The 72,089-nt window shown below is 41.4% G+C and overlaps 1 protein-coding gene across 1 annotated transcript; it reads left to right on the top strand.

Annotated features, from left to right (window-relative positions):
* Window positions 1-66,955: 66,955 nt before the first annotated feature.
* On the top strand, window positions 66,956-70,666 carry znf703 (zinc finger protein 703). The gene is made up of 2 exons (XM_041786515.1): window positions 66,956-67,582; window positions 68,401-70,666. The coding sequence occupies exons 1-2, from the start codon at window positions 67,316-67,318 to the stop codon at window positions 69,907-69,909; spliced, it is 1,776 nt and encodes a 591-aa protein (XP_041642449.1). The 5' UTR covers window positions 66,956-67,315; the 3' UTR covers window positions 69,910-70,666.
* The last annotated feature ends 1,423 nt before the right edge of the window (window positions 70,667-72,089 follow it).

Raw genomic sequence — 72,089 nt, 5'->3', positions numbered from 1 at the left:
TGAAATATCCCTTTAACTGTCCTCATAAACGCTGTATTTGATGCATAATAGAAGAGGATGAAATTATTAGTCCCCCTACATAAATTAATTTTAAAAAACTAGTTTCCAAGTGGTGTTAAAACAAGTTTTAACGCACTTTCCAAACATCCTAGTTTTATTTTAGATGCTTAATTTATTTTACTTTGCACACTGAATTAAATTAATCCAAAAAAAAAAAAAAAAAAAAAAAACTACCAAGGTCTTAATTATGAGCCCCTTTAGAAGTGACCTTTATGTTGAGTCAAAACACAAACCACTGCTGTGCAATAATGTGCTTTAACTTTGTAATGCTCAAAACTTGTAAAATCAAGTTAAAACTGAGGGCTATCTTCACATTTACACAGTATAAAAACTTCAGCAAGGGTTTAATCTGTCACCGAGAAAGCATCATAGCTGAAGACTGAAGTCTGTCCTTTGGTCGGATGAGACCAAACTAGAGCTCCTTTGTTGTTTATGTTTGGAGAAAGAAGGGAGAGGCATATAACCCAAAGAACACCATCCCCACAGTTACAGATGGCGGTGGGAGTTTTATGCTGTGGGGATGCTTCAGTGCAATCTTCAGGTGGAAGGAATCATGAAGAAAGTAAGAAATGTGAGGAGACTCAACTGACTCAACTGACTACTAGCATCAGAGAGACTAATAATTTAGACCACGGTAGTTTTTGGTTTTTGTGAAGTAATTTTGTTCCTGTCAGGACCACTTTGTCAAGAAACACACATGACTATCGCTGTTACTTATGTTTGGTGGTGTGGCTGTTCTGGGATCCCCCTGCCCTTCCTCAAGCCTATTTGTAAAGCATCAAGCAGGAACAGCACACATTCCTGCTCTATCTGTGCCGGTTAGGATGGCATAAGCCAAAAACCCAGACCAGAGCAGACATCAGTGACGACAGAAGGACACTGATTAAGTCAGAAGCAGAATGAAGGAGGAGCTGGGGTGGAGGAGGGTTGGAAGAGCAGCTTGCAGAAAGAGGGGCAGAGCAAAAGCAGTTTCATTAAAGCAGCATGAGAGCAATAGCCACTAGCATACTGTCAGCTGATGAGGGTTTGAGTAAGATCAGTTACGGCGCTTGACTCCGTGGCTTGCCTGGACTAATACTAAATGCTCGATTTTTGTGTGTGCAAAGTAAAATAATACAAGCATCCAAAATAAAACGAGGATGTTTGGAAAAGCTGTGTTAAAAATGGGGGCAGGACCAATAATTTCATCCTCATACATTAACAGACTCCATTGCAGTCCTTATTTAAACCACCTCCCCTCCCCATGCTTGACATTTGCCAGTTTGCATTTCTCACCATCACTCCTACCGCTACACACAGATCCTTTTTCCCCTCCCGCCTCCTTGTATGTGTGCTGTGTCTGTGTTTAAGTGTGTGGTCTGTGTGACAGTGATGCTTATGTGTGCGCTGTACCAAAAGAGACAGACAGGCACACGAGCATGAAATCCACCAAACCTCCTCTAATTCCCCCTGTAATTTATGGCTCTCAGATACATGTCAGGCTGAGGCTAAACAAACGGTCCTTTGTCACTGACAGCAGCCTTTGATCAGGATGAATCGGATTCGCTGTCTCGCTGCAGCAGGAGATCTGCCCCGCACTGCTGCTGCCGCTGCTTCTGCTGTCGCCACGAGGTTTTCTACACAAAACCATGCACACACATGAGAACATGTAGAGGCGAAGGGTGCTGAAAGTTTTCCTCTCACACCTCAGCTCACACATGTTCTTCCTGAACTCAGAGCACGACTCCCCTCATCAGTTTACTCTGAACTTGTGACCCCGGCTAACACTCCCCTCAAACACCCAGTCTCACTGTGGGATAGCTAAACAGCAGGCCCCATCGGGTGATTGACAGCCGTGGGGGAATTATTGTGCCACGGGAGGAGAGAGAGGGAGGTGAAGCTTTGAGGTCAAGAAACTGCAAGCTGAAGAGAGAGTTCAACATCTGTAAAGTCACAAAAACTGACGTGACCCCTCTACATACTGCCAACTCTGCCAGCCAAACACACACATGCAGTGCTGTGAAGACATATTTGCCCCCTTCCTGATTCACTTTTTTCCATATTTGTCACACTTAAATGCTTCAGATGATCGAACCTGAGTAAATACAAAATGCTATTCTTGAAAATTGATTTTATTTATTAAGGGGAGAAAGCCATCCTAACCTACCCGGCCCTATGTGCAAAAGTAATCTGTCCCAATTTTAAATCATGAACTAACTGATTACTGCCACACCTGTTGAATCTAGAAATCCCTTAAATCCCTGGAACCTGTCTGATAAAGAAACACATCATTCCACCACCTAAAGAAATTCAAGAACAGCAGAGACACAAAGTCACTGACATCTACCAGTCTGGAAAAGGTTGCAAAACCATTTCTACAGCTTTGGGACTCCAACAAACTGTGGCGAGAGCCATTATCCACAAATGGAGAAAACTTTGAATAGTGGTGACCCTTCCCAGGAGTGGCCAGCCTACCAAAACTACTCCAAAAGCGCATTGATTTACCATCCGGGAGGTCACAAAAAAACCCAGAACAACATCTAAAAACCTGCAGGCCTCACTTGACCCAGTTAGGGTCAGAGTTCATGATTCAGCAATAAGAGACCGGGCAAAAGTCACATCCATGGGAGAGTTCCAAGGCCAAAACCACTGCTGACCACAAAGAACACAAAGGCTCATCTCACATTTGCAAAAAGCGACATCCTGATGATCCTTAAGACTTTTGGGAAAATATTCAGTGAACTGAACAGACATAAGATGAACTTTTTGGAAGGTGAGTGTCCCGTTTACCTAATGTGCCAGAAAGACTGTTTCATGGAAATATTTCACATTCGTGTGAGAAAGGAGGACTTATCAAAAACTCTCAGAAGGTGATGGAAAGAACATTCTGTCTGTCACATTCATTATGGGCCAATCTGAGAAATGAGACACAATGAGGTAGTAGACATGCTCAGCTCCAATACTACCCTGAGCTCTACAAGCTAGCGCTGCCATAGTTTGTGAACAGTAGAGACTCTCTGAATAAAATTCATGACAAAGCCACTTGAGTGACATGCAAAACATCCTGTATGCCAAGAAAAGCTTTCAGTGTGGCCTTTTGCTCTTGTTTAATAAAGAAATGTGATCCAATTCTGACTGAACTGACACTATATTACAACTACACCCAAGCTAATAACTATCACGGCAGCACCCATTGGATAAACAGGCATACCCCACCTGTAACGACTGGAAACTCATGCCAAAGCAGGCGGGTAGAGGAGCCAAAACACAATTTCTTAAGAAGAGTTTAAACATCTTTTATGTCATGGAAAGCTTTCAGCGTTGCTTCACAAGCCACAACCCAGACCGGATTACTTCCAGACCTGTTGAATCAAGAAATCACTTAAACAAAACCTGCCTGACAAACTACAGTAGGTTAAAAGATCTCAAAAAGCAACACATCATGGCGCCATCTTAAAAAATTCAAGGACAGATCAGACACAAAGTCACTTTCATCAAAGCCATTTCCAAGGCTTAGGACTCCAGGAAATCATGGTGAGGGCCATTACCCACAAATGAAGAAAACTTGGAACAGTGGTGAACCCTCCCAGGAATGGCTGGCCTACAAAAATTGCTCCAAAAGCACATCTAAGGCTCATTCAGGAGGTCACAAAAGAACCCAGAACAGCTGCTTTTATTTCATACAGAAATATGGTCCAGTTCAGGTAAACTGCCACTGTACTATAGCTAAATATGAGCTAGTGGCAGCCATTGCTATCACCTTTCAGTGCAACTAAACCCTGCCGCAACTACCACTTTGTTCATCTTAAATGATGCTGATTGGTCAGAGCTCCAGTCTACAATGTTTGTGCTGAACCCTGTTTGGTTCTTCTCAAACACTGTAGGCTGGAGTTTTACAAGATGGATTTACCTGATGACAGAGGTGGAGTCTGGCAAATCTGTATGCTTTACAAGGTTATGTCCCGTTACATCTGGCGTAAAAGAAACACAGTATTTGATAAAAAGAACATCATACCAACAGTCAAACATGGTGGTGGTAGTGTGATGGTCTTGGGCTGCTTTGCTGCTTCAGGACCTGAATGACTTTCTGTAATTAATGTAACAATGAACTCTGCTCTCTGCCAGAAAATCCTGCTGGAAAAGTTTGATTCGTGACCTCCAGCTAAAGCGCACTTGGGTAATGCAGCAGGACAATGATCCAAAACACGCCAGCAAGTCCATCTTTGGATAGCTTCAGGGCACTTTCACACTAGGCCCAGTTGTTTCGAACCACACCATGGCGCGATTCCTCCCCCTCCCCCTTCCCCAGCTGGCTTGCTTTCACACTAGCAACATCGATCCAGGCCCGGGCCCACTTGCGTATGTACTCAGTCTGAAACAACAGGTGGCGGTATGCACGTAGCTGTTTTACAACCCTGCAAAGGAAGAGAAAGAAGAAGAAGCTACCATGGCAACCACTGGGGTCATGACCTGAGTGAAGATTGTTTGTGTTTTGACCCAGCAAAAAGTCCATTCTGCAGCCATGGATGATTAAAATCACTTTTTAAGATGCCAGCAACTTCGCTCTTTGTATCTGCACATCTTCTACAGTTCAGAGGATTAAATGGGCTCACGCTGCGCAGACACAGCAGTTTTCGAGGTGACAGGAGACTTTTATGCCTTTGCACCTCCTCTCACTGACTCCAACTTGTGTTCATCTGTAAGGTGAGTCACAACAGACCGTTTATTGACTGAATTTTGATGATTTCCACTTTTTATTGAGGAAAATGTAAATAAATTGCCACGCTGTTGAAAGAAGTTTTAGTTTTCACAATGACGTCTTAAAGCTGATAGGGCGCTCTGTCCCGTATCCGAGCGCCGTTGCATTCACATCACATCCAAACCGTGCCTGAGTCCACTTGAATCACACTTGAGACCACCTCCCCAAGTGGGCCCGGGCCCAGTGCCTGGGTGCAGTTCATTTGCATTCACACTACCCAGACAAACCAGACTTTGGGCTCAAGTGCACTCGGATCCGGGACCGGGCCGCTAATGTGAAAACCCCCTTAAACTCCAAAATGAAGGTTTTGGGTTGGCCTAGTCAAAGTCCGGACACAAATCCGGCTGAGATGCTGTTGCATGGCCTTAATAAACATGCTTTCATGCCTGAAATCCCTTCGATGTGGCTGAATTAAATCAATTCGGCAAAGAATTGTGGGCCAAAACTCCTCCACTGTGCCAAGGGTGACACGACCAGTTTCTAGGTTTAGGGGGGCATTACTTTTTCACACAGGGCCAGGCAGGTTTGGATGTTTTTTCCCTTTATAAATTATCATTTAAAAACTGCATTCTGTATTTACTCAGGTCATATTGGTCTCTTATTAAGATTTTTATTAAGATTTTTATATTTGACAAATATGGAAAAATCTAAGGAATCAGGAAGGGGGCAAATACTTTTCCAGCATTCACTTAAACATACGACCACATTTTCACCTGTTGGCAGCCGTACTGGAAACCACTCATTGCGGATTCAGTCCATAGGAAAACATAAGGTTTAGGCTGGTATGTTTTCAAATGTGTGGGATTTTATTTAAACTGTCAGCCAGGGGGACATGTATGTGTGTGTGAAGTGGCGGTGTAGGGTGATTAAGCATGTCACTGTTGGCCTGTGGGATTGACAGTAACGTCGGCTGACTCGGGCACACAAGCAGGAGAAAGACTGGGGGCACTTGTGTAACAGAGACTCACAGGCAGGTACTGTTCTCCCGCTGAGCTGGAAACAAACCGCTGTTGACATCCCTGTCACCAACACTCATTTCTAGCGCTCAACCAGATTAGACTCAACTGGCGGCGGTAGAGACAGAGGCATCAAATTAAGCGAAAGCGGCTGACAGCGAGCATGTTCAGTGCGCTGGCTTTCTGCAGGCTGTTTTCTTCCGCTTTGCCTTGCATGAAATGTTATCTTTCAGCCCGCATTCCAAGAGGAGGGATCAAAGATTAAATTCGGGGTAGATTTGGGGAGACGTTTGAAGAGCGTTGCACACCAAAAGGAAAAGTGTGGGTTCAAAAAAGGTAAACTTTGATGTACAGATGCATTCGAGACGTGCCTGGTAGACAGATTTCATCAGCTGGCTTCAACTTTTGCAGACTTTTGTGATGACATGAGCATAATTCATTACTCTCATTCTGTTTCTCTGTCATAAACATGCAGATATCATATTCCCCACCCATTCACTCATCCACCCACATACAGTCTGAGACATCTTATCCCTCATACACAAACAAACACGCCACACCAGCCCGCCTACCTTCCCATGCGCTCACACGTAGGCTTTTTGACAGAGTGAAGTTGTCAGGGAAATGGAGAGGAAATGACACAGGGCATATTTTCACAAATCTCCCCTGTTGGCATACTCCGCTCTGGCACAGAGCCTGTCAGCAGCTTGTCTCCTCAGTTTAGCCATCAGACACAGCCAGAGTGCCAAACACACTGGGACATGCTTGTCCTCAGACAGGAGGCAAGACAGAGAGAAATGTCAAAGGGAGACGGTAGACACTTGTGTGTCTGGGTGTGCATGTATTCGTGTGTGTTCACATATATGTGTGACCCTGCTAAAGTTTAGCATCAACATCCATGCTGGATAATCAGATACCAAGGTATCTGCACTTTAGTCTGATTACACACTATTATCAATATATCTCTAAAGGCAACCTGTGAAAAACTGTCTGTGGCCCTCAGTCTGAGGCCTGCTTCAGACTGTTGGCTGTGTGACTGTAGCCGTGTATGCCCCTTCATACAGGTGCAGGTGTTCTGCATGTTGGTTGTATCTCCCTGCTGTAACAGCTCTGTCTTTATTCATTAACTTTTACCTCAGTTTATCTCCCTACAGGTGACTTAATTCATTGTATCGCCAGGCTGGGAAAACTTCAGAATAAAAGCACTCTGTACAAACCAGGTCGGAAATACCTGGCTCTTACTTTAAAGGGATATTTGAAATTGGGTCGTATAAGGTACTTGGTTATAGTAGAGCCATTAGCCTCCACATTTCAGTGAGCTTTGCCCCCACAAACAGGGCGGGCTTGGGGAAAGCTTTTTCGGAAAAATGCCAAATGAAATGGTGGTATTTGCTGTGACATTTTCAAGAACTGTCATTAGAAATTTTAGTGAATGTATTTGGATATTATGGGACATTTGCTTGGGAATCTTCATGAAAACTTTGGGTCAGTGTTTATATATTTTTCATCGAAAGTTTTGGAGTAAATTTGCTTTCATTATTTCCCCGTTTTCTGGGTATTTAAGAAATTGATCTGGATGTTTGTGGAGTATACTTGGAAATTTTCAGGCACTTTTATGTAAATTTGGGGAGTTAATTGTTATTTTGGGGGAATTTTAAATTTTCAATAATTTTAATGGAAATTTTGGGGAATTTGCATGGATGCATGGTTTTAAATTCAAAATTTTGGGGAATGTATTTTGAAATTTTATGGAATATGGAAAAGAGATTTTAGGGGTATTTGCTTGAAATTTGACAGGAATTTCGCACCTAACTTTTTGGGGAAATTTCTTTTGGAAGTTTAGGCCTAATAATAATATTTCACTGAAATATTTAGGGGAAGGTTTGGAGAAAATATGGGCTACTTTTAATGGAATACTTTAAAAGACATGGTGAAGTTTTCAGACAGATTTAAGAAAATTTATTTAAAATTGTAGTGATTTTTTTTGGAAGGGAAAATGTCCAAGAAATACAGAACTTTTTATAGACACTTTTTCTATGCTTGGGCTTAATAAGTCCTCTTGATCCATCTGTGTAAGTTTGTGAAAATCATTTTTAGTACTTGCTGTTCAGACTGGCTGAGCTTTGAGACCTACGTATAAGGACTGACTGATCCTGAGTAAGTGGGAGAAACTAAAAAAGCATTCCAAACAAAAGCTCAGGTCTCTGGAGGTTAAGATAAAAATGGGCCAAAAACAATGCTGGATCATTGTCAATTTGTCAAACATGTTTGAAGCATTTCATTTTTCACTCAGAAAGCCTCTGTGGTTGGAATTATTTTGCAATGTGAGCCTCTGTTAGCATGCTGCTGTTTGAGTCTGCTGGCTTCCTCAGAGGAAACAACAAACTAAAACTAAAACTAGTTATTTCAGCTCAGTTGTCCACTTCAACATCGGACACTTCTTTTTAGAAGATAAACATATCTGTTTGTAGCTTGTCTAGTTATGAAACATAAAAAAGGATGAAACCACAGCCATAAAGTTACCTGACAAATTTCCATTCTATCAGCTTTTCTAGTTTTTCCAATTTATCTGCAGACAATTGAAGGTCAGTAAACACCAGCGTTCAGTACTGCAGGAAACTAGATTAAGAGTGAAGCAGACTGCAGGCGTCTTCAATTAGAAATGACCTGAAGAAGTATTGATCGGTCCCACTCTAGGCTCACAGTTTGCACACCTATACCACCAGGTAACTCAGGATCTCTCCTGCTAACCAGTCTCCACTCTGTAAATCCTCTGGAGCTTGCATTGTGCCAAACACAGAGGCCTTCTGGGTGAAAAAACACTTCCAACATTTTTCAATATGATGTACAATTGAGCCAGCATTGTTTTGTTTTTGTGGCCCTTTTTGCCTTTAATTTGCTAAATTATGCTGAGCAGCCATGCTTCTCTGTGGTGCAGTAGAGCGTAGCGTCCTGTTTGAAGGGGAAATGCTCTCTGAAATCTCTGGAGGATAATAGCACTGCTATGGTCAAGTACCTCATACAACCCAATTAAAAAAAAAAATAAAAAAATAAAATATATATATATACACATATATCTTTAGTATGAGCTTGTGCACTACAGTGACTTGTATTACAACAACTATGTAAAAGTGCGTTAAACTTAATATTTGCTTGTTTAGGGGTCATGATGATTTAAAGAGGCAGGCTGTGGTGATTAAGGAGGTCAGAGAGCCATCTGTAGACTCTGTAGTGCCTTATAGGTCGTTTCCACCAAGTGGTCCGGCTCACTTCGGTGCACACGACTTTTTTGGCATTTCCATAGAGCAAAAGTTGGAAAGGGTCCCAAAAAACCGACCCGTACTGTCCCACTTTTCGGCAACCCTTCCGTAGGGGTGCCATTCTTACCTATCCGTACCAAAAAGGTGGAGCTACACACACACCAATAGGGGGTTGTACTGACGTCACGTCAGCACATGACTCAGCTTGCTACGGGCTTCAAAACACGGAAGTCTGCTCTGTGAGAAGCGGGCGAAAACGGGAGAAAAATTGACTAATATCTGCTTAAATCAGAAATATTTGGACTCGACAGAGATCCAAACAGTCTCCTGGTCTATGGATACTGGTATCTGGCCACAAATCAAGTTTATCTGGACCTGATTTTAAGTACACAAAGCAGAATCCAAAGGCCCACATCAGCCTGGTCTATCTGCTGCAGACTATTTTAAAACGAGACCAGCGCATCGCAGATTTCTGACTTAATCTAGTTTGATTTAACACCAGCTGAACTTTTTCTTTATTTTTCATGCGGCGAATTCTCACAGTGCTACTCTGAACTTTTATATCTTGTCTTATAAACTGTTCTAGACTAGATATATTCACATATTAACGTACAGTTACAACACAAACCGTCTCCGTACACGTATTCTATCAGCTGATGAGCTGTACTGACCGCTGTTAACATAATTAAAATGTAGTTATTTTTTAAAAGCACTTTCAGCTGAAATAAAGCTGTCTAATGCTTATTCCCTTCTGATTTCTGTCACTCATCCTTTCTACAACTCTGCGGTTGGACCACCGGACTCGCGCTGACTGTGATTTCACATGCATGCTTTTACCGCCCGCCCACCAAGTGAGAGCACGGGTGTCTGTGGAAACGCAAACTATTTTGAGGTTTAGCGTACCAAACCAAACCAAACCGTACAGAATCATGAAATCCTGATGGAAACACGGCTTTAGACTCACTGGTATTGCTGCAAAGCTAAGCTACATGAATGATTTTATTGTGAAGCCCAGGAAAACTTATAAAATCCTTTTTCTGTTATCTTAAGCTCAAACATGACTTTAGTAAGTCATCAAGGTTTTTTTAGGGGAAGAGGGGGGTTGTAACCCCAAATATGTATTTAAATGCATTATTTCTTGTTTTAATACCGTGATGTAACACAGTAAGCACAAAGGCAAAAAATTTAAAAAGTTGTGATTTGATTTTTAGACTATATCACTCCAACCTAGTTGTCAGATATTAAATCATTGTCAGTATGTATTTAGGTGGTGTTAGCATCAGGGATAGCTAAAAGGGCTCTAAATACCCAGCAAAGATTTTAATGCAAAGTGTAAACAGGATCAGAGAAGACTGACAAAGGGAGACAGGGGGATGTGGTTATGTGTTTGTTGGTGGGTTTACAAAGAAATGTTGAAGAAGAGACAGAAGCTGACCAGATGAAGAGAAATGCAAACTCCAGAAAATGACAGGAGAAAAGCGTGGCATGCAAAAAGGAAAAAGTCCAAAAGAGTTATACTAGACGTGTGATTTTACATCCTAAGAAAGAGGTTAAGTCTCTAACCCTAACTCTAACCCTGCAGCTCTCACTGCATTCCTCCCCCGAACAGAAATGTCAAATGCTGGGCTATTATCCCCTTTACCGGTACTGTAACATAAACCATGGGGCTCGGGGCGCCGTGCGTCACCGCAGCTTTGGGAAAGTGACTTTGACGAGGTGGCTTCCGGCCAAAGCAGGAGGTCACACATCTACCTGCTTCACTGGAGGCACTGCATTGGCCCTGATGGCTGTCTCCCACAACCCCCTGCTCTGCCGCTGCTGCTGCCCTAAACACACGCACTCTCCCCAGCTGTGTGTGCCATCCCACGGCTGCAACAGACACTTCACTGTTCTGCCACACAGCTCTGGGCTAACACGGCCCCCTGTCACACAGCCCAACTAATTATGTTGGCATAAAGAGGAAAAACACCAACAGGAGATGTTTCACATATTTTAAACAAATGCTGAGACCAAGACTCCTGGATGACAGTCATAGCGGAAGGTGTGGAAGTTCAGCCTACTGCTCCATTTAAAATAGATCAGGGGTCTAGAATGAAGGACCAGATCCTGCCACATAAGAAGATCTTAATGTGCAACAATCATTATTTAACCTTGAGAATTATTTGTTTATAAAATCATGTTGGTTTTGTCTCAATACAAAGGACCATATTTTAATAGAAAAAATGTGCTGTCTAATGCAAGTGGTGCAAAATGATATGGGGCATCTCTGTCTGTATTAGCTGTAATTTAGGCAAACATGAATCCAGCCATTTAGAGTGTAGGGGTGTAATAGTAGTCACAGTTCAGATGTTGGAGTTTGGTGCAGTCACATAACAGATATGTCGTCTGAACAAAGGAAAAAGTCAAACACTTCAAAGTAATATTTTTACCAGAATTATGCTTCTTGGACTTGTTGACCAAACCTGTTTGGAACCTGACCCCCAAACTGCCACCAAACGTGACTCTGTGAACTATTACACCCCTGTCTGGGTGAATTCTCATCCCCTTTAAGAGCAAGGTGTGCCTGTCAGTTTGTGCATTAGTATTTATATGGCAGATTTATATGGAGATATGCTGAGTGAGGCTCTGATGTTATATTTCACCGAAACATTCCCACAACATCAGAAATGATGAAAAGGTCAGGGTGAAAACTCCCATATCAGGCACAAAAGGGAAACTTCATTAAAATTCAAAATCTCCAGACACACCGACAGCATAGGAAAGGATCCATGGAAACTAATCTTCTGTGTGTTCAACATCAAACAAAGGACAGGCCTCAAAGACTATCCAGCATCATGAAGTGCTTTAATGCAGACTCTTTCATTTTCAGTGAGCTCTCAATGTTTTACCATTTTGAACAGGAATGAGGGATTTCAAACTGAATTCACCTTTTTATACTCAAATTTGAGGCGGCTCACTGGGCTTCTCTGAGAAGTCAGAAATTAATCAAGCATAACATTCAACCACTAAAACGAATTTTTCTGTTCAGGAATGCAAGTAAATAACTATAATTTGAAATATTAATCAAGAAATAATAATGTGCTTTACAAGCTTTTTCCATTTTTTTGTAATTCAGTAACTTTGAAAATTCATGGATAACAATAAAAATTATATTTTAGCATTAAAAATATAACTTTGGTTAAAGAGCTTCTACATATTGGTGTATTAACCATTGCAGAAACATAAAAAACTGATTTTTGTTCATTACCAATGCTGTTAATTTAGGGCAGCTGTGGCATAAACCTTACTTTGGGTGGTGATCTAACAAATTTGTTAAGCACTGTAAGTGTCAAAAATGGGTAAAAAAATGACAGAAAGGTGGCAGACATGGGTTAAAAGTAGCATAAAGTGGCAAATTGGGAAAAAGTGTTTGAAGTAGTTTTTAAAAAGTGGCAATAATGGACAAAGATTAGCAAAATAGAGCAAAAAAGGCAAAATGGGATTAAATGCCAAAAATAGGCAACAAGTGGTAAAGAGAGTGGAAGAAATGGGTTAAAAATAGCTTAAAAACTGGCCAAAAGCAGGTTAGAAAGTAGCAAAAAGAAACAGCAAAAGGGGTTTCAAGTGGCTAAAAGTGGCAAAACTTGCAAGAAAGGCAGAAAGAGTTAAAGTGTCAAACAAAGTCAACAAAAAATGGGTTGCAAAAAGCAGCAAAAATAGGATTAAAGTTGCAAAAACATGCAAAAAGGGGTTAAAAGTAGCCAAAAGAAGGGTACAAAAATGAGTAAAAAGCAACAAAATTGGTTTAAAGTACCCAAAAGAAGTGTTAAAACAGTTCAAAATGTTGTGAAATTGTTTGAAAAGTAGCACAAATCAATTTTTTAAACATCATGGGGGCCCATTCACTAGGGTTTTCAGGGTCCCAGCCAACTCTTTGTGGTAGGCCTGGTCAGGATATGTCATTGATGTCAGGTCAGGGAGTCAAAATAAAGTGTAGGTAAAAGGAAATAAAAATAAAGAAAATCTGTTTATAAAACAAGACCAGAGAGAGATGGCGAGAGATAGCAGGGCTGCATGTAATAACTACCAGCTTAGGAAATCTTTCCCTGGCTGACAGATTCTTGTCAGTCTGGTATCTTTACATTTATAGTCCCATCAGAGTCTCAGAGGTAGAAGCAGAGCAGCAGTCTGTGATATTTATGGTAGGGGGTAAACTCTGAAGGAGAACAGAGGTCAGCTTGCTGCTATCAGGCTGGACCCTCGTGGGAACTACCAGGGGTCACAGCTACCTTTCATCAGCAGCAGGGACAGCGCCCAGAGTAAAAACAAGGACATGCGTGTTTGCTGACGCTTACTGTGCTTGTGTGTTTGTTTACATCATTCTACTGTTTTCTGCCAAAGGACTTTTGATTATCCTGTCCTGAGGGAACTGTCTCCCCGGGGAGCGTGGGTGATTAGCTCGTGGCTATTGCCTGTCACCGTCGCTGCACAAACACTCACAGAGACACATAGTAGCACTGCACACATATTTTGTGCTCTCAGAAGGGGAGATACGGTTTGCATGTACTCCCTAGGCAGAGTGAGGTCACCCCGAGCTCTATTTCAAAGGAGACAGGGTCGCAGCTGAGCCAGGCGAGGCCCTGTGGAAGCAACCAGTCATGTGTGATTTTCCAGTCCACTGCTCTGTGATGAGCAGGTCTGGCCATGGCGCGGCCCCCAGGGCCCGGCCCGCAGAGAGACTGGCAGGCTTGGAGCTTGTCCACCTTCTGCTCAGGCCTTGTCATATCATTGGGAATGAGAGCTCATCACAGCTTGCCAACCAGCACTGCAGTCATCATTCTCCTCTGCTCACTCCGTCTCACTGGGGCCCCGGCCTTGGTAAATTATGCTTACACACACCATTATTAGACTCATTATAGACCCATTTGACTGGCTTTCAGCCTGTCACAGGCGCTCAACTATGTCTTCGGCTTGACTTGATTTCCTCTGACAGGCTTTTCTTAAACTAAAAGGCTGGGGAGGGGAGTTGCAGAGTTGGGAAACTGGATGGAAAGAGGAGAATGCATCTTGAAAGAGTCAAACACCAGATTGAAGGCTGATGTAGAATATTCAATGCTTTCTTGATGAGGCGCATACTGCTAGTTTTGGCTTGGCTGAAATATTTTTGCATTTGAGTCGAAGGCACGAGGATACACTGGGTTTGAGGGTCAAGAAAACTGGCAGGTTTTGTCCATCTTACTGGTTGTTGACACATTTTTAAACAGAGTTGAGAAATGATCCTCATTTCTGGAAACCTACGGCCTTTCAGTTTTACTGTTTGGCAAACTCGTGCAGTTCACTCGGACTCCCAAACGCCTGTCAGCTGCTGGGTCTGCCATCCATTCATTTCCCAAGTCATGTCCTCACCAAGCCCTTTGCTACATCTTTCATTCTGTCATCACTAACATGATAGGGAATTCCCCAGGAGAATGGGAAACTTCATTGGAAAAGGCAAGCAGAAGTGTGTACCAGCTCCCCTCCATGCTAAACATGAGCGGAGCCAAGATCTCTCAATCTGTGACGGCTCATTTGGAAATGTGGCCCTGGGCTCTTGTTCCCTTGCACCATGCCAAATACAATAATTCTGATTCATTTCTCCAGCTCAATTTTATAATTTTGTGATTTTTCACTGTTAGATGCATTTTTTTTTAAAGTTTTTTTTATTGAATTTCCTGCTGGACTCTGCTCTCAAGAACATTTTTTTTTGCTTTTTAAAGCTTAGATCTTTATTGCTGTTACGGTTTTATGTCTCTGCAACACGTTCAACCTCTATATCCACTCTAGTTTACTTTTAGTCTTAAACCCATGAATGTCACAGCTCTTTTCCTACTGCATTTTGGCAGCTACTTTAAATTCAATCTTTAGACTAAAATGCTGACAGTCTGGCTGCAGACCATTCATCACTGATGGCCACTCTCAGACAGATCATCTAAGACGCCACATATCTCAGAACAGAAACACGTGCTAAAACTTTAGAAATAAAATCAGGTAAAACTTCCAGATCAAAGTAGGGTAAGGATACCAAAAGTTAAAAGTTAAAACCCTGACCTTCAAAATCGGACTACAAACTGTTAAAGCTGAAAAAACAGGAAAAAAGCTCATCCTCCTTGAAAACATTCTAATGCAGCAAATGTAGGTAATGTAGCTCTGTTGGCTACAAAAACTACATAGCTAAAGCTAATTTAGCTAAAGATAGCAGAGCTATGTAGCTAACATAGCTAAAACTAAGCTCACAAAGCAGCTTTGTAAGCCACATATCTATTTTACCTACATTAGTTTTAGCTATGTCTGCTAAAGCTAACTTCGCTACATTGGCTTATAAAGTAATGCCGATGATGTAGCTAGTATAGCTATGTTAGCTTAGCTAAAAGCTAACGGGGCTAAAGTAAGCCTCTGTTCCTGTAACTACTTCTAAAACATGACTATACATTATTTAATCCCAGTTTTATTCACAAATGTTACTTGGTCTGTCATTTTACAATATGGATATTTTCATGAATGTAACTGCCAGACGTTTTTGAATCAAGTTGAATTTTTTTTTTTAAATCTAAAACCAGAAAGACATGAAACTTGCAAATGATGGCACTTCCTGTCCAAGACATACCACGTCTCAAATAAATGGTCTGTAAGAACTCACTCCGACAAGACATATCCCATTACAATAGAGCTCAACAGTGCCCGCCCACTTTTACAGCAGCACTGGCTCCAGAAACAAAAGTCCCCATTCAGATACCCCAGAGACATTTTGTAAAATCCAGAACTGCATTTCCCATAACTCAATATGAATATTTCATTTGTTGTTAAGATAGTTTTTCAAGCTTTGAAACCATATATATGCCTTTTTTTCATGCATAAATCTTTGTTGGAGCATTTGCAGTTTAAATGATAATGTGAAACATAGTTTGCCAGTCGCTACGGCAGCATAAATGACCACTAGCCAACATTCTTCTAGACATTTCCATGGTGGCAGAGACCCCACCAATCAGAGGCATGGCTGTGACCCTCTAATACTGTGTGGTACTGTACTATTTATGGCAGAGGTTGTAAATAAATTATGTTTTTCTTATGAAGAGATTGAGATCTTACAAAGTTTTCTCTTATACTGGAGCTTTTATCATCATTTCACACTCAGGAAGCTTAAGGTAAGTCTACTTTGGGTTTAAAAAAAAGCTGATAAAAAAATCATTATGGAGAAAATTAAAGAGATTTTTACCCACAAAACCACAGTGTTGAGCTCTATTATGAAAATCAAGACTTTCTCTGTCTTTGAAAACTTTGGGAAATATTTGAGAGACTGTGAGACTTCATACTGATTAAAAAAATAACAGGAATAGTCATTTTTAAATTAATACAGATATTTAAATCCAAAAGTTCAACATATTGTACCTTTAACATTGCTTGGAGCTTCGATCCTTATTGCTGTTAAGCTTTTACGTCTCTGTCTCGACCTCTAAATCCATTCTAGTTTACTTTTAGTCTTAAACCCACGTACGTAAAAGCTCTTCTCCTACTGCATCAGTTGTAATCATTATTTCTTCATCTGTTTCTCTCATTATTTTCACAGATATTTCTTTGCATTTCACCTCATGACTTTGTCAAGAGTAGCTGTGGGTGATATCATTGTCATGTCACTCCTCATTTCCATCACACGGATTGACAGGAGGGCCCCGGCCAGCTCTGCTTCTGATAATGGCTGATCTAATCCATACAACTGTGTACTTTCTCCCACTCAGCTCCTCTGTTCTTGGCATCCATGCCTTTAAACCCAAAAGCCTCTCTCTCTCACCCCCTACATATGTTTGCAATTCCCCTCCAGGGGGTTATGATTCAACAGCGGCATCATCTCAATTCGTCTCAAAGCATGAAGCATTGCAAGAGAAACTAAAGTGGGAGACGAGACGGCCCTCTCTGCCCCCCTTTAAGAGGAAAGAGCTTGAGTGTGTTTGGCGGAGTTGGACGTGAGGCTCGCTCTTCGGGATGTGGGAGTTTAAGAAGAGAGTGCCATGCTGGCCTAATCACATTACGGGTGCCATATTATGTGTCAAGCTGTCACTTTCAATTTGAGCCACTGCACTGCTGCGGCGGGCCCTGGCTTTTCTTCATATTCCTGTTTTGATTTGAGTTTGATAGTGACTCGGCTGGAACTGGGCTACTTAACATATAAGATTGAGACCAGTGGTCATGAAGACTGTTTGTTGGGGATGTGGTGGAAACGTGTGCGTCCGTGGGGGCTGGGGCAATTGTTCCATTGACCTTTTCACACTGAATCATATGTCTAATCTGATTCTTGTCTCCTGTTTGAACTGATGTCATGTGCCTCCTCATCCAATCCGTCACACTGGTTGACGTGGTAACCACGCTGAAGGATAGGGGGTTGGGTTTGTGCAGGGGAAATCTGGTGGCCGCTTACTTCATGAGCGGGGTAAATTGAGGAGATAGAGACTGACAAGAGGGAAAGAGAGGCTAGAAGGGGTTATGGGGGAAGGGGAGGGTAGGGCATGAGTTAGTCAAAGCCAATTGTTCTCCAATTGAGTGGAATGACTCAGAGAAATCGGCAGAAGTTTGGTCTTTTGTGTGCAAGTGTCTTAAACCCTGGCGTTGAAATTCTTCATCCTAGTACAACTGTCTGTTTTTACAGAGATTCACATCCAGCCTCCCCAGAGCAATCAATGTCCTCCCTCCATTTATCCATCATTCAGCCCATCTGTTTGAATCTCTCTGAGATCTGGAAAGCAGCAGCTTCAGAATTAATCAACTGAAGTCAAAAAAGGAAATGGAGATGACAGAGGAAGAGAGGACAGGAGAGAGAGGAAGGTAAGATTTTGGCCTGGGTGGCCAAGCTGACATCCTGAGACCACCTGCTAGTATCTGTCCTCTCTGGGTTTTTATCTCAGCCTGCTTGGAAAATGTTAAAGATTTTCTCCACATCAAAATGCTGTCTCATGGTAAATGTATAGTGCTTTTCCAGTCTCTGGAACAACAAAAAAGTATAAGAAAAGGCCAAAATTGACATAAATTTACACAAAACTCAAAAAATGGGCTGAACAAAATTGTTGGCACCCTTTTAAAACCATGGGTGGATCATTTTATTTTAAGCATGTGATGCTCATTTAAATTCACCTGTGGCAGTAACAGGTGCTGGCAACCTAGAAATCACACCTGAAGCCAGTTAGAATGTCTAAAAGTTGACTCAACCTTTGTGTTGTGTGCCTGTGTGTGTCACACCAAACATGGAGAAGAGAAAGAAGAGCCCAGAATTGTCTGAGGACTTAGGAAGCAATATTGTGGAAAAATATGTACAATCTCAAGGTTACAAGACCATCTCCAGAGATCTTGAAATTCCTTTGTCCACTGTGCGTAATATAATCAAGAAGTTTATAACCCATGGATCTGTGGCTAATCTCCCTGGACATGGACAGAAGAGAAAAATTACCAAAAGAATGCAACGCCGGATAGTTGGAATGGTGGATAAACATCCTCAGTCAACTTCCATCCAAATTCAGGCTGTCCTGCAGACTCAGGGTGCAAAAGTGTCAGCTGGGACCATACGTCATCATATGAATGAGATGAAGTGCTATGGCAGGAGACCGAGGAGAACCCCACTGCTGACAAAGAGAAAAAAACAGACTGGATTTTGCAAAATTGTACCTGAGTAAGCCTCAATCCTTCTGGGAGAACATTTTGTGGACAGATGAGACTGAGGTAGAACTTTTTAGAAAAGCATGTCATTCTACTGTTTACAGAAAACAGAATGAGGCCTACAAAGAAAAAACACAGTACCTACAGTCAAACATGGTGGAGGTTCAAAGATGTTTTGGGGTTATTTTGCTGCCTCTGGCACTGGGTGCCTTGACTGTGTGCAAAGAATCATGAAATCTGGAGACGATCAAAAGATTTTGGGCCGCAATGTAGGGCCTAGTGTCAGAAAGCTGGGTCTGCGTCAGAGGTCATGGGTGTTCCAGCAGGACAATTACCTAAAACATACCTCAAAAAAGCACCAAGAAATGGTTGGAGACAAAGCTCTGGAGAGTTCTGAAGTGGCCAGCAATGAGTCCAGATCTAAATCCCATCTAACACCTATGGAGAGACCTCAAAACTGCTGTTGCAAGAAGCACCCTTCAAATCTGAGAGAACTGGAGCAGTTTGCAAAAGAAGAGTGGTCCAAAATTCCAGCTGAAAAGGTGTAAGAAGCTTGTTGATGGTTATAGGAAGTGATTGGTTTCAGTTATTTTTTCCCAAGGGTGTGCAACCAAATATGAAGTTCAGGGTGCCAACAATTTTGTCCAGCCCAACTTTTGAGTTTTAAGTTAATTTATGGCAATTTTGGCTGTTTTCTTCTGCTTTTTTGTGTTGTTCCAAATCACATAAAGGAAATAAACATGTGTATACCAAAAACATTTGTAACTGCAAAAATTTCTGGGAGAAATGGTGTATTTTCTGGAAAAATCCAGGGGTGCCTAAAAAAAAGGGTATAAAATTTGTCAGTTTTGTCCCTTTTTTTTTTTTTTTTTTAATATCAGTTGTTTTGGTCCAATCATTCAAACTGCAACACATTCAATAAGGCTAACTAAACACGTTATTGAAAATTTTTTGGAAACTTGGGTCAAGGTCTGTCTTAAGACAGACTGGTGGGTCCTGAGGCCGGACCAGTTGAGGGCCACTGCCCTAGACAATTAAAGTCTCCTAAAATCCTGTGCGACACACTGGATTCAATAACTGTATTACAATAGCCAAGTTTGATACCCCTAATATTAAACTGGCTAATTCAACTAGATACTCAGTAGACTGAGACAATCATGAGTCCTTATGGGCTTATGAGGTTATTATAGAGAGGATAAAGTCAGTTAACTCCCAGCAGTATATCAGATGCATTATTTATACCTGTTTATGAGCAATAAACACAGGCCTGGGTGGTTAAGCTCACAATTATGCACAATTTTACCAAATCCATATCTTTTATGCCCTGTTCTATGGAAAAACTACCGTCACAAACTTTAACAGACTAATGGCATTGACTTTTGTTGCAAGTGTACTTTATGTGGCTTTTTGTGCATATGTGGCTAGGGTTCATATCTAACGTATCTCTGAGACATTTTAGGTGTCTTATGTCTTGTTATTAATCCACGGGCTGTCCTTTAAACTCAATACATCCATCGGTCGTCAGCATTATTCAACCTTATTTCCTGTGTGATGCTGGCCAAATTACAAATGAAAAATGATGAAGCACGAGGACTTGATTATCTAAATGCAGTTACCAAGGCGTCCATAGAAGCACAAGTAACTTGTCATGCTCAGGGTGTTTCATCTGACTTGATTTATTACGCCTCATTTACATTCCAGCTTCTCACACAGCTAATGGTCCATAAATCCTGTGTAGATAATGTCCATAGATTAAAGTGAAATAACAGGCAGTATAAATCAATCCCAGAACAGAGTGATCTGTTGTTTCAATAATGTGCATCATTAGTTTGAGACACAGACTTCTGACACTCATCCATACACAACACTGTTATCTTTTCCATCCATCTCTTTTGGCTACACCAACTCTCAAACTACAAACTGGTATGTTGTGGGTTAAATTTATACATAACTTAAAGATTTATGGAATTCATAGATCTAACATACACTGGAATCCATAGCCTTTTCACATTAAGATTACAGGAGTGTAACTGAGCTCCACCGTCACGCCACATTTATTCCCTGTTATCCACATCTGTCTGTGCTGCATAGAGAAAAATGACTTCAAAATTTAATCTAAGGCCTTTTTGCTAACAAAACCTAGCATAGCATAAAGAAATAAAGTACCTGCTTATCTCTTACAAGTTTATAACCAAGTTTAGCATCACAATACTCTATACTTGATGCCTAATAGAACAGAAGCAGGATGTAAGTGCATATTCTTCATTAGTATGTATTGCCTTGCTATGAGATTGACTCTCTGCTTTGTTCTTTCCAGAGTTTTGCTGTGTATTTAACCCTTTGAGACCGATGTTGTCACACAGGACAAGGAGAGGCACGGGATACAAAAAGTGGAATAACTTTTGAACATAAAATCATAGCCACTTGCTTCTTTTTCCCCTCTGGAAGCCTGCTGTGTTCATCCTAATGATGCAATCCATGCCTGCGTAGCGCTTATAGAGGCTTTTCTTGCAAGCCTGGAACTTTGAGGCATTTAAAGATTAAATCCACACCAGTAACTTCAACACTGAATGTCTTTTTAGCAATTTTTAATACATTTTTTGATCATTTGTGCCAGTGGTGGCTAACACTCTCTCAGCTACTCAAGAGACTCCCAGAGTAATGGAGAGAAAGAGAGACAGAGAGCCTGTGACGTGGCCCTCTGTGTCTCTGCTGCAGGGGTTTGAAAGTAACGGATTACATTTAGTCAAATTACTGTGACTAAGCAGCTTTTTGTGTATTTGTACTTTTTAGAGTGGTTTTGTAAATTCCTACTTTTACTTTAACTTAAGTGTATTTCAAGTGTAGTATTGTACTTAATTACATTTAAAAAGCATTGAGTACTGCATAAAAAATTAACACTGAAGCCACAACAAGGTGGTCCAAGCTTTCTGCCAACAACATGAAAATGACCCGTAGTTTGGCTTTCACAACACATGACATTCAGTAGCACATAGCAAGAGAATGATTTCATATTTCTTCCTAAAACAGCTGTTGCATTGTGCTTTAGGTTAGGTAGAACTTTATAATATATAACCTGGTTGAAGGTCCACATTTTCTTGTTGTTATTGCACATTAAGGCCAGTTCATATTTCACTCTGAAAGCCACTTTGGTATCAAAAGTAGCTACTCAGCACTCAGTGCTTTGAGTAAATTTTGAAAGACTTATTTTTGCTTTTACTTGAGTAGATTTATAGACCAGTACTTTTACTTCTATTTGAGTAAATTTTAAACAGAGTAACTTCACTTTTACTTGAGCACAATAGTTTGATACTTTTTCCACTGCTGCTCTGCAGACAGATGCTTTGAATAAAGGCATAAATTCTGCCAGTTGAAACAAGTGTGAGGATGTTTTTAGTAAATATTTGAGTATTTTGTAGAGTTTTTGTCACAGAAGTTTGTGCCAAGAAGTTATAGTTGTTATTGTTTATTGTGTGTCACATGTAAAAAATCTTTGCGTTTCAATTAGCTGGGATGCTGAGCATCCACACTATAGATATTTGCGTCGGCCATTTTGTTTATTCTTCTTCTTCTGTGCCGGCTATCTCCTCCTTCGTACTTTGTTGTATAGACACAGCTTAGGCTTTTAAAAATTCAGTTTCTTCGTCATTCTACTGCTATGACTTTTCTCATTTCTAACTTTTATAATTTTTAAAACATTGCTATTTTCACGCTATTTTCAGCTATTTCTATGCTTTTTCAGCCATTGAATGCATTTTTCAGCTACTTTTAGGCCAAAATCAGCTATTTTATTCTATTTTCAGCTATTTTAAGGCTACTTTCAGCAATTTTTGGCTATTTTCAGCTTTTTTAAGGCTACTTTCAGCTATTTGTATCCTCTTTGGGAGCTATTGAATGCCATTTTCAGCCACTACTATGCCATTTTTTGCTATTATTATGCTATTTCCAGCTATTTTTGTGCTTTTGGCTATTTTCAGCAGTTCTTCCACAATTCAGCTCTTAGCATCCCCACACAATTTCAGTAGAAATTGCAATTTTTATCTAGTTTCCATTTAGGTTTTTCTTTTGTCTTTATAGTCCCATAGCTTAAAAAAAATCTAGTGGCACCACAGGGTTGATGTTTTGCAAGCATTTCAAGGCAATAAGTCCAGGTGAGACAAAATGCTTGAACTCTCTTATAGAGGTGTGACTTTACCTGAGGAACTTGGTTGAAGATCTATTTTCTTGTTGTTCCTGTCAGAAAGAAAAGATTATATCTGACTGTTCAACTCAGTACACAGCAAAAGTAAACTTTAAATCAAATACTTTTTACTTTTAGAGTCACAGACCAGTACTTTTACTTTTACTTCAATAAAGTTTAACCAGAGTAACTGTGCTTTTACTTGAGTGCAATAGTCATTTACTTTTCCACCTCTGTACTAATGCTACAGATAAAATAAATGCGTTGATGTTATTTAAAGGCATCCAAGAGGGCTTATTTATTGGTCCTTTTAAGGGCCCAGTCATTTCTATGGGCAGGTCTGGCTCTGTTTGGTACAAACAGCACTGCTGATGAATCTATGTGAAGAAAAGTGCATGTATGACCCACAAGTTTCAGCAACGTGAGGATTATGTTTCAAAACTCAGGAGAGTTTAATGTTGCAGTCTGCCCTTTAAGTTCCTGGGTCTTTGAAACCAGGCCACTATTTAAGGACATCATAGACCCTGAACTTCAACTCTGGAATGTCCCGTGTAAATGCATATTAGGTTCTTGAGTTCCTAAGGTTTTTATAGTCTGAGAAACATTCATGTTGTGGACCAGGACTTTTTTTAACTTACGCACTAGTCTCGTATACATTCAGCCCTGGTCATAATATTTCATACTTATGTCCACTAACACCCATGAACCTCACAGATGGAGCAACTGTCGCACTCACAAGCACAGAAACAAACATGTTTGATCCAGAATACAGGGGAGGAGTGGAAAAACAACAACCCCGCTGGTTTATGAACACACTCAGCAGTTCCCAGCACAAGTGGGGTTTAATATTTTATGAGGGAGCAAAAGTTATGGACTCCAATAAATATGCGCACATGTGCAACTTGCGCAGAGCTGTTGGCAACGGCAGGCCACATTAATATGTCACATTAAAGTAGACCGCCTGTTGACAAGCCCTGTATGACCCGTCAGTGTGCACGCACCACACACACAAACACACACTTGTATTATGCCCTGGTGCTTCCAGTGATCTGGACTCTAAAGAATGATGAAGGGCTTTTGCAATCTTTGCAGGATGTACTATGTCTCCCGAGATTCATCCAAATAAAGCAGTGCAGATCATAACTAGGGATGCTCTGATTATGTTTTTCTGCTGCAGGCAGGTAGGGATGGGTGCTGAGTAGGCAAGTCTGATCTGGGTATAGAAAAGAGCTAAACAAGCTCATGTTTATCTATCATTTGCAGCCATATATAGAGTAAAACTCATCTGATATTGCTCTGCCCCTGATCAATCAGGTCATGCCTAATGTCAATCAATAAGAGGAAGCATGGAGAGAAAGGGAGAGAGACATCAAAGGCTGAGTGTTTTCCATACAAGAGGGCGAGCGGGGCTTTAGATCAGACAAGCTCCTCTGTAAACAGCCTCCTCAGATCCTACCAGCAGGAGGTTTCCCTTCAGCGCGCTGCTTTGTCTATCAAAGCAATCCCATCGTATTGAGCAGTGCTCCCTCCTTATACAGAAAGCAGGGCCACTGCAGCCCCCCTCCCTCTGAATCACAAAATAAAGGTGATTATCTCCTCCCACCCCCACCTAGCACTTCCACTTCTTCGTCCTTTTCCCTGCCTCCAGCTCCTTCTTCTCTGTGTTCTTCTTCATGTCTTACAAAAGCTGCTCTCTTTAAAATTCCTCTTTCACCTTGTCCCCTCCTGCTTCTCCTCCTCCTCTTTCTATATAGATAAGAGCAGTGCAACTTCACTTCCAATGTGACTGAGCCCCCATCTGGGGGGAAAACAAGCCCTCAGACTGAATGGCAGTTGGTTAGAAAATAACATTATCAACATGATTTAATGCCACTTTGTTGTGTTTTGTGCCCTAAACAATTTAAAAGCCATAATTTAAGGCATGCATTGTTTTTCTATTAAACCAGAGGTGTCCAAACTGGGCCAGGGGCCAAATGTGGCCCTTGGCCTATTTTTATTTGGCCTGCTGCAAATTTTACAACTTAAGTGAAAAATGGCCTGCATTGATCATGAAGCTCATGTTTGGCTGTAGTGTACATTTGATCTGTTTTCTTATTGAATGACTAGTACAGTTTTGTGTTACCTTGGGGGCTCGTCCGGGACGCTAACACAAAACTACACTCGTCTGTCGATAAAAAAACAGAAAAATTATAGTTCGTGAAGAAGGTGCAGACTTATTTGTATTAGTGTGTATTTTAGTTTCAGCACCATGCAGTGCCGTTGTGCTAATTCTGTAAACAAACATTTTGACAGGAAAATTTGTTGATGTGCTTTTTATGGGGACTTAAACTGAGACAACACTAAATCCTCTGATACATGGAGCATCAACCTCATTCTGACCTGGGCTAGCGATAGCCAGGGCCAGCCAGGGCTCAACGGATATCTGACAGGCCTTCTTAAAATCCTTGAAATGACTGGCTATTTGTGTTTAGCCATTAATTAGCCATTTAAACATATCCAGTCACTAAGCACATCCTTACCTAAATTACCATCATAAAGGTGAGGTTTATAGTGTCCCACCATCCTTAAAACTTTCAGTATGTTGCCCTCAGTGTAAAAGTTTGGACACCCCTGCCTTAGATGAAGAGTGTCAAAGAATAGTTCTGTGTCTCTTGGCTGAACCTAGAGAGTAAATGTTGGACTGGTGCTGTGTTCTTCATGACTTTAAACTAGCCATCACTCTGTGACAGGAGCTGTGGTCTATCTGCCTGTTAGCAGCTTTTTCACATATTCACTAACTTATTAAGCAGATTCAAGTGTTACAATCTAACACACTTGAGGTATGTGATGTTGACATCTCCAGTCACAAGATGGGACTGGTGTCCAGTTTGACAGAGGGAGCCTGACCACACACTCACTTACATCTATAATCTTATTTGTTTTATATCATTACAATGCAGGTATTTCTTCATAAATGGCCTGCAGAACATGTTTTTCTCACTGGCCATTACATTTTGGCTCTCAGTAACTGTTTAACCATATGTTTTTCATATTTTAAGCTTTTAAACCCCTTATGACCCAGACTTTCCCATTTACTGCTGTTCTGTTTTTATGGAATGTTTTCCCCCAGAAGGGGGATGGGCTGGCATCGTTTGGGCAAAGTACCCAGACTGGTTAACCCTTATCCATACTTCCATTTAGTTTTTGAGAACACATCAGCGTTCGGCAATCTACTTGGGAAATATAGTGAGCTAAGCTGCTGGTTACCCTTCAGAAAAATTAAGTTTCATTACACTAAAGCTACATCCAGGAGAAAGGTAGCAGGGTCATTCCTCATTGGTGGTAACCTTGCTTAAAAACGTGCAAGTTTCCATCAGCTCAGAGGCCTGGATAAACTACAAGAAAAACATACTTTTCAAACTCATGATATGATTTATTTATTTTATTCATTTATTTTTTAACCAATGTTACTGCACCTGACAGAGGCCCATGTCCTCCCTGTTACCAGACATCTACAATTTGTAACGGATTGTACTGAATGCACAGTTATAATAATATTGACATTTTCTAAGAGCTTATTCATACTTTTCTCTCACTTTTCTTCACTCTGAAAATGTTGTTTTAAAAATTACAGCCACCCCATATGGGATTCATGTCAGGGCTTTGTGCAGGCCAGTCAATGATGTTCACTTTTGTTTTCTGGAGGTAGTTCTTCAGGAGTCACATACATGCTGGGTCCTTGATGTGTTACAGTGTCATTTAACAGACACTTTCATCCAGAGGGACGTTCATCTGGGACAGGTGGTCCTAGCATTAAGGACCTTGCCCAAGTATTTTCATTGGGCCATGACAAGTCGTCAACAAATCCATGACCCAGACCCACGACTACTTGAGGTTTTCTTTCAGAATCTTCACATATCCTTTTTTCATGATTCCCTCCACCTTTATGAGATCCTCAGTTTCAGATTGAAGCATCCCCAGAGCATAATACTCCCACCGCCATGTTTCACTGTGGAGACAGTGTTCTTTGGGTTATACACCTCTGCCTTCTTTTTCCATAAAACATCTCTATGACCAAAGAGCTCTAGTTTGGTTTCATCTGATCAAAGGACACGCTTCCAGTATGAAGAATGTTTCTCCAGGTTGTCTTGAGCAGACTTTAGCTTGGCTTGAATGTGTCTCTTCTGCAGAAGTAGAGTTTTTCTTGGTCCATTCCCGTGCAGGGCTCGAGTGGTGATCTTCTCTGAGAATAAAATTCCTGACTTGGCTAAGTCCTTCACTAGAGTCTTAGCAGTTGTTCTGGGGTCTGCAGACACATCTCTCCCTAGTTTTCTTTCCAGAGTCTTTGAAATCGTTCTCCTCCTACCTCTGCCATGCTTGTTCTGGACTCTGTGGCTCTTTAAATTTCTTGATGATACCGTTCTAGACACTTGGAAATGCTGTGATAACTTTGTATATCCTTCTCAAACCCTTACTGGGTTTTTATACTGTGTGTAAATATGAAGATAATCCCAGTTAACTTGATTTTCAAGCTTTGAGCATTGCAGAGTAAAGCACATCATTGCAAAACAGTAGTTTGTGCTGTGACTCAATAAAAAGTCAGTTCTAAAGGGGGCTAATAATTTTGACCCTGGTAGTTTTTGGTTGTTGTTACACATTTTGTTTTTGTGTGCAAAGTAAAATAAAACCGATGTTTGGAAAAGCTGTGTTAAGAATTCCTTACTCTGTTTAACAGCACTTCTGAAATTCTTGGGGAAAACTGACATTTTTATGGGGAGGCTGATAATTTTGTCCTCATCTGTAGTCCAGTCACTGCCCAACACTTTTAACAGAAGGTTGATTTTGACTTCATTTGGTGTTTTTAGTGTTCTGAATACAAAAGCATCAGAAGAAAATGGAAAAAATAAGCAAAAGAAAGTAGCTCTCAGTGAAGGCCAAAAGAAAACAAAGCTTGTCCCTTATTTATTAATGGGAATAGTGCCTCTCCTCTGAGCTTGAGTAGAAGGTAATTGTGCAGCTGACTTCCTACTTCTTCTTCTCTTCTTTTTCTTCTTCTCTCCACTCTTTTCAATGGGCTTCTGGAGCCAGCTTTACAAGCTCTTTCCTGCTCTCATCCTCCACTGATCAAAGCCCGCTCACACAGATATATTTCCCCTCACAGACAATGCCTCTTCTCAAGGTGCTGTCAGGTTCCCTTCTTTGCTTTAATTTCATCTCTTAAACTTTTTTTTAATCCCCGTACCCCCTGCCTCCCTTCCCTCTTCTTCCTTTGTGCGGGCTGTCAGCCGTGACAGTTTGTTGCCAGGAGGGACTTGTGGGAAGAGAAGGTAGGTGCACTTTTACAAAGAGCCGCCGCCTGGCTGCACCTCACTCACACTGTCACTCAAAACAGGCCGACTCACGCTTGCACACACACGTATACACAGGCAAGGTGACACGCCCGGCTTTCATGCAGCAGCACGGGCAACAACGGGGAGCTCTCACATTTACACTCAGAGCCACACGCTGGAACATGACAGACACCTTGACCTTGTGGTTGTTGTGTCACGTAAGGTATCAGTGCTGCAGAGAGGGGGAAGGGAGAGGGGAAGGGATGGATGGTGAGCCAGTGAGCCACTCGCACTGACTGGGTGTCTAAGATCATGAGCCAGAAGGAAACTAGGAGCGACAGAGCCGTGATGGAGCGCTGGCAGAGTCGGCGCTGACAGGGCTTAGATGACAGACAGAGGCTGACAGACGCTGACATCCTCCTGTCGCCTCGGGGAGACACACGGCCCTGAGTGAAACCTGAGGAGTCCTCCCTGCAGCCATAACTACCAGCCAGCCCTCGCAAGCCTAATCCCTTAAAGTTCACACAAAGACGCCCGGGTGACAGAAGGGCAGGAGCAAAAAGGAAGACGAGGAGTATCATTTAATTTCCTGAAAGAGAAAGATGATGAGGAGAGCGTTTGCCTTGAGGGAAAAGGATTGAGTTTGTGAAACATTAATTACACCTTTCCCCTCCCTCTTCTACCCCCCCACCCCCCTCACCCTCCATCCAACTCTCTGCCTATCTGTCTTCACTTCAGCGTCGACGGGGCCGCTCAGAGCAGGTGAATAGCTTCATCCGTTCCCATAAAGGGTATTTTTTAGGTGCGCTGAGGAAATTTATCATTCTTTTGTGGACAAGCAAAGTTCTTTGTCTAGACTTCTAACAGAAGTGTTGGCGAGTGTTACTTTTAAAACATTTTGTTAGAATGCTGTTATATACTGGGAAAACTAACTTGTTACATCACTGTGAACCCTACTGAGAAAAGCAGAGGGTTAAAGTGGGGGTATTATGCCTTTTTTCAAGCTTTACACCATCTCTCTGATACCCATGTAGTAGCTTCACATGGTTTACAGCTCAAAGAACTCCTCATGTTTCTCACACTGGAGTTCTGAAAAACCCTTATTTTAACCTCCGTCTGAAACGCTTTGTTTTCGCCGCTGTCTCTTTAACACCCCTCCTTCCACGGACCTGCTTTCCTACAATTGGCCGATTTTCCGGAGGCTGGCCGATGCCAGGACTCATTGTTTTGTGCCTGCCCCTCCAATGTGGCTATATTGCTATGCTAGTACTTGTAAACTTTGAAAGAACCGGTCTGACTGAGTAAAATATGGCGAATTTTGATATACGTCCGTAAGTGTTAGAACCGTGTTAGAGTCTGACCCTGATAGTTTGGAGAGAGAGGGGGAAGAAAACCAGCAGCAGCGAAGGATAGAGCAGGACGTATCTGTTTGGTAAGTGTTTAATTACTGTGTTGCTAAATGGCTTTGATAATGGTGGACTCTCTGTTCATCTTGTGGGGGCGGTGTGTTCCGTTTTGCCGGCAGCATGGACGAACCAGTCTGGAGATCCTATTGCGATGACCTCATTAGTTCGCTCCATCAAAATCTCGGAGAGATTCCCAACGAACTGTTTTCATCAGTTTACACTCTAATTCCAAGATAACTGCCAAATACGTTTATCTTGCAGTTTGAAAATTTGCATACGTGAAGTATGGACAACCAACGTTATGACTTTATCTTTATATTTTAAAAATCAGAGAAGTATAATACCTCCGCTTTAAGGCTCATTGAGGCTCCCTTAAGGTAAAAAAAAGTCTCTGTGCATAGCTGAGCTAATGTCATTTATTTATTTGTAGTTTCTAACAACTTGTACAATATTTCAAGACAGTCTGTCTGTAGACCATTCATCTCTGACAGCCACTCTCACAGACCAATCATCTGTTCTGAGACATTGCATATTTCAGAACAGAAAAACACTTCTGTTTAGGGTTAAGGGCCAGGATACCAAGAGCTTAAAGTTTTAACTTATTAACAAAACTTAAAGCCAAATAAAAGGTCTGACTACAGAGAAAAAGCTCATCCTCAACATTCTAACACAGCAATAATAGCTTGCATAGCCTCATTAGCTGCGTAGGCTATCTACAAGACAGAGTTGGTCCACTGTCCCATGCCAGGGCAGAATCCCTGTTCCTCCTTTAAGTTGCTCATAATCTGATGAGGAACTGGGCAGAGGCTTACAGAGTTATGCAAAGGTTGTGTGTAGTGATGGTGGATAATTGGAATTGCTGCACAGCTGATTTAATAAAAACAAAAAAGTGCCAGCTTTTGAATGGACATTTCACTATGATGATGTTCCTGTCCTTTTCCCTCCAATACAAACTAAACAGTGGTTCAACCTGACTGCCTCATGCTGTTGTTGCCATTAATTTTGACCTTCCTCATTATTTTATGAGAATGTGACTAAACTATTTCAGTTCTAAAATCTTGTGTTTTCAGGGTTATTTCTAAATTCTATCAGTCAACACTTCAAGAAATAAAACATCAGTATTTAACATCACTTGATATCTAAGAGCCGTCATTGGCGAACGAAGGACAGACCGTCATTTTAATTTGCTGTCTCACAGCAGATGCTGCCTTTGTTCTTTGACTCTATTGTTTCTTAACATTATTTTCTTTGTTTGCTGTCAGATGACTGAGTGAACATCAAAGACTAATTTGATTGCAGCTCATAAATTTTACCTGTAAACCAAGATGAAGAGTAATTCCTCCACATCAATCAAATCTAACCTGCCTGACAACATGACCTTTTGTTCCCCTGACAGAGCGACAGCAGCAGAAGTTTTCCCACGTTCTCAAAAGAATTATTAAAAAATGATTAGTGTCAAACGTTAAACTGATTCACAAAGGTCAGATCTTGGTTTGCTGATATCACAGTTTAATTGTTTTGGACACGGTGGTGCACTGTCACAGGAGATTCAAACACTGATAACAGTTTAAGAGTTACTAAACCAGTTTCAGATGAGCCTGGGAATAAAAAAAAAAGGTTTTAAAAAATAAATAATGGGGTGTAATGTACAGAATATAAACAACTTTTTTACAAATTCAGCAAAAGAAACAGCAAATGTATGCATGTGTCTATCTTTTATTGCTAAGCAGGTATAAGGATTCAACAGGTAGAGCAGCAGGTGTTGCTACACGTGCAAAAAAACTTTAAACAATGCAGAAGAAAGAGCTCAGTGTCATGGTGCAATATGATCCAAGGACTACATCTTACTGGAAGCTAGTGAAAAGATAAACCGAAGGAAGATTTATCTGCCAGGATCAAGAGTATTGACTTACTTTTTCTAAACCTACGTGCTCGAGACAGAGTTTTAGGCCCCATTCACACAGAGACGAATCCAGGAGTACACCGAACGTTTTTTGTTGTATCGGCATTTCATTCACATGGAAACAGTGTTTTGGGTGACTGTCAACGATACTTTTTGAAAACGGGTCCCAGTGTCCACATATCCGTAAACAACTACCGTTTCGTCTCTTTCTTGAAATGATTACGTCACACATAGTGTAGCTCTCTTAAGACACCTGCGCTGGTCCGGCCAAAACATCAATGGTGGATTACAGGATTGTGTTTGTGCTGCAAAAGCTACTGAGCTTGTTATGGCTTTTACAGCAAATCTGATGCTCCTTTACTACCACTGGAAAACACATACACCATATGTTCTTAAATCCGACACGGAGAACAACCAGAAGGGCAACTAGAAGAAAGTTGTGTCAGTTTCCTGTAATCTTCTTCTCTCTTTTGCTGCATTTCCATGGTAGCAATACAGCGCCACGTACAGGCTTGGCATATGCACTACAGCATTTCCAGTTGTTTTCAGTGGTTCTGTTTTTACGCAGATATTTCCTGAAACGATCCTGTCTCTACAGAAAACATTTTCAAAACAAAGCGGCAATATATATCATTTTTGTCTTCATGTGGACGGGGCCTTAGTAGCAGCCCTGGAGCTGAGTGCACAAGACTGTCATTTACCTGGGTGAGAAATACATCTGACTCAGAGCTACAAGTAATGACCAACTTGAATTTATACCTGGTGCATCAGTTATATTGACCCCTGAATTCTACCAGATATGTGTTCGGTCCATCCTCGCTCCATCACAGCTGGGGGCCGATAGGTTTTAGTCAATGAGAGTGCTTCCACTGGCTCGGGGGTGTGTTGCATCTCTGCACATAATAATCTTTGATAAAGTTAGCAATCCCTCTGGTTCATTTTTCAAGGAGTTGTAGTTGTTGGTCAGGCTTAACCTCCAATTTCCATATACAGCATGCACACCACGGAAGGCTGGTGAATCTACTGCGGAGCACATCGCTCCCTCTCTAGTCTAGCAGAGCAATCCAGACCAGCCTCTGCTCTATCTTTTTGTCTAGTGTTAGGTTGGTTACATATCTGCTATGCTAAGTCTGGCAGAGGTTGCATTGTTTCTCCAAGATTATGTCACCATAAACTGGAGAGATGGCAGACATTGTAACTGTAACAAAAGAAAAACCAAAATAAAATGTACAGTGCTGTAAAAATTGCCCACATTTTCATTGTTCAACAAACAACCAAGGTCAGTGTTACCAAGGCCCAGTCATTGCCATTGTTGATAAATCAACCATGCACTTGTGCATGTGTGCTGGGACAATGGTTAAATTGCATCATGCAGCCTTAGTTTATCTTCAGTGATCAGGTAAATGCACAGAGTGCTACCACAATGTTGGCACAGCTGGCATCCTGACAGTCTGATATCTGACAAAAGAGCCAAAGCTTGGTTTAATATTTCCTGGAACATAATGCCTTTATGTCATCTAGACATGTCAGATATATTAAATTGCACATCTGGGGTACATTTTGTTATCACATGAAAAATAAGATGGTTAACCGTACAAAGGGGAGAGGAAAAAAAAAGTCTGCTGCCATAAATCTCCTCAGAGTTGTAGATTTATGAACCACTGTGGATAGTTTTGGCTGAAACAAGCTCTACAAACTGAGATCCATCACTCAAGGAGCAGGAGTGTGTCACCAGAACCTTTGCAATCATGCCCCCTCCAACGCAATTCCCTTGTGTTATTTTTGGTCTTAGAATGAGGAATCATTCCCTTTAAATTGATGCCAACTTTAATTTGAAATGATTTCAAAATATGAGGCTACAAAGACATGAAATGACTCAGAACGAAGGGCTTCTACAAGCTATTTGATAGGATCCAACTTCATGGTAAGTTTGTGTTATTATAGGCAATGATGAACCTTTAAATTAGAAGTTAATGATGGAGTCTGACAGATCTCAGAGACTGGATTTTTATGTAATTACACACATGGATATTTGGAAGTACGTTGATTTTTTTCTAAGCAGCAGGATGATGAATAAAGCGGTCAGGGGCAATTTAAGCCTAAAGACTGTTAGGGAATGATCTGAAAATGTAAAACCATCTCCACATTTGCACATTCATCCACATTACTGTAATGAATTCCCGTCCTGTATAAGACCCCCCATTGCTTCCAGGGGGGGCTCCTCACCTCCTGGACCCCCTCCATCAGCCCTGCTGAATAGGCCGCCAGCTGGGTGCTATAAAATCACCTCCAGCTCTCAGAAACCTTCAGAGCTGAATGTCATGGCTTAAGAGATGATTGTGCTGTCTTTGATGAGCCAAGGTGCCTCATCTCACACCTCCCTTTAAAACTTCAAGAGACGACCACTCAGCTCCCAGGAATGAGGATATTAGCTTGTCAGTGGGGTGACAAGTTTAGCACAATGGGTGCTTTTGCTTAGAGTGGCTGTATTAGGCGAGTCAAAGGGTCGGAGAGGAGCAGTCACATGCTATCAGTCTCATGCTGCTTAATTTTGACAGAGGAGCTGGACTCAAACTTGTTTTGTTGTGTCTTCAAAGCATTACTGTCCTCACAAAACTCCAACTTCACAATCTGAGATGGAGCATTTTGTTCATGAAAACAGAAGGCTTTGTCTGCATGTCTGATGGGTTGTTTACAGTTTCACTTTGGTTTTATTAACCCATTAATGTTTCTGTGTCCTGGGAGGTCAAGTCATTTGAGATAAGGACTTGTGTATCCTCCCTTTATGTACAACAGTAGATCCATATGTTTAAACAATACACTAACCATGTACAACGCATCCGTTATGTTAAGGAAAAGTCAAGAAAAAAAAAATTATGAGGTCTAAGACACCCTTACTTCTCACTGGCTTCAGCTCTGTCTGATCTCTGCCCAGCTGTCCTGTTTTCTGTCCCATCCTAAGAAGGCTCAAGCCTTGTTAGTTCATGCAGGACATGGTAGTCATATGCCCAGTCGTGATCAACTGATGGCCAGCTGATCGTTATCATCAGCCCCAGCTCCCACAGCCAATCACAGCTCTTTCTCTCAACATAGGGGTCTATCTAAATGACATCCTTCTCACTAATCCCTGCTTGCATTAATGCTAATGCACTACGCTGCTGCTGATAATGGCAAAGCTTAACCTCCTCCACCCCAGCCTCCTCCTATATGGCATAAAGCTTGTTACATCCTCATATTCAGATTCATGCTAGTATTGGTTAATTGCTTTTGAACTGATTTTATTGTATCCAATTATCATAAATGTATCCATCCATATGGGGGCCTCCAGCCATGATATCCCTAGAAAGTCAAAGCATGCTGCTTATTTAACCATGGGATCATCTTTTGAGCAGAGCCTTCTCCTCAAGGTCAAACTGTAGGTCCATTTTGCAATAAAATGGTAAAATGTTAACCTTGCACCACAGATGGATATGCCCATTTCCATGTTTCTTACATTACATTACATGTACACTACAACAGTTTGGGCCTGGTTAGAAAGTGACAGGACCAATCAGCTTTGAGGGGCGCGGCGGAGTCGTGACATAAGCAAGCATCAACAAGAGGCCGGTGCAATTATGGCGTAAGACATTAGTGTGGATGCTGCTAAAGCATCAGTTTTTATCAGAACTTGACATTTCTTCACTAAAAGAAGAACAAAGAACAGCAGTGAGTTGTTTTCTTTTCAAAAATGACAAAAGTCGTGTACTGACATGTCTACAGTCGCCATGGTTCGGGGTATGCAGTTCTCTGTTTACTCCTTGGTAACGACTATGATGTCACGTTTTGTTGCTCTGATTGGCCTGTAAAGATGTGACGGACAGAACGTTCATTCAATCACCCTCCAAGTTTTTTTTTTCAAAGGCTCTGCCCTTTCCCAAATGCTGTCTATGAGTGGTTTACCAGATGGATGTGTGAAACAAATCCATCTGGTGTGCCAGGCTACTCAGCTCCAGAGCTGCTACTAAAACTCTGTCTCAAGCACGTAAGTCTAGAAAAAGTTAGTCAGTACTCTTAATCCCAGCAATTAAATCTTCCTTCAGTTTGCTTATCTCTTCACCAGCTCCCAGTAAGATGTAGTCCTTGGATCATACTGCAATGTCGCACTGAGCCCCCTCTTCTGCATTGGTTTAAATTTTTTTTTTTTTTTTGCATGTGTAGCAACTCCTGCCACTCTGCCCTTTCCCAAATGACTACTCCGGAATGGAAGGTTTTCTTGATGTCTTCCACCATAATTGCACCGGCCTCTTGTCACTGCTTGCTCACGTCACGACTCGCCGCACCCGAAAATACTGCGTCTTGATTGGTCCTGTCACTTTCTAACCGGGTCCAAACTGTACAGACGGAACTTTGATGGATTCACCGGTGAGAGACACGGAAACAGGCAAATCTATCTGTTTTGCGAGGTTAGTGGCATCAACCTGCATCATAAGAGAAATTAAAAATATGTTAAAAGAAAACAGAAGCCCTGACTAAAAGTAAAGACTAAGCTAGACAGACTAAAAGTGGACTTTTTGAGTTTTCATTGACTGAAACTAGACTAAAACTATAGAAGTTAAAAATGACCAAACTATGACTAAAATCAAAGGGCATTTTAATTTAAAGACTGTGATGGCCTTCCGCCTCTAGGGCCTGCTATTGTGTTGTGTGTTCCCCTGAGCTGATGTCTTGTCTTGTCTGTCCCTGCAGGTTGGTGGGTGGTGTTTGCCACACCTGGACGGAGCCCTCAGGTGTATGAGGCCTGGCAGTCACAGGCTGTTTTCGAACTGGTCTACTGCATACTTCTGCCAAACGCAGTATGCAGTATGTATTGCACACTGCGTACTGCATTCGACAGTAGTACGCAGTATGACTGCCAGTCAGACGTTATTGTGTAGTATGCTTGGCCCGGTTTAGCTGGTTTCCGGTATACAGAAGTACGTCATAGCGTGGTCAATTGCAAATGATGCTACAGTGTTTTCCATCCATTTACGTACAGACAAAAATATCAGGGAAGTATTTTTATTTGATTTTTCGGGATTTTTATAGCCGTTGTTTTAGTTTAGCATGTATAGTGCAGTGAAAGGGCACATTTGACAGCACCTTTCTGGCCGTTACAAGGCATAACGGCAAAACAAAAACAACAGTGACCTTATTACAACTTAATTTGCTATAGTACGGTGAGGGTTTTGCCGCTCTCCGCCATTACAAACTTTGACCCGGGGCTTTGCATTGTGGGTAACAGTAGGCGAAGCAGACTGGTATGATGCATACTGTGAAATTTTCCCGAATCAGTACGTCGTCCAGGTTTTTTTGGCATACTGCAACTTTCACATTTGTTTGCATACCACATACTACATTTTGGGCAAATCAGTACGCACTGCTACTATAGTAGGCGAATTTGAAAACGGCCACTGTCTCCTCTCTCTGCTCTGCTCTGCCCTGCTCTGCTCGCCTGTTTTGTTCCCAGCGTGGGGATTCCTCAGTGCACTGTTTTTGGTTTAGTTCCTTATTTTGTTAGTTTAGTTGTCCTTTTATTTAGTTGTTAATTCTTTAATTCATTTTTGTTACAGTTTTTTTTTTTTTTTTTTTTGTTATAACAGTACATCTCCTCATTATTTTGTCATGGCTTTCTGACAGGTCATGACAGGACCAAAACTAAAACTGCATTTCAAATAGAGTCCAAAATTAGCTCTGCATTGTTCTCTGTGATATACTGATTCTAAATTGGTAAAAATAAAATAAGGCATATTTCAAAGAAATCCTGAAATTTTAGCCAACATACTCAAGAAAACAGCAGTTGATTTATTTTTCAAAATATTCACTTATCTGCCCATTAAAGAGTTAAAAACCTCAGCCTGAACACAGACAAAACTTTGTCTGCCTGCTCATAGAAAGTTGTCCTCTGGAGCTCTTTTAGTTTCAGCTTTTCCCAAAGGCAAGTAACACAAGTTAAAGCAGCGACGTGTCAGATCATCGGTGTAATGTTTGAGTGAAGGGAAGCTTTGAACACACATGCATCTAGTTTGCCGTCTTCAAAGTCACCGTTTGTGATCTCAGGCGTAAATGTTGAAGACAAAATGTATCCTCTGCACTTATAACTCTCTCTTCTTCCTCTACCTCTGTCTTTCTCACAGTTCCTCCGGTGGCAAACAACACATTACTTTGACTGACAGCCCCAATCATTCCTCTGTGTTTGCTTGGCAAGTTCAAAATGTGACTGACACTCAGCTCATTGGATCGGGGGGGATGTCAGGAAGGAAAGGGGGGAGGGGGGGAAGGGGGCAAGAAATTAAACAGAAAACAAAATCCTCCCTGCGTGACAACTCCCCCCTCCTTCTGCCATCTTCAATCCCCTCCGCCTCCACTCCTCCTCTTCCTCCCCTCCATCCTTTTCCATCATCTTTCCGTTCCTGTCATTCCTTTTTTCCCCACAAAATCCGTTTTGATAGCAAATCACCACGGGCCCGCCAAATGACAGATAATCCTTCACAGTTTTATCACTAAAGCCTCTTCTTCTTATTTTGTCTCGCAGCATGTACAGTACGTACAGCTGCCGTGTTTGCTGATACAATCTGCCAGCCAACGCGAGCTGTGGCGGATCACACAGAGAGAATGGAGGGAGCTCGCCTCCACAGTCAGATAAATCATAATAATATTCCTTATTTTTATTCAAAACAGAGAGGGCATTTACATGTGTTAAAGAACTGATGAACATGGGCTTCCTGGGTTTGACATTTATAGCGCCTCCTATCACATCCTGACAGGAATAAGTAACACAAACACATATCAATGTAGGAATAAAAGTTGTCTCATTTATTTCAGCAGAATTATTTACCGTGGCTCTCTATGAAGGCAGTTTCTTATTAAGTCATATATGAGGATGCTTTCATACCAAACCTGTCTGGTTCAGTTAAAATGAACACAAGTGCATCTGCCAAGTTAGGGTGGTTCATTTGTGCTGGTCTTAAAACTGTCAGTGGAATCCTGGTGTGGACCAAACAACCAGGCTAAGGTTGGTCTGGGTGCTTAGTCCATATTATCTTCGAAGTTGGCGGCCTTGTCTGTTATCTGTTTCCCACTCTGTCCACTCTGTCCACCTGTGAAAAGGCACAAAACCCCGAAATTAAACCATGAAATGGCCAAACATGACCGTAGAAGATCAAAACTCCTGGAAAGTTAGAAGCCCAACAGACGGGTTTAAAGACACTAAGGACTGAACCCAGCATAGTGGTTCTGTTTGGATCACCTTCCAGTTTCATAACGAGGTGTTAAACTGCATATCAGATGATTAATTAGTGATTAATGTAGATGTTAGTCATTAAGGCGGCATGATAGCTCTGTGAAAGCCTGTAAAGAGGATCTTTAACCTCCTGTGAGTGGACCAGGTTCACCTGGCAGCCATGATGTTGACTTTGAAAAAGGAAGGTTAACCAGCTGCCGCACTGGTTGTAGACCTGATTACATTTACTTCACTCAAATGTCCTTCAGACAGGTCTTCCTAAGGTGGGATATATGTTTGCTTGGCAGACACATCATGGCTGCCATGTGTCCACAAAATTGGTTTAACATGTTGGCTGTGTAGGTCCTCAAAAATTAAATGTGAAGCATACACAAGATGCTATATGCACATGACGGTCTGTCCAATCGCTCCTGCAGAATAACAGACAGTGTGTTTAATGAAAGGTATGGCAGTATTAATGTGTTCACTTAAGCACCACCTTGACATGGTTTGCTCCCTAAATGAAGGAAAAATCTAGAAAACAACCACAAAACTCATATCATTGTCATGCATAACATGTGCCACACATGGATAAAATAACAGCTGGGAGCTTCAGACTGATTTAACTATCATCATCATTTATTTCTAAGTCATACAGAGGTGGAATTGTTTCCTGATTTGTGGAAATTTTGTTCGACATAAAAACTGCAGCGCACTTCCATTAGCTCTCACAACCAGGAGAATTATCTTTACTCTTATCAACGCTGTGCTCTTACCAACCTTGTCCTTCGATGCTTAACCCTCTGAGCCTTAAGCTTTATTTTTAACCACTGTCACATCTGAACTTTTTGTCTTGAAAAGCTTGCAAAACCTCAACCTTGTGGTGAACAAGGGGCCAAACTCGAAACACCCTTTATTCAGGACAACCTGGGCTTTTAGAAAATATGGGTTGCATAAATGACACTTGAATTTTTAAAAAGTTACAGGACTATAAAGACAAAAGAAAAAACTGATCGGAAAATATGACTCAAAGATTTTTATGTATCAAACCCAGTAAACATTTATGACTAAGGTTTTTTCTTGCACAAACTTGGACTCCCATCTCTGTGACAAAAAGTCTTCAAAATATTTATATTTAACAGAAAAAAAAGTCCTTGTGCTTTTGGGAATTTGAGTCATTATTTAAAGCAGCTCCTGTCAGCAGTGATTGGTAAGGGACAAATTATGGCTTTCCTGTGTCTATTTCTCTCTATACTGAGCCATTCAAGCTCTCCTCCTGTTCATAAGTCTCTGCACGTGCTGTTCAGCAAAGCATGCGGGATGACGGAACAGCCTGCCATTGGTTGTCACAGCCCAGTCACAATGCTTTCTGGGACACAATCATACAATATAGCAGCACGCAGAACCGCTAGCTGCAGGAACAATTGAAAAATCAATAATAAATGGATAAAAAAGCATCCAATATCAGTGTCACTGGTGTGGAATTAATCTTCAAAGACCCCAGAAAGTCATCCAAGTTCCAGGCTCGCTAGAAATTGTTCTGTAAGAGCTATGAAGGTATGGATAGCATCATTAGAAAGGCACAACGGAGGGCTCTTCTTGTCATGTAGAACATGGCCTATAGAACAGAGGGTTAATGCAGTAAGGCTTATTTGCATTGAAAGGGGTGTTTTTTTCCCCAAATAACTGCATAATGGCTAAGCGTCTCTGCATGCCAGTGTGTATTTGCAGTGATGGACCTCCGACATAATAAGGGGAGCAGTAAAGCTGTGCCTTTGACTTATTTACAATGTTTTAGAGCATGCAGGGTTTTTTTTTTTTGGTGCTTTAACAAAGACACGAAACCAACATGTTTACGCACCAGCAACTACAACCGACAAATAAGAGCAATAAGATAAGAGCAAATAAACTGTGATTTCTAACACTTACATGTGACACATCTCCTTTGTTAACTTGTTGAATTTGAGCATGGAGAAGTGCTTTTAAAGTGAGCTTACTTTAATCAGGGATCGTAGTACAGATGTATCGTCACATCCAGGTGTGTCAAATACGTTTCCCTGTGGGCGTGTTTCAACAAAGTCAAGTTGTTTTCCAACTCTGTCCCTTTCTCTCTCAGTTATTAAGAAAAACCAGACTCCTGAGCCCAGTGTAGTTTCCATCTACTAGAGTCTGAGTTTGAGAGTGAAGGCCATCTCCTCTATGGCATTGTGGCAGGGTGAATGAAATCATCATGATGCGTTCCATTTAATCTCAGAACTTGGAAATCCTTGAAAATGCACTCAGATCTCAGAATTGTGACTGGGAAAGTCAGAGTAACTCCCAGTTTCCTAAGTTGCGAATTCCTGGCAAATGGAATGCTTTCAACTTGTGTGCAACTACGTTCCCAGCTCTGACATCTGACTTCAGAGGTAAATGGAATGCAGCTTGAACTTTTGTATTAAACAGGGAAAGTGATGTAATGGGGGATAGGGACTTGATGGGGAGGGGGGAAAACTGAGGCACAACAATTTTGGATTTCATAGAAAATCTGTACATATATAAGATTTATTTTTGGGCCTTTTCATGCCTTTAATAGATAGAAGAGGACAGTGGATAGACCCGGAAACAGGGAAGAGAGCGGGGAGAGACATGCGGGAAATGGTGCCACAGGACGGATATGTACCCAGGCCATCCGCGCACATGGTACGCACCTTAACCACTCGACTACCGGCGCACCCGAAAATCTGTACATGTTTATGATTTTTTTCTTGACACCAGTTTCAAGCCAGCACTCCAAACAAGTCTTCCTGCAGGCATCGAGGACAATAAGAGCAACTGTGTGGCTGGCAAATCAACACAGACAGACAGACATACTGTCAACTGTAATAGTAAAATAGTAACCTTCTTGAGTGTCTCCATGTTTGTAGTTTACACCCCACACGTCACTTATGGTCTGAGCTCTCTGGTGTACCCTCTCATGCATTTGTCCTCCAGTAACAAGCACTGTGTAATGGCAAGTATATTCACAAGAATGCTCATGATCCAGACTATGCAGAGGGAGACAGTAAGTATATCTCCAGCATAAGGGGAGCAGGTATACTACATGTCACATTTAGCTGTCAGTATTTTGCACCTGAGTGTCCAGTTCACACAGGAATCTGCAGGATACATTCAAGTTGCAATGTTAAAAATAAGGCTTGTACACAAAGGAAAACAAACAACAAAACAACAACAAAAATGGAAGTTTTTGCAGGTTGCATAAGAAGAATCTATTTTATTTTGCTTGACTAATGAAGGTATTATGATTTCTTGACAGGAAAGCCTACAAGCCCCTTAAAGGGAAAATAAGAGCCAACTTTGAGAACATAGACAGTCATTGAAATCCCTGACAGCATGCTAACTGCCTTTACATCTCACCTGTTACCAGTCAATCATCGCTATTAAAAACGAGGAACATGTTCTGAACCATATCTACATAATAACTGATCGTAATCCATTGTGATTTATTGTTGTCAGTCTCACAGCAAACGGCACGACAAGTCGGCTCATCAAAGAGAGCAACGCCTCAGAGCGACTGCGATGACAAATACAGGCGGTGAGAAAGTAAAGAGAGGAATTAAGCGGATGATTTACTCCGGAAAGCTCTGCCTCCAATAATGGCTTGGCCTGAGGGATGACTCTGATCCTGCAGCGAGGAAGAAAGAACGCAAATAAAAACAGAAGAGAGCTGCAATCCCTCCTCATTGTTTAAAACATTTACCCTCCGATGTTTAAATCCTCGCCTGATGAAGAGGTAAATCCTGCCAGTCTTTTATTCAGAGCTTGGTATAAAGGAGGGCGAGCCTGAGAAATCATTCATACACCTGCACAGGGCGGAGCGCCTGCATCCTTCTCCCCTAGGGTCAAACCGGCTCTAAATCTCTCAGCAAAATGGCTTCCTTTCAGCAGCCTTGTAGCACAGGCACTTCTATACTTCCTACACAGATACAGATGATGTCCTCTGAGATGAAGGGGTGTCGAGAAGCACTGCACAATAAAGAAAGAGAACAAGGAGGAAAGTGGAAGCGCAGAGAAGATCGATGTAGGGAAGTGGAAAGGAAGAGGAGGTTGGAGGCAAAGTTGGGAAAACAAAAGTCAGATCTTTGATCCAGTCTGGTGTTACTGGGAACAATCTAAAGGCTTTAAACGAAAACACTTCATTAAAAGTCTGCTAAAACTATATTTTGGTCAACTATAACAGTCAGGACAATTTCATGCAAATCAAAATAGTTGAACCAACTCGCCTAGATCATTCAATTGGAGCTTGATTTACTCTTTCAAGTAAACACATCAACTAGGTTAAAACTAGAGTGGGAGGTCTGTGCATGTTCCTCAGTGTCCATGGAATTCAGTGAGCATAAATGAATAGGATAGCATAGGATGGTTGTCATCTACCTTCATATATCCATAAGCCAGAGAGATAGCATGCACTGCATTTGGGCCAAAAGCAGCAGAGAGGATAAATATACAAAGCTGAATCTTTAGCATTTTTTTTCCACATTTTCAGAACCTGGCAGCAGACAGTGGAGAGCTGTAAACACATGACCTCTGTAAGCACGTGCACATTTAGGTCTCAGCTGTGATCGGTAAACTGAGAGGACTCACTGGCCAAAGTGATTTTAAGTAGAATCATCTTCACAAGTTTCAAGAGTTAATGCTTTTTTAGAGTTTTACTGCGACATTTGATGGGCTACCATTGTGGATATTTAAAACTGAGAAATAGCTGTTATAATAGATATTATAAAAAGGCTAATCTTGTGTTACTTTTTAATCATCTCTTAAAGTTTGCTGATTAATTAAATGCTTGTATTTTTCTCAGCTGTTACTTGGGTTGTAAATCCTCTGATCCCGGCTGGATCACAGAACATCCCTTGTGGTAGCGCATGCATTGGTTACCGTATTTTTGCCATTTTTAACCTTTTTTTTACTTTCTAAACCCATTCACTACTTTTGCTTCTCATTTTTGCATCTCCTAGCCCACTTTTTTGCTACTTTCTGCAACATTTGTGGCTGATTAACCAATCTTTGCATCTTTTTAATCCTATTTCACAACCATTTCTGCCCCCTTTTGCCACTTTTAAGCCAGTTTGCTAATTTCCACCCATTGATGTCTCTGTTAACCAATTTTTGCGACTATTGACCTCTTTTCACAACTTTTTATGCCCATTTTGCCTATTTCAACGACATTTCATTAATTGTTACCTCCGCTAAGAAAGTTATGTGATCGTGTGGGTTTGTCCGTTTGTTTGTTAGCAACATAACTGAAAAAGTTGTTGACTGATTTTGATGAAATTGTCAGGAAATGTCAGAAATGGCATAAGGAAGAACTGATTAGATTTTGGAAGTGATCAGGATCACTGTCTGGATTCAAGAATTTTTTTAAGGATTCTGTACTATTGGGAGATAGGGCTAATGGTGGAAGTCTGTGCTGTTACCACTTTACACCAGGAGATGGCGGACATGAGTAACTTCAATCCCAGCAGCAGTTTTTGGGTGTGTTTCTATTCAAAGTTTTGGAGTTTATAGAGTTTGAAAGACGCATGCCTGGTCAAGGAGATGAGTCGGAGCGTAACAGAGAGAAAGACAGCGAATTGTAGCGAGAATACTCGCAATGCTGGGAGGAATAGAGGAATATTCACCATCTGCCGTGACTTCCAGTCGTCCGGTGATACCATGGGTGCATCTGTTGGCACTCGTAGCGAAGCCAGTGCTTTGCCTCACCGTGTTTCCACCCTATCCGGGGGGGAGTAATCTATAAACGCCGTGGTGGGGGGGCAGATGGGGACGGATCCAGGAATTTTTTTAAGGGTTCTTCACTATTGGGAGATAGGGCTAATGGCGGGGGTCTGCACTCTCTGAGTGCTTTTCTAGTTATGCCAATGTTTTGCCACTTCAAACACCTGTTTGCCACTTTCCGCCTATTTTTTGCCCTTGTTATCTAATTTTTGTGGTTTTTAACCTGTTTTCATTGTTTTAAGAAAAAGGGTTCATATTTTGTGGAAGGCCATATACTACGGCATAAGAATATTTGTTGCTTTGATATAAGTGGTTATTATGCAGATGAAAAAATATGGTTGTCACAGCTTCATACTAAAAGGGACCATTATTTTTGCTGACCTCCATGGGTCCCCCATTTGCCTGGGCCCCAGAAATCCCCCCTTATGGGGGGCCTTGCCTCCATGTCATGTATGGCTCTGTGATCACCTAGTCTGACGTAGCAATCATTCTAACAGAGAAAATAAAACCACAGACTCTTAACTTGGATTAATTGAGTGATGGAACCCTGGGGCATGTTTTCTGGACATGACCTAAACTTTAGTGCTTTCTGGACATTTTTCAGATTAAGATGCATTAGATATGTCATCTGTAGGCCAATGCAGATTTACAGGAGGTACATAGGTAAGACGGTTTATATTTAACACAGTGCACATGGTGAGGCATTATTGCACAGTGATCTTTTCTTCCAGTAAGTTTTTAAAAAGATGATTCTGCATTCAAACAAAACTGTGCAAAAGGCAGAGGTGGGCATGCTTCCATCAGTTATTCCATTATCCCCAAAGTGTTGAGGGACAAGAAGAGAAGCCCACTTAAATACCCTAATCACCTATAAATGTAGCTTGATTTACGCACTGACAGCGTCACTGATACACCATAAAGATGCCAGTTGTCAGTGGTAAGCTTATGGCCTTTTTGCACCCCTAAATCATGCATGTACACCTTTCTTTGATCTAAGTGTGAGCATAGTCAGTGGGTACATGCTAGTGGATGTGTTTATGAAGCTCATGTGCATGTTTGAGGGTGTGTGCTGTGGTGAGAAAAAGAACAGCTGGAGGTGTTGTATCTGCAGGAGAATGTGATTTATGCTGTGTAGCTCTGATCTTCCAAAAGGCTTTGGGATTTTATGATAATTCTCCTTGACCCAGCTCTAAATAAATGATGTGATCGTTCAGTGTCCAGAATCAGCTTTAACAGGCTGATCTGTGTGGGACACATAAACAGGGGTTAGAGGGAGAAAGGCTCTGACTATAACTGTCATTTCTGTACTTTTTTGGAGATCTTACCTGAGGTAAGGAGGAATTTCATCATTTTACTCTCTGGTCTTTCAGGCCTTTAAATGGAGCCTTTGGAACTTTTTGAATTCATTTATTTGGAGGAAGTCATACACTTTAAATAGATAAATTATTTCACAAGGACAACCTTGTTGAGCCTCAGAAACTTTTACTTTTACTGATATCACCAGCTCCCTCATACCCAAGCCTCCTGCTGTAGATTCCAAGCTTCAGGAGCAGTGTGCCCATTTCAAGACACATTTTGTGGACAAATAGCAAATATAAGTCTTGTTTAAGGGGTCACAAAGCAAGGGCTGTTGCTTTTAGCACTACTTGTATATATAGAGTTAGACAGGCAGGGTTAGATATAACCTTCCAAATAAGGGCAAACCAATGATTTTGTCTCTGAGTGGTCAGTGGGGGCCAGCCTACAAGAGCATAGAAAGCGGCACTAGCTGCTTTTCCATTACAGTTTTTCACAAAATAAAAGTGCTATTTCAAAAATTTTGACTAAGTACAATTGCGCTTTGAATGTGTTTCCATTGAGGGGAATTTTGGGCATGAGCCTCGTAGTTCTTGTAAAATCTCATCTCTGAGCCTTCACTGAAAGCTGGACGCTCAAAACCATGATTACATCTACAGCAGTTGCTTTGACAATTCTGAACAAAAGACGAAGGCAACGGATGATAGTTCAGAGGCAAAGTCCACATGTATGGCAAAAGCCACACACTTTTCCATCACTTTTTCTGCAGGTTTTTGTGTCCATTGTTGCCACTTTAAACCCATTAAAATTCTGTTTTCAGAGCGGTGGTTTACATTGTAAAGGTCATACACTACGGCATAAATAGATAAAAAAATATTTGTTTTACTTTGATAAGAGAGGTTACTACTCAGATAAAAATAAAATCTAGTTATAGCAGATATAGCTGATTCATGAGGATAGAGCTGGTAGGCTCCTTTAGGGTCCCCAGAGGTGTGAAGATGACCTCAGCAAAGTATACAGAGTTTCTGACTGACCGTTTTCTTCCATGCTACAAAAAGAAGATCAGTTCCTTCTGTAGAAAAATTGTTTTCATGCATGACAATGTACCATCTCATGCTGCAAAGAATCCCTCCGTGTCATTGGCTGCTATGGGCATAAAAGGAGTGAAACTCATGGTGTGACCCCCATCCTCTCCTGACCTCAACCCTGTTGAGAACCTTTGGAGCATCCTCAAGCTAAAGATCTATGAGGGTGGGAGGCAGTTCACATCAAAACAGCAGCTCTGGGAGAATATTCTGACATCTTGCACAGAAATTCAAGCAGAAACTCTCCAAAAACTCACAAGTTCAGTGGATGCAAGAATAGTGAAGGTGATGTTAAAGAAGGGCTCCTATGTTAACATGTAACTTTGCCTGTTAATATGTTTTGAATTGAAATAGCTTTTGACTTCAGTAAATATGACCTAATGCTGCAAATTCAATGAATGACCATTTTCAATTCTTTACAACCTATAAAATCTTTAAAAACTCTGTTTTACATGATAATGTGGAGCAGTGCATTTTGAGTTTTTTTTTTTTTTTTAAATAATGGTTATCATTATGAAGTTTGTTCAAAAACATTTGAATTATGCTGTAACAGCTGATGACTTGAAACATATTCTGTCATTTGCATGAATACTTAGGAAAATAAGAGAGAAATGTAATTTGCATAAATAATGTGGGAAGTGGTAAAAAGGCATGAAAAGGCCCCAAAAAAAAATCTTTAAAAAGAAAATGTGAAAATTAAATCAAGACTCACATCACAGTTGGAGATGATTAAAAACACACCTCCTTTTTGTTTTCCCTGTTTGCTATAAAGTTCAAAGGTCATTGTCAGGTTTGGCACAGCAGCTCTGCAGGTCGTCTGTACCTTTGAGTGTTTGCTGACTCCAGGGCTGTAACCGTCTGTCCTCTTCTTAAAGGGCAGCTTCTCTCTCTTTACTACCAATGAGCAGAAACAAAACACCCTCTCTCACAACCACAAAACAAGAAGAACAATGTGAGGCTTTGTCTCTTCTGGAAAAGGAAGAGTTTAAAAAATATGCCTTAAATCATTTGAGACATTTTTAATCTCTTCCTTCTCTGGAATCATGTAAGTGAAATGATTTCCAGAGCGCTGGGATTTCTGTTTGTGTGTTGGAGAATGAGGTCTGTGTTTCTCATTATGGATGTGTAATACGCAGTCATGAAACTGCTGCTGCTGCCAGCTCTCAAGGTGCGCACACAAAACACGTTTACAGCTGTTTAATAGGATGAGGTCACCTAAAACTTTAATGTCGTACCTCATGAGGTCAACGTTTTTCTTCAGTAATTCTAATGTCAAGGCTCTGTCCTATTTCTGACTTGAACCCTTCATTTCAGGTTGCTCATTTTCAAGTCCCTTCTTGCCCCTTAAAACAGAGTTACAATGGGTAATGGTGAAATGTTCAGCTCAACATCAGTGAACGCTGGCAGACGCAACAACCCTAGACTACTACCAGACAACTCGACTGTTCCAAATTTAAAAGGAGCATCATGCATCAAAACAGCTTTAAATCAGGCTACTAGATTGTTATCATAATTTTCAGAATCTAAATTTCCCAAACCACTTGGTTCGGAGTGTAACTCTAGAAATTACATGTACGAAGAGCCATGTAGCCCTAGCACTTCCCCCCAGCTCCCCCATCCCAACATGAATCCGGACATCCTACACCTTAACACCCTTTGGAAGGTCTTTCGTCTCCCTCAGGCTTGGATCCTCAACTAAAGGCCTGAGCCTGAGGGTTCAGCACAGCATCTTATCTTGTCCTAGGATTGCACTCTTCTGGACACCTTCTACGTTCCTTAAATCTGCTGAAGTCACTCTCCCAGTTTGGGGGTTACAGTCCTGAGTGCTCTAATTGCCACAGGTACCACAGCTATTACCATAGATTCTCTCTATATTCCTTCTTTCACTGAATTGTGCTATTCCAGCAGCTCCATGTTCTCCTTCCAACACAACAAAGGTCTTATTTCAGTATCCCACTTCATAATCAAGTTTCCCTGGTTCCCAAACACTTGATACAACTTTGTTAACCCAGGCTGAAAAGGGCATAGATGTGCAAGTAAGCTGTCTGAGGACACAATCAAATGAGAAAGAGGATCAACACAACCCCAGTCATGTTCTGGATATCTTTGCATTTTACCAGGGGCATGGAAAAAATAATAAAGTCCACACCTTAAGGGTGGAGTGAAGGATGGATGTGGTGGGTAAGCACGACCAAAGGGTACTGTTCAGGTGAGTAGTAGGTTTGCCATGAGCCCCTGGTTGTGCTGTGGGATGTCCCAAGGGTTTGAAAACAGTTACCAGAGGGGTAAACATCAAACAAAAGAGATGCCGTCGAGCTTGACCTTGGCTGCTGAGTGACACACGAGTCCACCCCTCTCTCCTTCCAGCCCCAGGGTTTTCATATGTACGTATATATTAAATAATTTTTTTTCGTCTAGGACAAAATATTTTCTTCAGAATTATATTCAGAGGATTCTAAAAGTGTTGGCCCTATCTTCTTTGTATAAAGCAACTATATATAAAGTTACCTCCTAAAAATAGCAGTTTTAGAGTCAATCACTTTCTACAGTAACTTTCACCAGGGATAGTATCTTCTATTAACCTGACACGCCAGATGGATTGTTTCACGCATCCATCTGGGAAAGCTTCAATAGAAAAGGTTTGAGACAAGGCAGAGGCTTTGAAAAAAACTCAGAGTGTGATTGGATGAACATTCTGTCTGTCACATCTCTACGGGCCAATCAGAGCAACAAAACACGTGACGTAGCAGCTATTGAGCTGCAAGTGTGCAGCTACAGGGAATAATGCAAAACATGGCAGTTATAGACATGTAAGTACTCGACTTTTGTCGTTTTTGAAAAGAAAACAACTCACTGCTGTTCTTTGTTCTTTTTTTAATGAAGAATTGTTGTCAAGTTCTGATAAAACTGGTGCTTTAGCAGCAACCACGCTAATCTCTTCCTCCATAACTGCACCAGCTCTTGCTGCTGCTTGTTTACGTCACGACTCTGCAGCACCTGAAAGTACTGCCCCTCATTGCTGATTGGTCCTTTCACTTTCTAACCAGGCTCAAACGGTTCAGATGGGAGCTTTGCAAGATGGATTCGCCTGTGAAAAACAAGGAAACGGATGTATCCAACTGCTTTGCAAGGTTAGGCAGGCACAACACCACGATATATTTGCTGTTGCATTCAGAGTCTTTCTAATGGACACCAAAGCATGTTTAACTCCTCCATACTGACTTCCTTGGTTTTCTCTGAGTCAAACTGCAGTTTTAGTTCCTTGAGCTTCAGCTCCTGTTTCAGTCAATTTGTAGGGATCTCGTGGAAAATGTCTCTACATTACTTTGTGGCAGCGTAACTATAAATCTAATTCAAGGACAGGTTGATATATGCTCGTGTATACACTTTAATTTTCTCCTGCCTGTCATTTTCCCCTCTATTGAAAGGACAGGCGGCCTGTCAGGAGAAGAATTCCTCCCTACAGGCCTGCTGAAATGAACGACCTTGGCTGTGCCGTCAATTTGGTTTTAATAGCAGCTAACAAAAACATAGTAAATTTACAGCTGGGAACGGCTCACTGAAAAGAAGTTCAAATTTGCCAAAGCCATAAGTCCAGTCAGCAGTCTCTGCCTCTCACTGTGTCTCTGTCCTTTTCTCTAAAACCCCCTCAGTGGATTCACGAAGCTTTTTTCTCTCTTTATTTAACAGAAGGGTTCCACCTGCATGAAACGGCTCAGGTCAGAAACAATTTTCATTAACAATCCTCGTCAGCAGGGAGCTGTTTTTAACCATGATGACGGCTTGGCTCTAGGGGAATGGAGACAGTATGTAACTTAACTCCTGACTGAAAGGCCTCTGTTGGATGGGTTGCCATGAAACAGTCCAGATATTTGTGTTCCTCGGAGCATGAATCACACTTAGTACTGGCTTTTTACATGTTCTCTACAGGCTGAACTGTAATGAATGTTCAAGTAATGGTATCTGAGCTAATGAACAGGTAATAATAGCCTACAAAAGTAAGCTAGAGTGTCAACACATGATAAACATTTTCTAACAGCATGTTAGCCTCTGATGTGGAATATGGTAGCGTGCTGGCATTAACAGCTTTTAGCTCAAATTACAGCTGTACCCATGAACACAGGACATTTACATGCACAGTTAAGCTGAGCTGCAGTTATAGCTCAATTAGGCTTTTTTAAAATGTGGATTATTTTATCTGTCCCAGCATACAAGGATGGGGTAAGAACTGTTTTTTTTTTTTTTTTAAATATATTGGACTCCTCTATGGTACAAAGCAATGGGGACCCCTTACCTTTTACCTTCCTTTTGACCTTGTATGTGATATGACTATTAAATAATGAGACTGCTCTTATGAGGGAAAAACCACGAGGTTCACAATCACACTAATTGATGGTTGTGTATTCACACACAACTGCTGTAAGTTTCCAATAAGTAATGTCTTTAGTTCACTGCTCGCTACTGGTTGAATTGCACATGTTTTTGCTTATGCATTGGAAAATTTGTAGCTTATAAGTTGAGCAATGTATTTACTTGATTTTTTTTTTTGGTGACATTGAACAAAACAACAGCTGAATCTTTAAGTACATTAACTGAGATGTATGGGGAACACTGCATGTCACGTGCACGTGTGTTTAAATGGCACAAAAGATTTTGTGAAGGCAGAGAGAAATGTTCTAGGCACCAATGAAGATCAAAAACTTCTGAAAACATTCAACAGATGGAAAAATATTTGCCTGATTGACGCCTGACTGGGCCCTGCTACAGCAGTCAGTAGCTTTCTGCTCCAAGACTCCGCATGCCTCATTTGGCTGATCTTGATAGGGTAACTTAATGCCGGTGTTCAGCAAAGCCAAGTTACGGCATTATTTGGAGTGAGCCCTAATACCATTTTCAAATTGAAGGCCAAGTTCCAAATAACGGGGAATGTAAGAGAAAGGCATCAAAGTGGGCGTCCCAAGAAGACCGTTTCCTCACCCTGTCAGCACTTAGGAACCATTGGCTGTCCTCTACAGGTTTGCAGTCAAGGTTTGATTGACGATCTGGACGACGTCTCTCTGCCCAGATAATCCAGAACAGAATGAACGCAGCCAATCTCTGGTGTCGGCAACACGTGCACTAGGGCCTGAACATGTGGAGGAATATTAGGTTCACCAATGAGTCCAGATTCTGCCTAGAGCAGTTGGATTTTAGGGTCAAAGTGTGGAGAAGATGTGAAGAATGCTATGCTGATTGCTGCACTGATAGAGTGACATTTTTTGGTGGAGGCAGTGTGATGGTGTAGGGCGGCATCTCCCTCACTGGAAAGACGAGGCTTGTCATCACTGGAAGCAATCTCAATGCAGAGAGGTATCAAGATGAGATTCTGCAACCAGTGGCAATCTCATATCTCCACAGTCTGGGACCGAACGCTTTCCTCCAAGATGACAACGCTCGCCCCCATAGAGCGGGGTTTATCAGAGACTACCTAATGATGGTTAATTGCCAATATGTCTTATTTCTTCAGACTTCAGTCATCCAATCCACCAAACACCAAACAAGAGCCAATGGCAATTTTTTCATGGGCTTAACCCACATACTCAGCTCTACTGCTCATCCCACAAATGCATGTTCCTTACAAATGTGGCACCATTTAAAATGGAAATAAACAAGCTTTCAACAGTATGAGATTATTTTCCAGGAAGCAATTTTTACATCAAAGAAACAACCTACCCAACACAAATTTCCTTACTTTTTATGTTAGGTTAGTATTGATCAGTAACAGTAATTACTGACCGTTTTTAACTCATTAGCAAAGGTTTAGTGGATGCAAAGCCATGCAACCCTTTAGTAAATCAGTCCCCCAGTGCTTCCATAATATTCTCTTTAACAAACTTTTAACTTGCACACAGATGGGAAAATATTCCAACAGAGAAATAAATTCTGAAATCTGTCATTGTCTTTCAACATTGTGGGTGACAGATCAGTAAACTTCTCACAGCTGTTTTCTTTCTTTTGACCACCCGTGGTGAGTAGAAAAAAAACAACTGATGTTCATTTGTCTTTTCAATCTCTCCTAAACATTCATGATTTGTGATTAAAGACTTAACTCAGAGTTTTTCCATTTTGAAAACCACACAGTCTACAACCTTACACAACAGAGCCAGGCAATAGTTTGAGCTCCATGTGTTAAAGGAGTTTCTCTGTCTTTTCTTGTCTCTGGCAGCTGGAGGTACTCAGCACTGACTCTAACAGGGAGCTTTGAAATAGCAATCAATGCCTTTATACTGCAGGGAGGGCTCGTAAAAGTGTCGTTGGGAGGAATATATGATGTCGTATTTCACCCTCCCCTCCCTATTTTTAAACACTGAGTTATAGCTGCAGAAATGTGTACCCATTAAAGGTGATATGATGTATTTTCTGCCTTGTTCAGAAGCTCATTCATCACTAAAGACCAAAAAGAAAACTGCACTTACTCTTTCACCCCTTCCTCTCCCACCTTCCCTTCACTCCTCACCCGACAACCCCCCTCCCGCTCTTGTATGCTGTCGTGAGTAATTTACGATACACCGGTAGTGCAACCTTCTGGCAGGAACTGCAAGAGCAGCTTGCTCTCTCTCTCCTGGCAACTAAACAACCTTTTATAAAGGACCAGACTTGGCCGAGTCATCTGCTACTGCACATTAAGTCAGGCTTGAGCCGGACACAGACTGCAGAGACGAACAGAGAGAAGAGGAGGTGAAGAGGTGGCCTCCCAGGGCTACTGTGGATATAGAATGTGTATTTTAGGGGATGATCTTTCACAGAGTTAGAGTCCAAAGAAAGGCTGTGATTATTCAGACTTCTTCAACAATGGATTCTATTTCACTTTCAAGTTTCCAGTTTTATTGCCTTCCTCTCAGTTACATTTACAGTCTTTACTATTCATTTCTGCACACATAAAGTGTTTTTTCCCTTAACCTGTCTATGATTTCAGCTTAAATCTTTTCAAGGGACTGTCTGAACCAAAAACAGAATAAACATGGATAAGCTCTGTGATGTATGGTTTCTAAAGTGAGGTTTTGAGGCTCATATTTGATGCCCTTAAAACTGTGTTTAGTTTTAAGTCTAGGACCTAGACTTAAAGAAAGAAAAAATTGATTAAGCCTGAATGACATCAGCCATATATTAACCTACCTGACAAGTGATTTATTGGCTCAATCTTTAACCAACTTCAGATCAACCTAGAAACAGTACCAGTAAGTAAACACCCCTGATGCATAACTCCATAATTTGTAACAAAAGTGATGAGTTAAAAAAAAAAAATCACCCCCTGTAAAGTCTTCGCCATTAACACTCGCTGTCCCTTTATAAATTCTCAATCTATAACAAATTCAGTATTCACCCCTTGGATGTGTTACCCTTTTATTGATTTTATAAATCAATCATGGTCAATATAATTTGGCTCTTTTGACAAGAAATAAATCAATAACTCTTTAAACTAAAAGGGAAAACATTTTTTCTACCAAGTTATGTCAATTAAATAAAAATATGCAAGGTAATACGAAAAGTATAAGTCAGGGGATGGATACAAAAAAAAAAAAAAAATCCAACATCCAACATCCCCCAGAGTCCCCCCAGAGAATCCATCACCCAGAGATGGAAGGAAAATAGCAAATGTACAAATCTTCTTAGATCATACTGTCCTCACAAACTGAGTATCCGTGCAAGAAGGAGACTAATGAGAGAGTCCACCAAGACACCTATGACTACTCTGAAGGAGTTACAAGATTTAGCAGCTGAGACAGGAGAGACTCTGCAGACAACAAGTTTGCCATGTTCTTCACCACTCTAAGCTTTATGGAAGAGCAGCAAAGAGAAAGCCACTGTTGAAGAAAACGCATTAAATTTGGACTAGTGTAGACAAATTTTGTCTAAAACTTGATAAAGTAAAGGTATCGAGCTATGCAATACTAGGGGTGTTGCTGTTATGACTGCATGCCAGTGCAGTGTAGCTGTTTGTCAGGGGGCTTAAGATCAGTCTCAGCCCTGCTACTATGTTAATGTAAAGTTAATTTGAGACAGCAGTTCCAATATGGCGACTGCTGTGTATTGGCCTCAAGAGCCCCCTTTAGTAGCCAAATGTCTGACCTCATTCAGGCTTGGTCCAATATTTTCTACAGTCTACGTATGTACCCACAGTGTCTTTAACTCTTCTGGTCACTCAAGACAGCAGAGAAAAGCTCAGAGGTAGAGTGTTGAACATGATTTTGATCATGTACATACAGATGGATGGTTTTCTATGTAAATTCTTCAGAACTATAAATACAGCTCACCATGGTAATAACATTTCAGCAGAAGGAATTCAGGATAATTAAGTTTGACAACAAGGTATTAAGTGGATTTAGAAACTTTATTTGATAGGCCCGCCTGTCATTGTGTTCATCCATGAGTCACTTCTAGTCTTTGTGAGGAGACATGGACTATTAAATTATACCGGAGCACTTCTACAGTACAATATTTGCTCTTTGTCTGCGATTTGCTCATTTGGGTGTGTGCAATATTAGCTTTATGAGTGAAGTTCATAACCTTCTGTGCATGCCATCTGACTCCCTCTCCATGTCACTGGCAGACTATCAAGAAACGCTGAAATAAATCAACACAAGCTGTAATTATTCCTACAAGAACAGAGTTGTTGCCAGTGCTGTTGCCACTGTTTTGCAGTCTCTAAAAGTAGTGTGTGAGTATGTGCGTGTTGTTGCAGTCTGCTTCCAGTGTCTGCAGACAGAGGATTAATCTCCCCAGCTGAGGCAGTAGCTAAGGTCAGCAAGGGAAATATTTCATAAGTGTCAGCTTGGCCCGTAGCCCTGAACGCAGAGTTCGAAATGAGAATGCACGGTCGCATAACAAACGGCCGTGTGTGACTTTGTAAGGCTCACACAGAGCACATAGAAGAGGGGGGGCGCGTGATATATGGCCATGCTTCACTTTCATGTATTCATCTGAGCCAGTGAATTACTGCTAGGAACAAGCACGGTGCTTTGTCACCACAAGGACCCTATTGAGACAAATATTTTGGCCACACGAGTTCTGTGTCTGGAATGCGTTTTCCTTTGCTGCCCGTTTTCAAACTCTTTTATTAAAGGAGAATTCATAAAAGTAAATCCCAACTTCTGCTTCAGTACATTAACTTCAATTCAATAAAGCTGAATAGTTTTATAAAACCCAACTGCATGTGTTGTTTCAATTTGGTCCTAAAAATGCTCCTTTATATTGACTTTGTCATCCTCCCTGCTTTAATAATCTCACTGCTGCAGGTTTCGCTGCTCCTCGGTGACCCAGGGTTGGCACACACATGCAGAGAGATTAATGGCAGGGCGGGACGACTCAGTAACTGTTTGTTTGATGTGTCAGGCTTGAAAGGCGCTGATTTACTAACACACTGATCGGTTGTTAATTGAGCTATGCCGTCCACTGTCACGTCAAAGCAGCTGACATGACCTGGCCTCATTGTGGGTTGTGATGACATGTAGTGCTGAGCCCCGCCTGCCCCGCCCTTCATCATCATTATAAGCCCTGGTTATGTTTGGCAGGAACTTTCTAGCTACCAAAGCCTTTAATATCTGCTGTTGTTCATAATCCTGAACACCAGAATGAGGTTAATGTCTTAGGCTGGCAAATCACAACCCATAAATAAACAAAGTCTAGAAGTTACATTCATGAAATCACAACTCTGCAAACATTACAGACTAAGCAATATTTCATAAAGAAACAGAGAAAAGATCAGAGGACTAAATTTGGAATTAATTATGTAAAGATCTGTTTTAGAACTAGTTACACAAACAGCAGCTTGCTTTAGCTTTAGCTAACAAAGCTACAGTAGCTACATTACTCCATGAGCCAATCAAGCTAAGTTAGCTATGTGTTAGCTATGTAGCTACATTGGCTACATAGCTTTGTTATCTATAGCTAACTCAGTGTTAGCAATGTGTGCTTTAGCAGATGTAGCTTAAGGTAACATAGCTACAGTTGCTACATTACTAGCCAATAAAGCAAAGTTAGCTTTAGCAACATAAACGTAAGCATATGTAGCTAAAGCTAATATGACTATGTAGATAATGTATCTATGTAGCTAACATAGCTGTTTTGTGAGCTTAACTTTAGCTACATTAGTTACATTAACTACACAAGCTAGGTTGCTACATTAGCTTTAGCAAATGTAGCTACAGCTTACATAGATATGTAGATAGTGGATCTATGTAGCTAACCTAGCTGTTCTGTGGGCTTAGCTTTAGTTAAGTTTGCTATGTAGCTCCATTATCTAGCTAAGTTAGCTTAGAAGGTTGGTTTTAGCAGATGTATCTAAAGCTAACAATGGTGCAAATATAACATATCTACTTGGCTTATGTAGCTGCTTTGTGAGCTTAGCTTTAGCTGCTTTAGCAATGTGTTAGCTTTGTAGCTCCATTGGCTAAATAGCTTAGTTATCTGTAGCTAGTTCAGCTTTAGCAACATGCACTGTAGCAAATGTAGCTTAAGCTAACATAGCTTCATAGATAATGTAACTGCTTTGTGAGCTTAGCTTAAGCTCTGTTATTATTATCTACCTGGCTTATGTAGCTAACAAAGTTACGTAAGCTACATTTGCTGGGTTAGATTGTTTTAATGGAGGATGAACTTTAATCCTGTAAGCAGACTGTTTACTTGTGTTTATGAAATGTTTGTAAATGATTTGAAGGTCAGGTTTTTATCTTTTAACTTTTGGTATCTTAACGCCAACCCAAATCCTAAACAGAAGTTTAATCCAATTTTATTTTGAAAGTTTTATTCCTTTCTGAGATACAGGTTTCTCAAATGAACGGTCAGTGAGAGTGGCCGTCAAAGATGTACTGTGGTCAGGATTAATGTCAGAACAGCTTAAGTTTATCGCTATTAATATCCCTTTATGTTTCATTGTGAAGTTCCACTTTTTTTCTTACATCAAGTTCAAAACACACCACTGCCACAGCACAGCATGGTATGAAGCACCCCAAGTGTTGACCGTGGCACACACCGGCATCAATGCATCACCTGTTCAACTCCCCACCAGTTACTGCTGTTATATTTGTAGCTTCATTAGCTTTAGCTACATTTGCTTACGCTGACATTGCTAAAGCTAACTTAGCTACATTGGCTATTGTAGCAATGATAGTCTGTAGTATTTGCAGTGTGGCTAATCCATGAATGTAACTGGCATACTTTGTTTATGAATAAAGTTGAATTTGAAAAAAAAAAAATCTAAAACTAGAAAAATGTTATTCTGACAAATTACTGTACTTTGGTTCTGAAACAGAGCCACAGAGGAAGATGATCAGAGGTCTATTCCAGGACTCAAATTTGCAAAGACCCATTTCAGAAGAAGTTATATGAACAGTGGCTTGTTTTAGCTTAACCAAAAGCTAATAAAGCTAAACTAGCTATGTAATTAACGTTACTACAAAATTAAGATATGTAGCTTATGGTTCTGCCTCTTAAGATTAGCTTAAGCTACATTAGCTCAGTTTGCTACGTAGATATGTTGTCTATGTAGCTTATGTAGCTAACAGAGATACGTAGCTAACAGAGCTGCATAGATAATTTAGCTAAAGCTTGGATCACAAAGCAGCTTCACATTGTTTTTATGGAGGACAAGCCTTTTTCCTGTAAGCACATGCTTAGTGGCTTTATTAATCATTTTGTAATCAGGTTCTGCAGGTTTTCTTAACCCTTACCCTAACCCTAAACAGAAGTTAAAGTGAAAGTTTTGTGTGTTTTAATGATAACCAGCGTCTCAGATGAACTGTCTGTTAGAGGCCATCAGAGATTTAGACTGTTTTGTAAAAGTATGCATTACCTAGTTGAAGAAACCTCCTGTCTGCTGCTGTCACTCACTTTTGCAGGTATCTCATCAGAGATCTGGATCGCATTTACCAAACATGTTAGTTGCTTACAGTTCTGTGCTGAGATAATGGAATAACCTGCATTAAAACAACAATACTGACACAATAAAAACACTGAGGATTATTGAGACAAATGACAGGATGTTACAAGCTTTGATTCAGGCCACACCCCCAATAGTTTGTTTCAAAAGCTAAACCCAGCATCTCACTCTATCAAAACGAAGCTATGACTCGAGATGAAATGTTTCCAGAAAAAAAAGGAGTGGTTTCAAAGAAAGACAGAATGTTCTAGCAGCCAACAATGTTAGCTGATGAAGACACAGAGGCAGTGACTCTGACCATGAGTGAAGGAAACAGCATTGACTTTAACAAGCGTGAGGAATGTGCTGGGAAGATTTCCTCTGCACGGCCTGTTGTTGTTCCTTTAACCAAGCCTGTCACGGGTCCAGCTTGTGAATACCTTGATTGTGCTTCTATCAAAGTGACCCCCCTCTGTTGTCAGAGCAATAGAAAGAGAAAAAAATCTTTTGATGTCATCTGAAATTTCACACAACAATGTAGGACGATCTGATTTGAGGCAGACGCTGTCTGGAAGAGCAGGCCTGTTCTCCCCTCATCTCCTCCTCCTCCTCCTCCTCTCTCCATGCTCTTGATAACTTCTCCGTGTGGAGGACAATAGGAGCTTTTGTTTCAGAGCGTGGAGAGAGGAGTTGAGGTTGCACGCTGCCTAAGACCGTGCAACCTAAACGCCTGTCTGTGAAGGCATTTCAGGTGTAGCGAGTATGACACAGTGTCACCCTGCACCCCTGTGCAGGATTCAGAAATAAAAGTGCCAATCAGAGAACACAGAGGGAAGCCTATTATCCTGGTGTGATTATAATGCAGACAGATAGACGACAGGTAGGCAGAGTGGATAAGAGCGTTAGCTTGCGAGACGCGAGGAGCTGACAAGAGAGACAATCTCCCTCCTAAACTGGAGAGATAAGGTTGTCAGCCGCAGCTCTGATTCTGGCACACACCCACACTAACGTAGTGTGTAGACACTCAGATGATACTGTAGAAGGACTACAATAACACACTTTTAAGATGCTATCATGCAGCATGTCCTGGCTGTTTGTGTTTGTGTGCAAAAGCTACTTTTTGTCCTGTGAACACATGCAGGTTTGACTGTGAAGGGATTAGACCCTGTTTACGCTATGCATTAACATCCATGCTGGGCATTTGGATACCAAGTGGTAATCCTTAATGCAAAATGTGAACCCACCTAAATGCCCACAGACAATAATTTGATATCTATTAATCATTACTGATGCGTTTTGATATCTGATAGCTCAGACTACATATAGAGGTGATCTAGGATGTCTTTATCTGGACTAGTTTCAGAGATTCTCATGTGTGCTGGAATCAGGGGTGGAAAGTAACTAATTTCTTTCACTCAAATTACTGTAACTTAGTATTTTTTGTGTACTTGTACTTTTTTTTTTTTAAAGGTTTATTTTGGGCATTTTTGTGCCTTTATTTGATAGAGGAGGATAGTGGATTAGGGTTGGAGACAGGGATGAGAGCGGGGGGAGAGACATGCAGTAAAGGGCCTCAGGCCGGATTCAAACCCAGGCCGTCCATGTACATGGGGCGCGCGCCTTAACCACTCTGCCACCTGCGCCCCGTACTTGTACTTTTTTGAGTAATTTTTGAAATCAGTACTTTTACTTCTCCTTAAGTTTTAACCAGAGTAACTTTCACTGGGCTACTATACTCTGAACGTTTTCCTCTGTTGACTCCACAGTAGCACACAGAGAGAATGATTCCACATTACATCTATAAACAGTAAAAACTGTAGTGTTGATATCTCAGGGTTTTATTAAAGTGTTGATTTATCAGTGTTTGTAAGACACATTTGCATTCTGGTTGAAGTTATCCACTGAGTTAGTAACACCGTCAATTTTGCTGTTTATCTGACTTTATCATAGAGGTCTGACTGTACCTGAACAACCTGGTTGGAGATCTATTCCCTTGTTGTTCTTGCCAATATGAAAAAAAAAAAAATTATTGTGCAATTCATCAGTAGCTGCTCAGTTCTCAAAGTAAACTTTAAATAACACTTATTACTTTTATTCGAGTACAATAGTCGTGTACTTTTTCCACTCTGACTGGAATGCATTGGACACCATGCCATTTACTTGGGCTGCTTTTTTATGAAAAAAAAATCCTAATGAGAGTGATTTTTATTGGTTTTAAAATCACGATTATTAAATATGATTACTAATCAATTTCACAGCATCCTCAGCACTTGCATTTATCAAGCTGAATTGCAAAAGGGGCAGGAATTGAGTTGGACTGGATCATGATTTCTCTTGCATTTTTTCACTGGAAGTCTGAGAATCTAATGGTATTTATATTTTAGATTTTTAGGGACAAAAGTCGCTGATACTCTGTGTTAATTTCATCAACTAAAACTATGACTAAAAATGTCTGCTGACAGCCTTTTTTCCTAACCTGACATGCCAGAAGACCTCTCATAGACAGCATTTGGGAAAGGGCAGAGCCTTTGAAAAAACTCAGAGGGTGATTGGATGAACGTTCTGTCTGTCATATCTTTACAGGCCAATCAAAGTAATAAAAAACGTGATGTCGGAGCTGCTACCAAGGTATTCCGCTATCGAGGAATCAACTCCACAGAGAATAGCATAACACGAACCAAGAAAACAACTCAGTGTTGTTCTTTGTTCTTCTTTTAACGAAGAAATTTCATCAAGTTCTGATAAAACTGGCACTTTAGCAGCATCCACGCTAATCTCTTCAACCATAATTGTACTGGCCTCTTGTTGCTGCTTGCTTAAATCACGACTCATGGCAGAAACAAGACTAAGACTAACAAAAACAGATCTGTGATGACTAAAACTGGACTAAAACGTAATTAAGTTTTTGTTGGACATTCAAAATCTGCGATATCTCTCCACTGTGGGTAAATCTGTCAAAAAACAATGCATCTACAGCTATTTTACCTCTCAGCAGTAGAAAGCAGGGACCCCAGGTTTGGCAGAGTGAAAAGAACCCACTACCATGATTTGGTACTAGATTTAGGTAAGAAAAGAAATGCTTAGACTAAAACTAGACCAAAATGTTTTTGAGTTTTTGTCAACTAAAACTAGACCAAGACTGAAAAGGGTAGAACTGACTAAAATGTGACTAAAACTAAAAGACATTTCATCTAAAGACAAAGACTGAGAATTAAAGATAGCTGCCAAAATTAACACTGCTGATACTCAATATCTAATATTAAAGTCTGTATGTTGTTGAGTGTTGTCTATGGCTACAGCATGGGTGAAGACCCAAGACAGATGTCCCTCTTTGTGGGACAATTAAGCTTATATTATACAGAGCATTCTAGGATACCTAGCCCTAAACTATGAGGCAGGCAATGCCTCTTTAGCAGCTTTTCTCCCTCATTTCATTTTAAACATGCATCTGAAAGACACGGTGACATACTCTTTAGTCAATGCTCAGATGGATATGACGGTTCAATTCAAGACAAAAGGTGACCAGCAATGCTGTATAGAGGTAAATAAGCTATGAGGAGTCTAAGGCCTCGTTTACACGACAACATTTTGCTTTGTTTTCCTTTTTCATTTCCAAAAAGTTCCACGTTCAGACGGCAACGTTTTCAAAACAATCTCCGTTCACACGAGACTGCAGGAAACACCAAAAACGATGTGGTATACATGCCAGGCCAGTAGATGGTGGTGTGATTTTCGTGCCTGCACCAGATTCTGACTTGACCCATATGCCGTTGAAGGGCGTATGGGTCGAGTCAGAATCTGGTGCAGGCACGAAATACGTCTCTGCTGATCCAAGTGATGGTGAAGTAAATCAACACTTTGTTGGAGAAGTACAGTTAAATTCAAAAGAGTGAGGAGCACCAACAGTAGATTGGTGTCAGCCATCTTTGTTCCGCGCATGTGTTATAAGCCTCTCGCGCATGTCCGTTTTCAGAAAGTGCTGGTTTCCCTGTTTACACGGAGACGGAGAGCGTTTTGAAAGCTTCCACTCTGGAGCCCGTTTCCGCAAAGTTCCGTTTTCAGGCACCAAAATGCCATTGCCATGTAAACAGACAGCCAAAACACTACAAAACTTATGCATTTTCACTGGATAACGTTGTTGTTTAAACGGGGCAGAAGAGCCGGGGAGAGAATGTAAGATAAAAGCATGGGACCTTATTTTAAGGTCATCTCTGAAGATGCATCGTGAGTGCGAAGTGTAATTTCATGCATCAAAGTTCGGTAAACTCCATGTGTCATTACTCTGCGTAGATGTCGATGTAATATGTAGACAGGGTGCTGGACTTTCTTGTGTGAGTGTCTGCACATGTTAAAGGATTAGTCCATGTGTGTCAAAGACAGACGGAGACAACCACAGACAGATAAAGGAGGAAGTGCGAATACATTAAATACACTGTGCTGATCTTGTTTGTGGACCTTTCAGCTCAAGGAAATCCTTGTTTCAACATTTTGTCCTGACTGGAATGTTGCCTGCGAGGCTCTTTTTAAGTGTTTGGGTCTAAATGCCATGTCTGCTACACCCCATGAAACTGTCTTAATCCACTTTTTTTTCCTTTGGTTTTATTACTGCTGGAGAAAACACTAGGGGTAGAGCAGAGCCCCAGCCTCAGGCCTCTATTCCCATTCCACACACCCCATAAGTCAGTCACAGATAATTAAATAGGAGTTATTTACACTCGTTTCCCTCCTCTGCCTCTCTGGCGCTTTTATCATTTCTCTCTCCTTCTCTTTGTACAGTACAGCACGCAGCCAGGCCTTGTCAAAGTCTGGCTGACACCAGTGAAGGCCTGTTCATGTATAATAACTTGAAAAGGGGGGAAAAAAAGAAACAAGACTCTTATGAGCTCACATCAATGTCAGCCCCTCATTAAACAATCACACAGAGCATCTACATAACGCTAATCCCAGTGTGCGCCACAAAACGCCTCAGCACTTCTAAACACAGCGAGAGACAAACGAGCAGATGAGGATTTGTTTGAGCCAGGTTTGAAGAATTCAGCTGCCTAATGTCAGCGTTATATATTTACTCTGGAGTCAGGCAAACAGCAGCTTTTCAGCACGGGGATGAATTAGGCCCCGCCGCAGAGCTATGGCGTCCATTACAGGCCTCAGCGGCCCTATAAATCACAGGATCACAGGGGCATGTGGGGTCTGCTCCTCCTCACTCCTACTCAGCCACTATTAGCCCCATCCTGGGCTTTTTGTTTGGCTGCTGTTCCAGCCAAACCAACTGCTTTGATACCACCATGGAAAGGCATGGAAATGTCCTGAGGGCCGGCGGGACCTGGGCATGCTGAGAAGCCTCTTTAACGGGAAAGCTGTCCTCTTAAAATATCCACAACAGGAAACAGCCATCAGTCATCGACACGCCAAAACAGCTGTTACCAGCCAACATCAAGGGGACACATGAAAGGAGCTGCTCCCTGTTGTTTGAGCCCTCCCTTGTTTCTTTCTCTTGCTGCCTTTGTCTGGCTTTTCCCCATGCCCTCCTCTCTGCTCTCCTTTTAAACGCCCCCCTTCCTTATGCAACTCCACCCACAGTGCAGCGACTAACCCACTCACCCTTTTAACAAGGGGATGACTGTGTGGTAAACAAGAGAACAATCGGAAATCTCACAACTTAACTAGCAGTGTGTGTAGTAAAGAAATGTTTGAAATCCCCTTTAAGCCCTCAGCGTTACCTTTAAACCTCAGAGTGAGAAAGCAGTTGTTACGCGTCACCTGTTTATGTGTCTCGGCCTGAGGTGCTGACAGACGGCTTTAAACAAACAGACCGATTCAAAAGGAGAACGTGGAGCTCTCAGCTCAGTGACGTGAACATTTGTGCTCACATATTCTTGGATCTCTGCAGGTCATTGAAGCGTGAGTGGCGGTGCGTGGGTGATGATTGACGGCTAAGCCTAATGATGACAGGTCAAACAGTGATGCTGTTGAGTGATTCTGAAGTGACTTCATCCTCCTCAGACGGCTTTTCCTCTCAGCTGCAGACAAATGGCAGCTGCCATTATAATCAAGGAGTTGGCTGATGAAAGTGAGGCTTGATAAGGCCAGCTGGAGAAATGACTGAACTTTACCTATTAGACCTCAGAAGAAAGGCTCATTCTGCCTGTTTTAACCCTTTATGGGACACTCATTCAAATACTTTGAAATTTTAAATTAAAGCCCAAAGAATATCCTCCTGAGACCTGAGCTTTTGTTTGGGATGAATTTTTAGTTTCTCCTGGACAAGGAGAACCTCAGGATAAGTGGGACCTGATAAGTATTAAACCTAAGCCTCACCTGTGAACAGGAAGTACTTTAAACCATTGTGTGTTTCAGCCAGTTTCAGACAATCCCAGTATGTCACAGACATGTCTCTGAGTGGTGGAGCTCACTGTTACCACTGAACTGTTTACCACCACCATGAAATTCAGCAGCAGGCTGCTACCACTCATGATGATGGACACTTAAGAGGATATACATGGGAAAGTTAGCCCAGCCACTAAAAAGTGGGCAGTCAGTGTTGAGCTCTGTGGTGACAAAAGCTGGCACCAAATATGTCACGTGGCTCTGGATCAGCCACAGGGAAAGTTTGATTGATGTACCCAAGTTTTGTTATCCTTATTTGTAACACAACATGTAAAAATGACTCTGTACCAAGGCTGTAAAGATTAATTGCATGATTTATTGTCCCTTTCAACACACTTTGGTTAAACCATGTCAGCATCTCTCTGCAGCCACAGCGAAGCAGAATAAGTCAACCACTGCTGCTGATTGTTAGTGATGGGTCGTTCATGAACGAGCTGGTTCAAAGAGCCGGCTCTTTCGTGAACGATAAGAGCCGGATCCTGTTTGAGAGCTGTTTCATATCATTATTACTTTTACCAATTTTATTTTTATACAGATTGTGTGTTTCTGTGTGATGTTTGATTGATTAGTAGGAATGATATTTTATCCTCTACCACAGGCACACTATGCATAAAGGACTTGTGTTTGATGGTGTAACATTAATGCTTAATTTCAGGTGTGTCATACAGCCAAGCCAATGAGCAGACTTCATCTAACCCGCAAGGTATTTTGGGGAGGCAGTGCATTTTGAAAAATAATTACTTGATATTTTCATCAAATTTAAAATTTGAGCATAGTTGGAGTAAAATACCTGCCCAAATATCATTCATATGTTATTGATAAAATTGGCAGGTCAAATGAAGCCAAACTGGAACTCGAATGAAGAGCCTTTTGGGAGCCAAAAGAGCCGGTGCTTTTTGCTGAACTGTGCCAAATGACCCAAATCAATGAAAAGAGCCGAAATACCCATCACTACTCAATGTCCCATTTCAGTGGACAAGTCAAGCAAGCTACTCCTTGTGTTATCAAACATTTAAGCTTTTACTGTTCACTAATTTTCTTTACAATCCACAACAAGTTCCTTTTTCCATGGTTAGGTTTGATCTACCTATAAAAGCAAGGAGGTAAGTTACCCTTCGAATAAGAAAAAAAACATTTTAAATGCCAAAAAGGAGGATGGTAAGAATGAAAAAAGGCATATGATATTAATCGCAATCAACCACAGAACTTCTGGGATTAATCTTTGAAAGCCCTACTTTGTGCTGTTGTAGTTTACACCTAAATTCATCAACAAATGCTTAATACCCAAACACTTGAGTTTTAGTCTGAAGAAAGAGTCTGGGAGATTTGTGGGCCTCTCTTTGAAACAAGATGTCATTCAGTGTTATGGAAAAATTCACTGAAATTGAATTATGTCTGTTTCATCTGGACGCTATAATCGAGTTTGGTGACTGTAATGCAATAAAGTCATGAACATGGCAGAAAAATCTGCTGACATTAAACTAACTTTTTGTCTGAGTCCACCAAACAGCTGGAGTGGATGAAGTCATTTCAGATAAGTTTAAAATATTCGTTGTCTTCAGTGTTTGTTATCTAATCTATGAAAGGCTTTTAAAAATATTTTTAATATTTGTTTTCATGCCTCGTTTGGAGGTCAGTGACACAGATAGCAGCTCTACATGACAGCCCCAGTAAGAGGGTGAGGCTTGGAGTCTAGCCACGCCCCTTCTGATTGTCCCTCCTCTGCTTGTGAATGCGGGCACTTGTGATTGGAGAGCGGCTCATTGCTTTGAAATCCCTCCCTCACGTCTTTAGTATGTGGAAGAAGTAAGGTAGTGTGAGCCTGCTGCAGAGGAAGAGAGACACACACGACGGAGGAGTGACACGCACCGACCTCTGCGGGGAGATACCGTCCACTCGCTCCGTGCTTTGATGAGAAGTGACTTCTTCTTCTTCGCTTCATCGTCCCTCAGCTCTGGTGAAAGGAATACTTCGGAATAATTTGATCCTGAGGAGTGTGAAAGAGGATGACATTTGGGCGATTTGCTCGTCTTTAACGGCAGCTTGGTCCGTAACGTTGGGAGCGCATAGCGCACGTGATCTTTGGATTACTGCACCGCTGAAATAATCAACATGAACCAAGTTGGTTGATAATTTTCTGCCCTGCGTCCACACGTTACATGCTGCCGTCCCATTTCGTGCCCCGATCCAGATGAGAGATCCCCCTATTGGAACTGAACCGCTTTTACGCAGCCAGTCCCAGGAGCGCAGCGCCAGCAACCAGAGCGGTGATCTACACCGCACCGGAGCGGAGAGACCGTCCGTTTCCACTCTCACATCGTGTCCCTCTCCCACGGATCCTTCGCGCCAGGCTAAAAGGCTTCCTATACGGATCATAAAGATGTTGACTGCGCACAGCGGCCACTTGCTGCACCCGGAGTACCTCCAACCCCTCACGTCCGCGCCAGTCAGCATTGAAGTAAGTCATTTACAGATATTTAAAATGTTGTCCAATATATTTGGCTTCGCCTAAGACAGATGTCCTTGCTTTAATATAGCAGACAATAAATACATGGTGTAAGTTGCAGCGAGTTTTTTTTTCATGGAGGACAAACATGACAACATATGCGCCATTTTACGCACAGCGATTTGATGGCAAGTTCGCAAAACACCACAGTTCACAGATGTCACAGTCATGCTGTTAGTACGTATATCTCGAACGGGATCTTATAGCAACAATAATATGCATTTTAACGGGTAAAAAAACCCAGCAAATTGGTCTTTCCGGGTTGTTTTGGGGAGCCGGTTCTTTATTTCTCGATTCTTTCTTCTCTTATCATTAAAGGACAAGACACTCAGGACTGATGGGGACAAATAAGTTGCTTAAACTACACCTAAAATGCTGTTTGGCTTTGAAATCTTCAATTTTTCAGTTTTTTACTCTTTTTAAAAGTTATAATTTCCTTCTTCATGTGCATGCATCTGTCGATGTTGAAATGAAAAATGATAAAATATAACTTAATTTATCCAGCATGGCGAACTGTGCAGTGTTAGAGCAGCAAAGAGCATTTACGAACAAAAAGAGCACACAGTGCACAAATAGCAGTTCTAGAGCAGCAACAGAGCGGCAGTTGTTGCACATTTTGTTTGAACTTTTCACAAGATATCAGACAGACTCTATTGTGAACACCTCTAACAGGGAAATAGAACATTTGATTACGCCTTGTCAGTTCTGTGAGTTATCCAAAAATACTTTAGTGCACTTTTCTAACCCTTGTCTGTTGTTTTGTGTCCTAGCTGGATGCCAAAAAGAGCCCTTTGGCTTTGCTGGCCCAGACATGCTCTCAAATTGGCAAACCCGACCAGTCCTCCTCTTCCAAGCTGGCCTCTCTCTCCTCTGGCAGTCTGGGAGACAAGGAGTCGTCCAGCCGCTCTTCCAAGCCTGGAGAGCAGCACCATTCCCTGGAGGATAAGTCCAGCTTCAAGCCTTATTCTAAGTCTCCGGGAGACTGTCGGAAGGATGTTTCTGTAACAAAGGGGCCTTTGGATAAAACAGCATTTAGGGTGTCGAATGGAAGCTCCAGCAATGGCACTACTTCATGTCCATCCTTTCCTCCCCATTCCCAGTCACCCAGCTCCAGCTCTCCTCCCCTGCACACTCAGAGTCAGCCCCAGAGACAAAGCCATTCCCCCTCCACACAGCCCCCGCCACACTCCCAGGCCCCGCACACCGACAACAAAACTGGGAGCTCAGAGCAGGCCGGCTCAGACAGTAACAGCCACAGTGCCGGCAAAAAAGACTCAGATGCAGCTAAATCAGGTATGGATGGGGCTCAGTTAGCCAACTCAAGCCACATCCGGGCCAGTGCCAACTCCAGCAACGCCAGCTCCGCCAGCAGTCCACGGCCAGAGAGCAAGACCGACCCACAGGCCTCCTCACAGCCGAGCTTGAGCTCTGGGCACATCGCCCCAGTCTCCCCTTTCAAACCAGGACACTCTGTCTTTCCTTTGCCTCCTGCATCCATGGGCTACCACGGCTCCATTGTGGGGGCCTACGCCGGCTATCCCTCCCAGTTTGTTCCAGGCTTGGACCCCACCAAGTCTAGTCTGGGGTTAGGACTACCAGGGAAGCACCCCAGCTCCAGCCCACTCACTGGAGCTTCACCTCCGTCCTTGATGCAGGGTTTGTGTCGGGACCCGTACTGTCTGACTTACCCTAACGCCCCACACCTCGGAGGAAGTAACTGCTCCACCTGTGTTCACGATCCCACCAGCCTAAAGTCTGGTTTCCCCCTGGTTTACCCCTCTCACCATCTTCATTCACTGCACTCCAGCGCCTTGTCTTCCAGCACCACCCCATCCCTGTCTCACCCCCTCTACACCTACGGTTTTATGCTCCCCAATGAGCCGCTGCCTCACGCCTGTAACTGGGTGTCTGTTGGAGGTCCTTGTGACAAACGTTTTGCCACATCAGAGGAGCTTCTAGCCCACCTGCGTACCCACACTGCCCTGCCAGGGATGGTGGACAGTAAGTTGTTGTCAGCGTATCCTTCATCAGTGTCATCCACAGCATCCTGCCACCTCCACTTGCCCCCACCCAGCAGCCCCGGTACCTTGCCCAGCTCCTTCTCCCTCAGAGGCTCACCCGGCCTGGGCCTGGCCCGCTATCACCCTTACAGCAAGTCCCACCTGCCTGGAGCACCCGGACTCCCCATGCCGTCCCTCCCCTCCTCGTCAGCCTATTACTCCCCCTATGCCCTCTACAGCCAGAGACTGGGCTCAGCCTCAGCACTCGGATACCAGTGATATTAGAAATAGTGTTGACACCACAGACTGCAGGCATCAGCTTGGACTCTCCGGAGCGCCCCTGAAGATAGGATTCTTGAAATTGGGGTCATCACTGGTACGGGGCATTGTGCCTGCTGGCCTGCCTGCCAGGAATACCACCTGTTAGCCTCAGGATTGTGACTGGCGCCACGAAAGCAAAGACCCTGTGATGGATAATATTCAGCACAGAACCAAGAGACTTAAATAAGGCAGGGCACAGAGCTTGAAAATGACAGAAATGTGGGATTATTACGACTTGTTTTATTTTTTTTCTTTATATCTGTCTCCCAGAAATGAAAGTCTGTATTTATTTTTCACTCAAGCGCTTGGTATTCAACTCTGGGGGTGAATTTTGCTGTCCAAATAATTGTCCTGAAGTATTTTAACTGCAAAGAATGATTTAAGTATATTAACACTATGCCTATCAAACACTCTAAAAATAAAAATCTTGCACCAAGAAGAAGAATGGACTGTGAGACTTTATTCTGGGGACCTTTTTTTTTCTCCTTTTAACTCTGCTGTTGATTTTTTTTCTTCTTCATCCTGTTGAAACTCTGGAGAACTGCATGTCCATGAGAATGATTTTGAACAATGCCATTATTTTTATTTGTAAATATGCAAAGATGTAATATTTTTTCAAGCTTGCTTGGGGTCAGCCCTGCAAATGGTACAAAGATAAGACAAAGTGACGTAAATAAAATAATAACTGATGGCTGTGCTATCCAACCACCAAGAAAAGGTCATATTTTGTTAAATAAATGATACATGATTGCATTTAACTTGTTTTCCTTTCTTACTATACATACTAATGTAAGGCAGTTTTTTTGTCCCAAGCATTAGAGCACTGAACAACAAGCTTCATCATGTAGATCTATTTATTAGTGCAGCTGTTAGCAGTGATGGGTGACCAATGCTACACAATCATTGCCATAAAAAGTAACTTATGTCACTGCTTTACATACTGAGAATTATAATGAGTTTGAGTACCTTTGCTTCACTTTAATTTAACACCCTTTTGTGATTCATTACACATTACTTATATCGTCCAGATGCACATGGCGTCTGTAGGTCTACTTTTGAATGGAGTGACTTTATGTCTTTGCACAGCTCCATTTACAGCCATTATCTCTGACTTCAGCACGATGAAAGGAATAACAGATGTGATAACCGTTATAGCTCTTTATTATGCTATCAGTGCTACAATATTAGGTACAACCTATTCAGAGAAAATAATACAGCAGGAGACTTTGAGCTACTGTGTTGTGTAAACCTTCTGGTATCCCTCTGGACATTTTTGTCCATGGGGTGAATTTATGACTTATTTTGCAATCATTTTGTCCGTGTCACTGCAAATAGCATGGTAGTTTTTAGGAAGGTGTCTCTTGATACATTAATAGTTACCATTTACCACCTTTTTATTTAATTGGCCCATAATTCAGCCTGTACAAATTTTGCACCTTAATGAGCCGTTCACTACAAAAATGTCCATTGTGTAAAACATGAATTGTTTTTATATATAAGTTTTTTTTTTCCATTTTTAAACAAATTCTTTTAGTCAAATTCAGTCCTGATCAAATTACTACATATTGTGGAAAAAAATGTTTTTTATTTATATAAATGCCACTTTCAATAGAAGAAGTCCCTCTTCCGTTAAAAAAAAAAAAATCTATAAAATAAATATCAGGTGACTGTTTTTTCAAGTGTAGTCCTTGATATGTCAAAGATAGAAACAAAACAGATTTTTGTCCATCATCATCATCATCATCATTATCAAACTGATATTCAAATGTAAAAATCTTGAAAATATTTAAGTCTTATTTTGGTAGTTTTGACCAGGACTGAAATTGACAAGAATAATTAATAAAATGGGAAAAAAAATATTTTAAATTTATTTTTGGAGTGAATGTTTTCACAGTGGCCATTTTGCACTGAATGGCTTACCCGGGTACGTGAAATTTGAATAATAGCAGAGGGCTGGTGTAGTTTTTGTCTTTTTTAGTCCAAAAACTGAACATAATGGGAGTTACTCCATACTTTAAACCCCGTCCTCTTTATCTCACTAGTAGAATCAGCTTGTGTCACATGCACATTAACATAGCTGTGCAAATATTCAGTTACCTGCCAACAGGTAGGAAGGAGAGAAACAGAAATTGTGCATA

Source organism: Cheilinus undulatus, linkage group 5 (genome assembly GCF_018320785.1).
Source record: "Cheilinus undulatus linkage group 5, ASM1832078v1, whole genome shotgun sequence".
NCBI classification, from domain to species: domain Eukaryota; kingdom Metazoa; phylum Chordata; class Actinopteri; order Labriformes; family Labridae; genus Cheilinus; species Cheilinus undulatus.
The sequence above is the reverse complement of the archived record's forward strand: the minus strand, read 5'-3'. Positions and strand labels throughout refer to the sequence as shown.

Bases quoted from the DNA above. Each gene is read 5' to 3' on its own strand.
- znf703 (XM_041786515.1), top strand. From the start codon at position 67,316: ATGAGAGATCCCCCTATTGGAACTGAACCGCTTTTACGCAGCCAGTCC. The intron at 67,583-68,400 runs GTAAGTCATTTA...TTTGTGTCCTAG, and splicing joins CCGCGCCAGTCAGCATTGAA to CTGGATGCCAAAAAGAGCCC.